The following is a 69934-nucleotide window of genomic DNA, read 5'->3' as shown; positions in this document are numbered from 1 at the left end:
TAGTTTTTAATATTATTACTTTTAATTTCTTTCATTTTAATTATTATTATTTTATTTTATTATTACGTTTGATATATGTTTAAATTATTATCTTCATGATTATTTTATTATTATTATTAAGTTATATAAACATATTTATATAATATTTATTTATTTATTCTATTTGTTTATTAAATAGAAATCCCATTTATAAATTTAATTTTATAAATTACTTTTAAGAAAAATAAACATATTTTGATATGTATTTATTTTTTTAATATCTAAGAAAATAGCTATCTTAAAATACCTAGAAGTCATTTTCTGATATTCTTAAATAAATAAATGTCCTTTTGTTTTTATAAACCATATATTAATATATTTTAATTATTTTTAGATAAATGTTTTATTAACATTTATTTATTTATTAATATTAAAAAAAGAGCTGTCTTAAAGCAACTAGAAGCACTTTTCTAATATTTCTAAGTAAATAAACATCTTATAAAGGTATATATTAATATATTTTCTTAAAATTATAGTAATAAATTTAAATTAAATAGAATTATAAATTAAATATATTTTGAATTTTTAATTTCTAATAATAGAGATAATTTATAATCAAAAAGTACCAATTTTGGGCGTTGTAGGGGTGCTAATCCTTCCCTAAACGTAACCGACCACGAATCCCTTTTTATTATTAAAAAGAACGAATTTTTGGTTAAAACGCAGATCAGTTTATTTTTTTAATCGATTTTTTCTTAAAAACTCTTTTAAAGGATGATTTTTAGGTATTCGACCTACCTGACCTAAAAGGTCGATGGCGACTCCCAAATTATTTTAAAAAAAAAACTATTTATTCACATCACTTTTCCCGCCAAGTAAAAAAATTCGTGCCCGGACGAAAACCGGTTACGACAGCTTGGCGACTCCGTTGGGGACCGTCAAACTTTAAAATCAATTGTAAATTGTCTCTATCAGTTGGAAATTAAAAATTCATATATTTAATTTTTTAATTCTTTTCTTTCAATTTTTTATTACTTATTACTTTTATATTATTTTAATATTTTTTTATTTTATTTAGGTATTAATTATTTTATTTGTTTGTTAGAGGTTTGAACATTTCTCCTCACACACAATACTTGCATTGCATAACATAAAGCTCTATAATTGAGTTTATCCTTTTAAGTGGGAGTGAAAGCGACGTCTTCGTGAGAATTTATTCTCCGTGTCAAACCTAGCAAGTAACTTTCGGGGTTCATATGCTCTATGTCTTCGTGAGAATTTATTCTCCGTGTCAGGTATAGAGAAATGTGTCCCCTCGAATTGAACTCGATCCGCTTAAATCTGTAATGGACTAGGATTGAGGGTTGACAGCCAAAGGGGGCATCAACAAGGATAATTCGAGTACCTTTACTCCTAGAACTGAAACCCTGCATATAATAAACCCTAGAAATTCACCTGATCTAAGACAATACTGAACCTCTGTCTATAAGTGTACACAAAGGAGAAATAAGCTTTAGCTTTTATTATTTTCCTCTCTGAATAAATGCAGGTGAACTAGAAATCATGCGGTTAGGTTAATTTTTCCAAACAAAGCATGGAACTAGAAAGCATGAGGTTAGGATTTATTACATACCATGATAAATAAATTTTTTTCTTTCAATAAGTTGGTATTAACCATTTTATTTTTTCTTATTTTCCCATGCATGTTATTTTTGCTCTAATTTATTTATATTGTTTTCTTTTGTTTGCATTGCATAATCATGACCAAAAGGTGTTTACTTGAAAGACTGTTCATCATATTGGAAAGAAATCGTAAATGGACAAAAAGTTTTATGATCAAACAAAAATATGATGCGACCAAGAAAAGATATCCTGAGGGAACTCCGAGGATAGAAGAGAGCTATGCACTCAAAGATCGTATGCCCATTGAAGAGCAAAAGGAGATACGAGAAATAAGAGAGCAGATGTCCAAGATGATGGATAGAATATCTATTTTGGCCAAAAGAGAAGAGATTCCTGCGCAGAAAGAGAGAAAGTTTAATGAAGATAATCCTGCAATTTCAAATATGCAAGGGACTTCTGATCTTAACCAACTTGAGAAATTACAGACAGTCATCATTCGTATTCACAAATCGTCTGGAGATACCAAAGAAATGGTGACCACTGTAAAAGCTCTCAGAGATGAGAAGAAATCTTGTAATCAGAAATCATCAAAGTTTGGTATGCTCCCGATGTCTAAAACTCAGGTTCAATCCAAGACAAAAGGTGGTTCTCATCTTGATACTATCCCCATATCATATAAAGAGTTATATGAGAAGTTACTTGAAGCACGAGAAGTGGATCCATATTATATAAAACCGTTCCAACCTCCGTATCCGAATTGGTATAACATCAACGTTTATTGTAAATATCATGCCGGAGCTCAAGGACATACCATTGAAAATTGTCTTGCCTTCAAACGTCGAGTCCAAAGTCTTTTGGATCAGGGAATCTTGCAGTTTATGATAAATGATCAACCTAGTTTGGTAACTGAAGATCCTGCCAGATCAACACCAAAAGTCTTCAAAGGTAAGAATATCAGTAGGGGCGCCCAGAGAGAAGAAGATTTACTGAGGTTTGAAGCTCAAATACGTCATTTGAAGATTGAAAACGATAAATTGAGCACCAAAATGGAAACCATACATGAAGATTTCCAGAAGGTCAGTCAAGCCTTTCAAAATGTTGATATAGGGAACACCCCAGAAGAGTGGATAACAGGGGTCACCAAACTGAAGAAGAACTGTAACATACATGAAAGACGAGCCAAGAAGTTTTATCATAATTCACAAGTTACAGAAGAAAGATGCAATACGTCTGTTAGTGAATTGAAAAGATGTCAAGTCAAAAAATCAAAGGTTAAATAGTGCTATGACCAACATGGAAGCATCATATCAGATTCATCAGCTTGAAATCGATACTGAATTAAAAGCCACTATGGCCAAGAACAAAACATTGAAGAAATGTGTAGATGATTATGGAGATCTTGTACGAGAACTTTTTGAACATAAAGATTCTCTCACAAGAAAAAATGAACAACATTGTTTACAACTTCGAGAATTGACACAAAGGATGAAGGAAAAAGACAATATCATGAATGAAGCTGTTGCTCAAGCAAACAATGTGGCTCATAGGCTGGTGGACTTAGGTGGCTTCACGAGAGAATTAAAGCATATGGATAACTCCACACCTGAGTATAAGTGGAAGTTAGTTTGGCTTTTAAGTGAAATAGAGAAATTAGGAGTGAAAGCTATTCCCTACATGTAAAAGTTTTGTTTGATGTACCGAAACTTTTGTGTTCAATGAAATCTATTCTAAGATGATCACTCTTGAGTAACACCTTTTCATACATGCATTTACATTTTGTATCTGTGCATTTTCATTTTGTATTCTTACTTTTTACATCTTTGCATTACACAATTTGCATTCTTATTTTTTGCATTTATGCATTTTCGCATTTACATTACATTTTTTTAGTATTGTTATACACATTAATTATAAAAACATGTTAATAATTAATGAAAGGTTTTGTAACAGTAAAACCAAGGTCATTCATTCATTTTACTTTACCATCATCATGAAAACAATGGAGCAATCTTATGAGGGACTACAAGATCAGTAGCTAGAACAATTGACAGGGTTACCTCAGGATATAAGGAAAGAAACATCAGATTCAGTACCAGATGAATCAAATCAAATTATTCAGTGTGTGGCATCTGATAAAGAAAAGATAACTGCTAAAGAGCAACCATGCTATCAGAATGAAGAGTCAAGAAGGATATACTCTGGGGCATCCCACTTGAACCCAAAGAATAGCTTCGTTCATTATTCACAATATGAGAAAAGATTTAAGAGGATGGATAAAGCAATCAAAACTATGAAATGTGTTGATACTTTCCACAAAGAATTAAAAGCAAGAGAGCTCAGCTTGGTTCCAGATTTGATTATTCCCAATGAATTTAAAATGCCTGATTTTGAGAAATATGATGGCACCAGTTGTCCCTTAATCCATTTGAGAATATTTTGCAGAAAAATGGAAGGATATTTGAGTTCTGATGATTTATTAATTCACTCTTTCCATGATAGTCTTGTTGGCCCAACAGTAGTCTGGTACAATCAGTTGACCCAAGAACAGATCAAGAGATGGGTAGATCTAGCTGACGCATTTTTGGGACAATATCAGTATGTTAAAGGCTTAGCTCCAACACGAATGGATCTTCGAAGAATAAAGAAGAAAACCAATGAAAGATTTCAAGAATATGCCTTAAGATGGAGAGGAGTGGCAGCACAAGTTCAACCTCCCATGTTAGAAGAAGAGATATCACATATATTTCGGGATTCCATTCCCGCTCCTTTCTGCGAGTTAATGCAAGCGAATCCGACGAAGGAATTCAAGAATCTTATGATAAGTGGAAATTTAATTGAGAATGTAATCAGTGAAGGAAACTCAAAAGTCACATTCAATAGCCCGATTGATCAGAAAGCTAAAGTTGGTAATGTGAATGAGTATCACATCCAAAGCCCCCGCAATTGCAAAACAAAAAGAGCAAATAGTTTTTCAGATCGACCAAAGAAAGTCATGCGATCAAGAAATACTTTGGAGGTGTTCCAAACCTCTATTTCAGGCTTATACCCTCATTTGATTAAAGGTCAATACATCACACCAAGACCAACGAAAGTGACACCAAACCCTTCTACTCATAGCTATGATCAAGATAGTGTTTGTAATTTCCACTTGGGGGTAAAGGGGCATTTTACAGGCAATTGTAGGCCACTGTTAAAAGAGATTGAGCTGCTTGTTGACAAAGGGGTTTTGACACAAGAAATGATCAAGAAATGGGGAGGCGAATGAAGAAAAGAACCCTGATCCTATTACATACCCAACATTATAGGAATAATGAGGCATGATGCATAAACCAGTGGAAGTGTTATCTACCACTGTAGTACTTTTCTATTTTCAGCATATTGTTTGAACTTGTTTTTTTCGTTCATTTTTCTGCCTTTTGTACAATAAATAAATTTGTGTTGCTTATTAAGGTTATGAGCATTGAATCAATTTTGTAATCTTGCAGTTCTTTGAATATCAACTGGATTAAAAACTCTTCATGATTAGAGTTATAATCTTTGACAGAATATCAGGATTGAAAACCAGAAAAACAAGGACCATTGACCTTACCTCAGAAGAAACACACCCAAACACTATCCTATTACAAATATGAGATAGCCTACTCCTATTGAAAGGAATTACAAAAAGGCTTGGTATTTATATATAGGAGCGTACAACATGGGGCATCATTAGTGTATTACATTACAAAACTGACTAGAGTATTTTTCTATTAATGACGTTCGATGATGAACATAATCTTCACAAATAGGTAAATCTAGTTTAAGTCAGTTGCTTGAGAATTGAATTCTAACAAAGAGATTTTCTGAATTCCACCAAAACACCTAGACTATAACAGGTTCTTCTTAACAAGCTTAAGAAATTGGATTTGAACACCCATGTTATATTATTATACAATAAAGCTTGAGTTGTCCCTCTAGAGCAATTGGTTAATCACCCTGGCTTTATGGATAATATTCAGCTAGTCTATTATACTATTATATGCAATAAAACTATCCCTCTAGAGCAATTGGTTAATCGCCCCGGCTTTATGGATAAGTTTCAATTAACCTGATAAAGGTGATTATATTATTATATACAATAAAGCTGAATTCAGCTAGCCAAAATGGCAAATGTGTTAACAAATGGACTAAGGGAGTTACGAAACACCTGTTATAGTCAACTTCACACAAGTACTCAGAAATTTCATTTTTAGACCGATATTTTTGCACTACTTTGATTAGATGAGTCTAAATGAAAGATTTCAAAGAATTGAAATGGAAGGATTCTAGAAGGTCTACTGATTGGCAATCCTAGTTGCATCATTTTGTATGCATCCGGTTAAAATACCAAGTCCTCAAAGTAAGACATGTGACAAAGTTCACAAAGAGCGAGAGATGAGTGACATCTTAAATAGATGTAACTATAGAAAATAGGAAGGCCATCCTGAAACCAAACCAAATCTTGATACTTGTCAATGAATTATAATTCTCAAACATTACAGTGTTGTTGATTCTTTTGATATTCTTTGAATTCATGCTTATAATTTGATTTTATTGTGAACCTATGATAGGCAACATTCTACAAAATTCTTTCATTCTTCGATAAAGAAAGGAGGAAAAACATTTTCAAACAGGGCAGTCTCAAATGGAGAAGGTCCTTGAAGCAAGTTGTTGCCTAATCTACCTCTATTATAGAAAAAGTGATGCCAGAATGATGAAACACTTCACATTTTTGAAGGCAAGTGGTCCAAAAAGCCAGAAAGTCTAGAGAATTGAACTTTTGACACTTTCCTATGATATTATTAGCAGATCATCAAGAAAGATTATCGTTTATCTCATACTGAGGACGATAAGCATCACCAGACAGATTATTTTCCCCAACCATCAATTCATGTTCTCTAGAAGATTACATCATAGAACCATGAACAAGTCACTACCTGCGCTCTGGTTATACCATGATGCTGGCTCAAGTCTTATTGCTACTTCTTTCATGCCGATCATTTTCTTTGTCAAGATGATATCCATTATGCCCTTCAGAAGATTGCTGAATTTGAGATTGAGAACTTATGGCACAGAATAAGACATTGAAACAGATTCTACATTTGTATGTCTTTCATATTGGGTAACATTGGTTACATGATTCCAAAAGATGAGATAACCAGTTTTACTATCAGCCAAACTTTTCCATGGTTCGGGAAGAGTGAGATATTGCAGTATATATTTGGAGCATTAGAAAGACAGTCGTTATAGCAGTCATTGCAAGAAAATGCACCAACAAAAATCTTCTATTTCATCCTGATGATGTTTAATTCTTCCAGTAAGGTTGTTACACTGGATGCCATCGACAACAAGGTCGAATCCACCAAATATACTCATCAATTACTCCAACTGATCACTATTCATTTCTTGCACATCTATTTTCAAAGGTATGCCAAGACAGTAGAAGGCAACCTCTGCATCACTGCTTTTAGAGAAAAGAGACAGGACATTGATACCACTGGGGAACATGTCTCTAGCAGATCCTCCTTCTCGTGTATGATTTTAAGGGAAATCTAGAAGCATTTCCACCTCATCAGATTCAAGTAGAACAATTTTATTCCTTCCAACCCATACCAGATTCCATTTTCAGCACTCATCAAGAACATACTTCTGGACACTCGAAGATGGCTCATCGTCATAAGCTTCAAGAGCCTTACAAATCCTTTCTGTCAATTTGGTACTTCCTGTACATGTTTGTAAACAGTTCAACTTTGTTCTTGGATCCCAGGAAGGCCATCATTTCTTTGTCAATGGAAAAATATCATGTATAGTGCGTGGAGAAAACAAGATAAGAGAAAATCTATTCTCAAATAGCAGATTATGAATATAGCCCCTTTTCAGTATAGCAGTATGAAAATACTTCGAATCTACAAATTCTGGCTCTACATCGAATAAGTACTGTGATATTTCAATCCAAACCAACTGGAGCAAGTGCCACGTTCTCGCAGTAGAAATAAGGAGCCCAATAGCATCTTCTGGAAGTGTTCTTTGAGTTATCTGATCTGGTTTGGTATGAACCCCAAAACCAATCATTAGATTTGAAAGATGAATTTGTTCATAGTAGAAATAAGAAAACCCAATAGAATCTTCTGGAAGTGTTCTTTGAGTTATCTGATCTGGTTTGGTATGAACCCCAAAACCAATCATTAGATTTGAAAGATGAATTTGTTCATAGTAGAAATAAGAAGACCCAATAGCATCTTCTGGAAGTGTTCTTTGAGTTATCTGATCTGGTTTGGTATGAACCCTAAAACCAATCATTGGATTTAAAAGATGAATTTGTTCATAGTAGAAATAAGAATACCCAATAGCATCTTCTGAAAGTGTTCTTTGAGTTATCTGATCTGGTTCGGTAGGAACCCTAGAACCAATCATTGGAATTGAAAGATGAACTGCATGATCGTCTTCATTAAGAAGTTTCTTTTCAAGCTTCTTCTGCTTCTTCCTTTTCAAAAATCATAGCCCAAGTTTCGCATTTGCTTGTAATTGGGATCATTGCATAATGGCTTCCTACCTTCTACTGAAAGAAGTACGTCAGCAGCTTTAACCATTTGATCAGCACATATAAAATCTGTCAACTCTGCAATTGATGAATCCGGACCACATCTCTCCATGGCTATTAAAGCCTCAGCCTCTGAGTACCCCATTTTCGTCAAGTATAACAGTTTACTCTCCTCATCAGAATCAGAATCAGAATCAGAATTCAGGATTTCCTCCATATCAGAAGAACTATCAATATCTGTGAAATCATCCTGAAAGATCGCTTTATAATCAGATGAGTTGTTATCAGAATCAACATGTTGCATGGGTGTGGATTTTTGATGAGCCTATATCATTGTATATGTAGTCTTGTTATTATATCAGATTACTGTTCGCATAAATTAGTTTCTCTCCTACATAAAAGTATATTTCAGAGATGGCCTTCACTGAAAGATGATAAGCCACTGTGTCAGCCTGGAACGGATTACCAAGCTATTTTTACTGCTCTGTCCGACTAAATCCCTCCAGATATAGAAAATGGTCACCTCATTCAGAAGACACATATCTCAGACGTTTCTGTTAGAATGATTGAGTACTTCTTAAGTTTGTGACAACATGAAGAGAATTCCAGTTACTTGACAATACTACTGTTTAGTGACACCAGAATGAGAGTATTCAAGATAAATAGATTTGGGGCATGAATAAAGCCACAAGTACCTACAACAGTTCATTGTCAAAATTGGACCTCGTGGGGATCATGACATTTCAGTCAAGCAGACATTGAGAGTGAATCAGACAAATATTGAGGCATCTTGAAAGCCCATTTCAACCAGAAATAGAATATTGGGGCATTTTGAAGGCTCATAACAAGATGAATATTTGGGCATTCTTAGAGGCTCATCTCAACAAGAAGTAATGTTGAGCATACTTTTAACATCTGTATCAACAATTGTTGGGGTATTTTAAAGGTTCCTTCAGACAGATCCATGTGGGGCATTTGGAAGGCTCAGATTAACAAGAAGCAAAATGTTGGGGCATGCTAAAAGCCCATTTCAATCAGAATCAAAACTGTTGATGCATTTTGAACACTTGTATTAGCCAATATTGGGGCATGTTGAAAGCCTATATTATCCTATGTCAAGATCATTGACTCGAACAAATATTTCCAATGAGACATAAAGATATGAAGAATGAAAATGGTGAAACAATGACAGTGAAGTTGACTATACATAATTGCTTCGTTCATCAAGCAGTTGCATTAGGGTCCTGTTGTTGAACAAATATTTATTCAGCAAGTATGGTTTCAAATACCCAATCTTCTTAAACCATGTGTCACATGACAGTGTGTTCTTTGTTAAGCTACATCATGGTTGCATGAATAAAGATTGTCCCTTTGTAGACCATTCGATCCAAGGATCAGTTTCTCGAGACCTCGAAATCTAAATTTTGGGCTTTTGTGTGTCGGTGATAATTGAAAATATTTTTTGAGATTCCTGACAGTTAGTTTAAATCATGCTGTTGAGATCACGAAACTGTTTTTCATATCAGTTTTTGTTTACTTGTTGATATTGAACAAATAAAGAGGCTCAACTTATGTTATTCTTATTTCCGTTGTTACCGGGATTATTATTACCAGCCAGGGTGAACTGAGTTTTCATCTATTTTGGTTTTATCATGTGCGTTTCATCCCCAGCGGTAAGAATTCCATGGATATCGTTCTATACATGGATCCTATAGCTGATGTGTTTCTAATTCTTGCAACACTTGTTATGAAAGAAAGCATGATCAATATCACATTTTCCTTTTCCAGAGATCAAGATCAATTAGTGTCTCCTATTCAATTCGACACCAGTACATTTTGTGAATTTGACCAACTTTTTGGTCATACCAATATTTCACTTGTATTCCCATTGAGTTTTGTTCTCAAGTGGTCTTGTGACATCATACAAAAACTTTGAACACCATTCAAAGAACTTCATTAAAGCAATTCAAGCAGAAGCCACATGAGAAGATGAATGTATTGTCAAATGTTTTATGAACCAGTGATTATGGTGCTGAACCAATGTTGCAATCATATGGTTTCCATTTATTGATCCAAGATGAAGTTTGTCTTCTTCAACCCCAAGATTAGAAGTGAGATATAATGAAGATTTCTTTCCACAGAAGGAGAACTGAAATTTTAAACAAGAAACTAGGGGTACCAACTAAGGTTGAACTACAGGTTGTTGTTAAGCATCTCGACATGATATGGTCCAAGTTGCCTTATTCGAGATCTGATTTAAATATGGGGACATGAAAAGAATTGAGATAAATTCTCCTTATGATGTGTTTCAAGAGTCAAATCATAACAGACTCTACTTCCCTAATTAATCCCTGCTGAGTCAGGCATATCTACATCTACATTCTTCAAAGATGAAAGATTCTCTTTTTAAAGATGATAGATTCTCTTTTCAAAGATGAAAGCTTTATGGGATTTCTACACAAGTCCAGACAAATAAAGTCGGTGTTACCAAAGACAAAATGGGACATCAAGGTCATAGCTCTGACTACGGCAAGAGTTCCACAAATGAAACATTTCTTCTGAAACTTAAATGAAGTTAAGAAGACGCAAAGATACAAGTTGATCAGATGATTATACAGAAATGCAATCTTGATAGCATAAGTTTCTACACTGATATCCAGAGGTAACCCTGGCAATAAATGATGAAGTGAAGGAAGACCAAGTTCACCACTTTGAAGTCAAATGAAGATTTCATCAACATTCATGCATTCATAAGAATATCATTTTTACAATAGACAATGCATTACATTGATACATCTGAGTGCATTCAAACATGAAGTTTTACAGATCTTCAGAAGAACAAGAAGATTCATGGTAAAAAATACCTTACACAAAGAAGGTATTCAAAACCACAAATACAGGAATCATGCAAACATCTGAAGAAGTGATGGAAGTAATCCACAAAAATTAACATTATCTTGAGATTGGGGCATGTTACCCAATCAACATGTTATTTAAAAAAAAAAACAGAATGAGAAAACAATTTTCATAGTTTCTCATTTTATCTTTTCTAAAATAAAATTGTTGAAAAGTAAGAAAACGATTTCCTTAGTTTTTTTACTTAGTAAACTATTTCCCACATCTGTAAGCCCTTCAGTGCATGATGTTTTTCAAAAAGCCTTCGGGAGCTTTTTGATGTTTTCAAGCCTTCGGGTCATCTGTAAGTCCTGCAGTGCATGATGTTTCCAAAAAGCCTTCGAGAGCTTTTTGATGTTTTCAAAGCCTTAGGGTCATCTGTAAGTCCTACAGTGCATGATGTTTCCAAAAAGCCTTCGGGAGCTTTTTGATGTTTTCAAACCTTAGGGTCATCTGTAAGTCCTGCAGTGCATGATATTTCCAAAAAGCCTTCGGGAGCTTTTTGATGTTTTCAAAGCCTTAGGGTCATCTGTAAGTCCTACAGTGCATGATGTTTCCAAAAAGCCTTCGGGAGCTTTTTGATGTTTTCAAACCTTCGGGTCATCTGTAAGTCCTACAGTGCATGATGTTTCCGAAAAGCCTTCGGGAGCTTTTTGATGTTTTCAAAAACCTTTGGGTCATCTGTAAGCCCTTCAGTGCATGATGTTTTCAAACATTTCCATCCTGCTCAAAAGAAGCCAAATGAAAAAATTATTGTCTTTTTCGTCTTTGCTCTATTCTTGTTAACACAAGGATGAGCAAAGAGGGGCAGCTGTAGACATCAATTTTTTCATTTAAATTTATTATTATTATTAAAATTATTATTATTATTATTATAATTATTATTATATATTATTTATTAAATATTACAAAGCCCAATTACAAGAACTCAGGCCCAGTTTGCAAGCCTAAACAATGTGGCCCAGATATAGAAGCCCAATATAAACCCTAAAACCCAACTAGGGTTTCTCATCTCATGCCCCAACCGCCATTGCTCACAGCCGTTGGATCTGGCCAAAATCCAACGGTCATGATGCTTCCAGACGAAAACCCTAGGGTATGATACCCTAGGGCAACCACGCGGCGCCGCCTCAGCTATCTCCAAGCTTCCAACCGTCGCTTCACTGCCAGGTGGTCCAATGCCCCACTGTCAACGCCTCCATCGCCATTGTCGACACACAAGTACCATGACGGCACCAACAGAAGACTCCAGAAGCACCTCGTTTCTGCCCCACGTTGAAACCCTATGGTGAGTCACCACCATAATCCGGTGACTCACCTAGGGTCACCATTTGAGACCGGTCCGAGAGCCACACCGTCGATGGCTATAAAAGCCATCGACCATACCTGCAACAAAGAGGGGGGAGGAGAAAGAATCGGAGATAACAGAAACAACAGCAAGCCAAACAAAACCCATAGCAACAAATCAAAAAGAAAAGAGAGAATAGAGTGAGAAAACTTACCACTGAGGAAGCTACGCCATAGTCAGAACCTCTACACGCCGCAAAATAAATTGAAATACCGAGAGTATTTCTGTAGATCTAGGTAACTACAAGGCTTTTTAGAGAAAAAGGACATCGGATTCGTCTTTAGGACGTTCGGATCTTTATTTTGGGAAATTTTGAAATTTTTCGGCCACCAGCAGCGGTGGTTGCCGACGCCGTAGCACGGCTGCCGGGCGGTGGCCTCTCTCTCAATTTTAGAGAGAGGCGAGAGGATTCTGGCTCTCTCTCAGTGTTGAGAGAGAAGGAAGAAAGGAGAATGAGAGAGTTGGCCCTTCGGGCCAGCCGTTTGGGGGATTTATACCCCTTCCCGAACAACGTCGTTTTGGGAAGAGGTATATGCGTAATTTACATGTATGGCTAAACCCTTTCCGTAGCCATCTGAGTTTTATAATTATTCATTTTAGTCACTGAAAATAACTTCTGAATGTTCTAATTCAGCCTTTGAATTTTATTTTATTATGTTTTAATCCTTACCAGTATTAAATAATATATTTAGGACAAATATCACATTTAGTCCCTATTAATTTTAATACTTCTATTTTAATCACTGATTAAATAAATAATGGTTAATTACACTACTAGTATTTATATTTTATGATAATTCTAATCATGTCTCTTAAATATTTATATTTTTATAATTTGATCATTAAATTTTATATAATCTTAATTTTAACCATAAGTTTTATTATTTTTACATTTTTAAGTTCATATATTTATGAATATGATCCATTAGTTTTTAATATTATTACTTTTAATTTCTTTCATTTTAATTATTATTATTTTATTTTATTATTACGTTTGATATATGTTTAAATTATTATCTTCATGATTATTTTATTATTATTATTAAGTTATATAAATATATTTATATAATATTTATTTATTTATTCTATTTGTTTATTAAATAGAAATCCCATTTATAAATTTAATTTTATAAATTACTTTTAAGAAAAATAAACATATTTTGATATGTATTTATTTTTTAATATCTAAGAAAAGAGCTGTCTTAAAATACATAGAAGTCCTTTTCTGATATTCTTAAATAAATAAATGTCCTTTTTTTTATAAATCATATATTAATATATTTTAATTTTTTTTAGATAAATGTTTTATTAACATTTATTTATTTATTAATATTAAGAAAAGAGCTGTCTTAAAGCAACTAGAAGCCCTTTTCTAATATTTCTAAGTAAATAAACATCTTATAAAGTTATATATTAATATATTTTCTTAAAATTATAGTAATAAATTTAAATTAAATAGAATTATAAATTAAATATATTTTGAATTTTTAATTTCTAATAATAGAGATAATTTATAATCAAAAAGTACCAATTTTGGGCGTTGTAGGGGTGCTAATCCTTCCCTAAACGTAACCGACCACGAATCCCTTTTTATTATTAAAAAGAACGAATTTTTGGTTAAAACGCATATCAGTTTATCTTTTAATCGATTTTTTCTTAAAAACTCTTTTAAAGGATGATTTTTAGGTATTCGACCTACCTGACCTAAAAGGCCGATGGCAACTCCCAAATTATTTAAAAAAAATCATTTATTCACATCACTTTTCCCGCCAAGTAAAAAAATTCGTGCCCGGACGAAAACCGGTTACGACAATTGGAATATGATATATATATATAAGAGAAGGGAAGGTAGGGCATATGGTTTGATGGGTGTCATTTATAGAGGGGAAGTTGATGTGATTCGCTGTTACTTTCTCCAAGAGCTTTGCTTTATACGGTGGTGCCATGTTTCTTTTGCTTTCAGTTTTGGGCATTTTCATGCACTTCTTAATTCCTAAAATGCCAAAGCACCCCCTCATTATCATGCATTACGTACCACAATAACCAAGCTTTACATATACATGAATATATAGAGAGATTAAAATCACGAATTAAATCTAATTTTTTTATGAGAAGATCAAAGATTAGAATGATAGAATTTTTATACATGAAGAATTAAATTTATTGGATTATTTTAAATTAAGATCAAGTTAATAAACTATATAAGTTTTAGGGACCGAAATTATTAATATATTAAATCACAAATACTATTTAACAGTCAAGTAATCTATTTTCGTCTCACCTAGAATTTTATAAGTTTAAGTTCGTATTCCCTAGAATTTTATAAGTTTAAGTTCGTATTCCCTAGAATTTTATAAGTTTAAGTTCGTCGTGTAACATAAAATCTTGTGTCTATTTTTGAACAATAGAAGAAGCTTTGAGCATGCAACTAGTAGAGTGGAATAAACCTAGGAGCTTTAGCGTTTTGGTACATTTTGTCGGAGGTTATGCGGTAAGGTGTTTAATATAAGACTAATAAACGGCGTGACTGATAAAAAGGTTACTGGCTAAAAACGTTACCTACAATGTTATAAACTAGAATTGAAAAAGTTATCAGTCGAAGTAACATAACATGTTACATTAAAATGTAATATAGTGTAATAAAATGAGTTATAAACGGTAAATGTTACGAATACTATTAATATTTTAGGTTGCGCCTAAAATGTTATCAGAATTTAAGTTAATATAGCATTGGATTTTCCATGACAAGAAAATAAGTTAAAAGCTAAAAATGTTATGAATATATATAAGAAATACGATTTCTTCCAATAATGTCACGGTTCACTAAGAAATATGTTTTGATATGTAATTTTAATATTTTTATTAATAAAATAGGTTGCGCCTAAAATATTATCACAGTTTAAGTTGATGGAGCCTTGATTTTTTCACGATAAAAAAATAAGTTTAGAGTCGAAAATGTTTTGAATATATCTAAGAAATACAATTGAGTCCAATAATGCCACGGCTCACTAAGAAACAAGTAGCGATCTATAATGTTAATATTTGTATTAATAAAATATATTGCACCCAAGAATGTTATGGTTCACAGAAAGTAGGTTGTCATATGTAATGTGATGTTAATATTTCTTTAATAAAATAGGTTACACCAAAAAATGTCATGATTTATTAAGATATGTTATATTAATATTTTTATTAATAATATATTATTATCGATACTTAATATATATATATATATATATAAACACTTAAAGAGTAGGAGGGCTGCGCCGCCACCGGGTTCACATATATAATTAGTGGGAATCTTACTACGAATGAAAATCTTCTGCCCCTTTTATAGACCCCTTCATATGCCCACCAATGAATCAATGCCACGTGTATTAACTAGTTTTATTAAACTTAACAGAAGTTTGCCTTCAGTTTGCTGTTTTTAGCTCTCTTTTTTCTTTTGCCGTCCGCTACTCAACTCTTTTACCCTTCTCTAACGAATGATCTCCATTGGCGAGTTGATATTTTGATGCCTCTATCGGTTGTATCAGATTTTTTAAGGAAGGTCTGACGTAGGCAATGATGTGGTGGTTCTCTAGCGCCATGGTGATTTTGTTCGCATTGTAAGAGGCAGAGCGATGATCACTTATCGTCTTCCTTCGTCCTCTGCTTTCCTTTCTTCCTGTTTGCTTGTTGGGTTTTAGCCGTTATCACTGTTTTTTTTGGGTTAATCCTTCGGTGGAATGTGTTTGTGTGGAGATTATTCCATCGTCCTCTGTTTCTTCGATCAAACATCGATGATTTTTCACATCACTGCTTGCACCAGATCGATCGGTTTGAGTGTTACTGTCACGTTTTATATTTGCTTAGTTCGGCTATTATTGTTTCATTGTTTAGTTGAAGATGGTAATAGATTTGCTTTTTTCAAGATTGCCATTGAATGATTTCCATGGTGGGAGACGTACATTCCGACGAGGTATACGACAGCTCCAATCTCTATTATTTGGGTTGTTTTGCTTCTTGTTAAGATTTAAGTTTTGCTCTATAATTTATGCTATGTCACCGTGGGTGTTTGAGCTATTATTAATAAGAAAATTTCAAGCTTTTAGATGCTAAATTGCTGGAATTCATGATTCACAGACGATCAGGCAATGAGCCACACTGGTGTATGTATTTGATGTTTTCTATTTGCTGTTGTCCATTGCCAAAACCATTGAAGTTTTAAATCTCTAACCTTTAAATTTGCAACGCCAATGCTATCAGAACGAAGGAATTTGGACTCAAAGTATGACTCACTAATAGATAAAAGAGTAAATTTCATTAATACAAGTGGCATTGAATCATTGGTGGAGCATAAAGAGGGGCATGTAAAAGGGGCAGAAGATTTTTGTTCATCTTACTACAGCATGTTGATCATAATACTGTCCCATCTTCGTCTTTGACATGTTTGCTACAACCGACTTACCTTAATTATGCATTTAGTTTATATGAACGAGTACAGGCACAGTCGATAGGCTAAAAGCTGTCATGACTCGCTAGACTAATGAATATTCTCGTTTTTTCTTATCTTCCGATCGAGTCGAGTTTTAAATTAGATGAAACTTTTTTAAAATCAAATCGAATTGAATAACGAATGGAAAAGTATTAGACTCGAATCAAATTCGAATGAATTAAAAACTCGGACCTAGACCTATAACCATCTCTAAGTATAAGTCTTGATCATGTGGTTGGAGAAATTGGAAGTATCCTGTCCAGGGAGGAGTTGTGATGAAAACAAATTTAATCAAGCAGTCTGTTTTATACAATAAAATAACGATAACAGACAAATCTCTGATTTAAAGCTTCAATGGCAAGTATTCTTTTATACGGGGATCAATTCAAAAGTTTGCTTCTCTAGTTGTACAACACAATGCAGTGGAACCAGACTGATCTTGGCCATGTACACTAGATTTCCCGTATCCACCGAGATTTGTTTTTGAAAAGGTTAAAACTGTTTAATTTCATAGTAATTTTGATTTTTTTTAATAGTTTAAAATGATTAGAAGATAATATTTATTCATTTTTTAATTAATTACAATATTACGTACACATAACCTGAAACATTTGAAGAGAATAACATTCCCGAACGATACAATAAGATCTCATGTAACATCAAAAGATGTGACCCTCAATTTCCACTTTCAAATCTCACAAAATTAGATGTATTTTTAAAAAAATAATATTATTTATCTTATTTAAGGTTCATCATTGAAGTACATGCGATTGTATGAACAATCACATATAATTTACAGAGCCTGTGTATGTCTATCAAATAATTTGTCGTGATTTTCTTTTAGAAAAAGAAATTTAAAAATATATAATGAAATTGTCATTTGTCTATAAATGGTTTAGCTGTACATCTGTGGCAATCCTCTCACTCAATGTGGTTCCTAATATAATGGAACAATTTTATATAAATGAACAAAAAGGCACTACAACAAATCGACTAATATTACATATTTCTCTAGGGTTGGACTACCAAATAAGGGGTTTTGGGGGGGGGGGGGAAAGAATTTGTACAAACAATGTTCCTTCGAATCAATTCATTTTGGTTGGTTTTGGCTTCGGCTTTGACCTCATGCTAGCCCTTCGAGCAACATCCCATGCCTTCTGTGGTGCATATATGCCGAGCTGTGAAGCGAAAAATGACTCGTACCCGGGAGAGTCGAAGGCGAATCCCGTGTGTTTCGATATTTCCCTTGGCAACTGAGATAAAGCATAGCTTCTTGCCTCATCTGGTGTAAGATGATTGTCGGTTCCCAGTAAACCGGTACGGCCATTATCATCAGCCTCGTCCTTGTGAATTTCCTGAACAATCTGATAATCATAGGGGAAGAACCATCTTTGCACTCTGCAAACAAATGTAAACGTGTCAAGAAAAACAAAACAAAACGATATTTCAAAACATTCATAATATATAGTGCTTGAGAAAATGAGGGAAACTAGCTTAAGGGAGGAATGAAAAGTATGTGCTATGATATTAGGTTGATTCGACTTCGGCAGTTCACACAGACAGCTTGAAACTGAGGAATACACGACTTCGTTCGGAAATAACGAAACAGCCATTACGATTCTCATGCATCAACTATGTTATGACTGAACTTTTTAGTTATTTCTCATTCTTACCCTAAGAAAAGGAAATCTCCGAGAAGTGCAGCAACAGGAACAAGAAGAAGAGTGACGTAGAAATAGAATGTACTCATTAAGACATATATGACCCCAAAGATATTCTCCTGCAGTAGCAAATAGTGTCATTAAGTTGCATGCCCCAATTGAAATGGAGGGAGAAAGATTATGAAACATGATTATCGACTTACCTGTCGATCATATGAAGTCATAATACCAGAATATAAGAAAATAAACACGAACCACGCCAGAATGCTTCCTCCAACACTAATGTAATGCCATCTTGTGATTGAATTACAGATCATAAGAAGGCGCAAATTGACAGTTACTACAACACAAGTGAAGGCCATTGTGCTGACATCCCACAGACCAAACATTTTACCGGATGAACCTTGACTTGTTGAACTAGAATCTGTCACAAAGTAGTAGAAAACTAGAGATTGATAGACGGCGAAGAAGGCCCATATCGCAACAACTCTCCACTTGAAAAATATATTTTTTATTCCCTCCTTGTATAACTCAGGGTACCTCTTTGAAAGGGACGAACTGACATCCTGGATGACAAACAAAGTCTTGCATAAATCAAGCATATAATATAACAGGCAGAACAAAACTGTACGAAATAAATAGAAAAATTGCAGTACCTTGTCAAAAAGGCCAACAATAATCACCGGCAGTGCGGTGAATATGACATTATACAACGACTGGAACCAGTCGTCATAGAATCTTTGACCAGAGAATCCAGTATTAAAGGTGAACCAAAATTGAGTCAGAGTGAATGTAAGATTCTTGTAAAAGAAATAAGTTACGACCTGCAAAAAGGTCGCATGAATATCACCAAACAAGTTTTAAAAATGCTTTAATGGGCAAAGACAAGTCAAACCTTGCATGAAATAAAGATAATGCCAACGCTCATACATATCGACAAGAAAAAATGTTAAATGTTTCTGAAAAGAAAGCCAAACCTTGCATAATCTAATATAAGACCAACGCCCATGAACAAGTAGCAAATCTTTAAGAAAGCGAAACTGAGCAATTGCAAAATCACTGGCCATAACCGCTTGCATCCCCTCAAGGCCACTAATTCCAACACCAATATGAGCAGCTTGAATCATGCTAACATCATTGGCACCATCACCAATACTAAGTGTAATTTTACGTGCACCTTTTTTCACTAGACTCGTTACCTGCAAATGGAAAAGCAAATTTTGACATGCAAGCAAAACATCAAAAGTTAAACCTCCTTTCCTCTCCTTCCAATAGTTCAAAATACATATAATACACTTCTAAATTTGGAGAAAAAAAAACAAACTTTCAAAAAAAGTTTCGTATGAACATCAGCACTCAAAGAAAATAGGTTTAGGCCAGAGTTGATCAAACCATCAAACTGTTATTTTGATAAAGTTCTGAAAAAATGCATATCCTGCAGATCTGTCAACACTGCAAAACTTTGTTCAAAATAATAGACCAGATCAAATCTAGTAATTTTATTTTTTTGATAGAAAAATCTAGTAATTTTATACAATGTTCCTTCAGAAAAATGTCATGGTACTTGCACATTGTCATCAATTTACTGAATTGTCACTTTTATCCATACATACTAACACTACTGAAAGCTGAATTAAAGGTGTTTTAGTTGAGTTATCATCAGGAACCTACCTGTGCTTTCTGTAGAGGGGAGACTCGGCAGCAAACAACCGAAGAACAATTCAGGCTCAAATTGAGAAGCATTATCCGTAAACTTGGGTCTAAAGCATACATCAGACACTTTCCATCTATAATGAGTGCTAATTTTGGTCCAGAGACTGTATTAAAATATTGCTGTGCCTCATCAAGGCACTTCCTCAGTTGTCTTTTAACTTCCTCCTTCATAAAGCGTGCAATTTCAACTTGGTCCCCCTGATAAATAAAGAATAATCATGAATATATTGAATAGTTTGTATTATAATAAATCCTAAACTAAAAGCATCTAAACAAGACTAATGCTTACCCTTTCTTCGACTTCTCGAATGGCATCTGTTTCAGAGCTGATGGTGAATTGTTTCATATCATTGTTTAGTAAATTGCATGCTGCATGTTATTAAAAACAAAGGTGAAATGAATAATGTGAACCATATGAGGAATGAACACACGTTTCCAAGGAAAATTAATGTCAAAAGAATATCCTATTAAATACTTGCCATAAGCTATATTTATTGCAGTTTCCATCTTGTCCCCTGTTAGCACCCAAATCTTAATTCCAGCTCTAGAAAGAGTCTCAATGCAATCAGGCACTCCTTCTTGAAGCTTGTCTTCTATTGCAGTAGCACCAATTAAAATGAGATCCTTCTCTATGAGTTCAGCCACCTGCACATAAGTTTTAAACATTTGCATGAATAATCTCAAAAGTTTCACCATGTAAGAAACAGTGAAGTGAACTGCTTATAAACTTTTTAACTATTTTTACTACTTCAGAAACTCCAGAGAAGAGGATGTTTATAAATTGCCTTCCCACTGAAGGCCAGGTCAAGATTACATTGTAAGGGATGTAAATAAACAAAAAGGTATTGCAAAATTTAAAAACAAGCAAGCTGGGATAAACTGAATAAATACTCCATTCAATCAAATTGCATCCCAAAGAAAGCTTTTTTTTTTACAACTGATCCACTTTATTACCAAAAGCAATTACTCCAATTAATCCCTCACCCTGAAGTCCTGAACACTTACCACAGAAAAAGGGGGGATGGGAGGAGGGAAGTAATGCAAATGCCACATAGATAAACATACCTCGTCCAACTTCTTTTCACGATCTCGTAGAGATGACTTGGCTTGGATGAATTTCTCATTCCAGCTTTCATAAACATCTGGAGATAGATCTTTATAGGCCAGGCAAAGGGTCCGTAATCCAGCAGAGCCAAATTGCTCCAAGTGTTCCCTAGTCACTTTTTTTATTTCATCACTTCCACCCACCAATCTCTCATAAATAACAGTATCAGCTCCCTGTGAAATGCATGGTTCTAGCCCAATGTCATTCCCATTTTTTTCCTCTTTGGCCAGAAAAAGAAAACATTGTTATTACTCATCCTATTTAAGAAGTTCCGAAGACTCGTTACCTTACAGTACAGTACCAGCCTTCCATCTGGATAACGACATACAACAGATTGGCGCTTCCTTGTACTATTTAATGAAAAAAATTAGTAGACAGTGCCAACCAGAAAGAATTCATACTCATACAGAAAGACAGGAGTGAAAGATGGATCCAAACCTATTGAACTCGAGAACATTTAAAATCTCATAAGAAACATCTTGGATTTTACCCATCCTCTCCACGTGAGATTCACGAACATATATCATTGTAGGTGTACGCCTGCAAGGAAAAAAAAGCCTCAAATCTAGCCGCAAAGCTATGTGGCAACAGTAACCTCCCCAACTAATGCAATAATCATGACAAGAAAATTGGTTCAAAATTTGTCAGAGATGAAGCCAAAATGCTTTGCAGCCAAAACAGAATAAACTTGAATTAAATTAAACTGTTTATAAGAACTCGTTAAAAAACACTTCTGAACGTGACATAGGGCACCCATAAGCGCTAACCTGTAAAAAAAGAAGCCAAAATGTTTCGCAGCCAAAACCAAAGCAGCCTCATCTGGGGATGCAGCTTGATATTTGATTTTCTCAGGTGACTCGTCACCTTCAGGAAGCACAGTGTGACATATGGCAAGGCATCTAAAAAATTCCTGCAACGACGAAGAAGCAAAACTGTCTTGAAAATTTGTAGTCAACATATTAGACTACAACTGTTTGAATCTTGTTTGGTTGTTTATAGGTTATCTGGTGTATTTGTAAGGTGAGGTAAGGATTACTAAGCTGGGAATGGTCTTTGTGGTGTTTCTGCAGATTGCTTTGGTCTTTGTTGATGTGATAGTCTGGTTATATTTGGTTGTAATGTACTCCTGATGTACTTGGCATTTAAGCAATAAAACTTTGAGGCGCTCTTTTCCTCCTTCCAATGTCCGTTGAGCCACTTTTGTAGCTTGACGGTTATGAAGGGGGGTTTTAACGAGGCCTCCAATTTTTATCCAAAAAAAAACATATTAGACTACAACAACATTCTCAGTTTTATGCACTCCTAAATAATACTAAGTGCATTTAACAAATGACTAATGCAAAAATATAAAAAGGAAAACGAAAAACCATTGCTATAAAATGGACCCATCATAGATTCTATTTGTGCACAAACACCAGCTTTGATCAAATCATACAGAGAAACAGCCCCAGTATTGCCAATCAAGCTCAATAACTCACTTACCAATACATATTTTGCCTATTTGTTGCCAGGCAAGTAGAAAACAGCTTAAAAATTTGATAAATATATGGACATGCACGTGGATCCATTGACAATACAGAATATATACAATGAAATGCAAACTTTCACAGAAAAGCATAGAGAAAATGTTCAAGTAACAAAAGTGGGGGAAAATGTTTGACATAGTATGGCAGGTAGAAACTCATGTAATAATGAACAGAGTATATCACATTTTCCATTCTAAAGTCATGGTAGAATCATCAAGAAGCAGTAGAAGAAAGCACAGCCAAGAATGAGAACTAGTAAAAGAAGATTAAAACCATCAAAACCTCCACCAGTCAAGAGAATTGTGCAAAAGCAGATACTAAAATATGTTTCTCTTCCATTTACTATTTACCACATTTAAAGATCTAAGTGAATTAGAACTAGACAATTCATTCACAATGCTCACTAATACATGGCTCAAGGCAGGAAACAACACTTCACAATAAAGTCTATTCCCAACAGTCGAGAAAGAAAAAGTCAATGAACAACACCGTCAAATATACACAAAACGGAAGTTAATAAATACTAAGTAGTGATGCACAGCAAACCCGTCCATCCCTGCAGCTGAGTACTCAAACTGTTTCTAAATTTTAAGGGATCTCAAATTCAAATCTAACTGAAATTATTGAGGTCAAGCTCAATAAGTTGATAAAATATCAAACCTGATTACTATGCCAACCTCAAGCTCAAGGTCATGGTAGAAAGTACATTGAAAGTTAATGCCATTTGTACTTTTAAATGAATTTTCTCAAATAAAATGGATGAAGTAGATCACTTAATCTTCATTGTTAATAAATTCAAATACAATATTTGCAACATAAAAGATTAATATTGAAACCCTTTTATGTATATTGATTTGAAGTATAGAAACAATAATATATCCAACTGGATAAAACACCTTTGACATACGAATTGAAGTATCAAGAAAAAGAAAATCAATTCCTACAATCACAAGCTATGTTGCTCAGACTTCATTTTTCATGAAGTACCCGTGTATGACACTGGGATGTGGTGATATAACCTCCAAGGGATCCTCCAAATATATGGAAAAACTTAGAAAAATCTATCCATTCCTGTTTCGGATACATACTCATGTCCAACAGTTGTACCCAAGTCTGAGTAACATAGACCACAAGTATCAAACATGACTAACAAACAAAGTCCTTTTAAAATACATAAACAGTTAACAGTATATCTTATTCTTGCCCCCATAAAACAAGATTTTAAATTAATCATAGAGAGACCAAAACAAGCTTTTACTGATAAGCACCCTTTAGTTAAGTACAATGATTCACACTTGAAAAATGTCCCATAATGGTAAGCAATAAAAGCTCTGTACTAGCAAATGTTTCATATTAATATTAAAAATGGCACCATCTATTGCTTTTATTGCCAAAGGCCATATAAAAATACCAATATATACAACCACAAATGTTTCGCATTAATAGGAGAAAGACCATAGTAAAAATACCTTGCAAGCATCAGGATTAGGCTCATTTCTCCAAGCACCTCGCATGAGCCTCACATCATCAAAATTAAAACCCTTTTCCCGCACTGGATTGGTTGATGTTTGCACCTACAAAAGATGTTATGAGAACAACAATATCAGTCCCTTGCAACATAGCTAATTTACATAATAAAAAAATATTCATTTCGTCATCAAGAGATATAAAAGACAATACCTCTTGGGCCTTTATGCCTTTTCGCTCTGCTACACCCCTCTCAATTTCAGTCATACCTGTTCCATAGATTTCACCTCCAATAGTGCACTTGAAGAACTCCATTAAATTTCTTGTCAAAGTTCCAGTTTTATCAGAGAAAATGTATTCTACCTAATCATACAAACAATTTAAAATGATTTAGAACTAGATAGGAGGGAAAAGGGGGGGATTGGCTGTGTCTAATTTTTTTTTGATAAGAATTTCAGGCCTCGTTAAAAACCCCCTTCTTGATTAAAGGAGTTTATATGAACTCCTTAATCAGTGGAAGGAGGAAAAGAGCGCCTTAGGATTTTATTGAACCATAAAATTACATAAGATACAACCATCATACACCCCACCAACCAAATAAACTTGAAACAACCATAAAACACCCGAAATATAAGACTAGAATAAAATCAGCCAATTCCTTCTTTAGCTAAGGCATCAGCCTCTAGATTGGCTGACCTATTAACCCATCTTACAACACCTTCTAAAACATTAAGCCTATGAACAATATCTTTGATCAAAAACGCATAAACATCAGGAACTAGATCCTCTTTCTTAATCCAGCCTACCGCAACTTTGTTGTCGCTTTCAATAATCAGACGACCCTTCCTGTCTCGTAAATTCGCATTGAACATTAGACCCTTTTGAATAGCTTTTAATTCCATAAAAGTTGGAGCTCCCAGACCGGCAGATTCCTTGAAAGAACTTAAAGTCGAACCCGAGGAGTCCTTTAGAACACCTCCTATCCCACTCTTCTTCCAATCTCTTGTAGTAGATGCATCAACATTTAACTTTACAAAACCTTGAGGAGGAGGAGACCAAGAAAATATAGATACAAGCCGATTAGGATAAAGAGAGCACAAATCCCCTAATGAAGGGTCTGAAAAGAGAATCCTTTGGAATAGACACCTCTTTGTACTTAGCAAGGAACCAAGAGGCTAGTCTAAACCTTGCTAGGAAAAAATATTCAGCCAAATCTAGCTTTCCCCCTTCAAACACAATGAGATTCCTTACTTTCCAAGTAGTCCAAATAACTGCCCCAGGAATAAAAGACCAAATTCTAGAAGACTTCAACTCAGCCCAAGCAAGTAGGAATTTTTTCGCATTAAAATGCAAAACATACTTAATCTTCCAGAAATTCAGAAATTTGTTCCAAATCATCCACACCACCGAACACGTGAAAAACAAGTGCGATGGAGACTCCACCTCTCTCTTACAAAGAGGGCACCTAATGTCTACAATTCCTTGAATTCCCCTTTTAACAAGTTCTGACCTAACAGCCAGCTTCCCTAACACCACCTGCCACATAAAGGACTCCACTCTAGGTGGAATCTGGCCCCTCCAAATAATCTTCTTCCAGAAATATACCTCTTCCGAATCCGAAATAATGGTTGAACAAATCTTAGTGCCAGATTTAACAGTATATACCCCATCTCCAGTACCTTTCCAAATCACCCACATAACTCCGTAGATAGAGAAACAGAGGAGATAGCATTCATCAAGTTAACCCACTCTTCTACTTCCCAGTCGTTTAAATTTCTTCTAAACTGCACATCCCAACTCCAACCATATGAGCTGTAATTCCCAAATTCAACCAGTTTACCCATTCTATTTGTGGAAATGGAGAACAATCGAGGGAAAATAATTAGAAAATGAAAGTCCAACGCCCAATTATCCTGCCAGAACCTAATTAATCTGCCATCCCCAACTCAGAAAGAATACAAACTTCTAAACTTAGAGCCAATATTGTCTTCTTTAAAGTGATTCAAAACCACCGATCTCCAAATCCAAGATACTCTTTGTGGGACTTTGTTATCAAACATTAACCAAAATGGATCCATTTTGTATTTAGAACAAATGAATTCCCTCCAAACAGACCCTCTTTCATTAGCATACCTCCAGTACCATTTTGCTAGAAGAGCTCTATTCATGAAACCAAGGTTTCTAACACCTAAACCCCCCTCGAATTTTGACTTGCACACATTCGGCCAGTTAACCCAATGTATCTTATTTTTACCTACTCCCCCACCCCATAAGAAATTCGCCATAATGGAGTTGAGAGATTTAAGAACCGCAGCTGTATCTTAAATAAAGATAAATAATACGTCGGGAGCGAACATAGAACCGACTTTATTAAAACCAACCTTCCTGCTAATGACAGGGAAGCCACCTTCCACCCGCTAATTTATTCATAAAATTATTCACCACCGGATTCCAAAGTGCTGTAGAGTTCCTAGTAGCACCCAAAGACAGTCCTAAATATTCAGAGGGAAAACTACCCACAGAACATCCGATAGAGTTAGCCCACTGCTGAACTTCTTCCTCATTCATATTCACACCAAACATTTACTTTTCTTCAAGTTGAGTTGTAAACCAGAAATCACTTGAAACACTCTAAGCACCCTCTTCACATTTAAAATCTGCGTCTTGGATGCACCACAAAACATAATGAGATCATCCGCGAACTGTAGATGAGATAGTTTTAAAGCGTCAGCACCCCTTCCTAAAACCAGTCCAGAAAACAGACCCTGCTCCACAGCCTTCACAATTAGCAGATTGAGAAGTTCTCCAATAAAATTAAACAACAGAGGTGATAGAGAGCACCCCTGTCTAAGACCTTTAGCCATTGCAAATTCCTCAGTAGGAACTCCATTCACTAAAACAAAACTGAAGCTGTGGTTACACACTTTCTGATCCAACCTCTCCACCTGGAACCAAATCCCATTTTCTCCATTACTAGAAACAAAATGTCCCACTCCCGAATCATACGCTTTCTTGAAATCTACCTTGAGAACACAACCTTTAAGACCATTTTTCCTCCAATAATCCACCCCTTCATTCGCAATTAAGAACAGTCCAATATTTGTCTCCCTTGGGTGAAGGCAAATTGAGTAGGACTAATTAAGTCTGAAGTACAGTTCCTCAACCTCCTCGATAGGCACTTAGATAGGATCTTATATAATCCACCAACTAAGCTAATAGGCCTATAATCATCAAGGTCACCACTGTTCAAGACCTTAGGAATAAGAGTAATAAAGGTATGGTTGATGCCATGATCCCAATCTTTCCCCGAATAGAAGTTGAAGAAGAACTTCATAATTTCTCCTTTAAGAACGCCAATATCTCTTGAAAAAACCCAAATTAAAACCATCCAGCCCCGGGGCTTTGTTGCTATTGCAAGACTTTAAGGTCCCATATTTCCTTCAGTAAATTCTTTCTCCAAAATTAAACTCTGCTGAATCGAAATTCTGGAAAAATTCAACTCGATTTCTTCACTTCTAAGGTCGATTTGTCATTAAAAGCCTTAAAGAAGTGATCTTTGACAGTGGCTTTTATATCCTTTGGGTCTTGAATAACATTACCTTGCAAATAATAGCATTCAACGCATTTCTTTTCCTCCTAACTGAAGCACATGTATGAAAGAATCTGGTATTTCTGTCCCCATCTTCTACCCATTTGGATCTAGAATTCTGGAACCAAATCTGCTTCTATCTTATGCAACTTCCACAATTCTGACCTTAACTCCTTTAACTCAGCAGCTTTCTCATCATAAGTACATCTTGCTGCTGTTGAACCTCCACTTCTAAATTTGAATCTTCAATTCTATTTCTGAAATTAAAGCTCCAGGAAACTTTCCTCTCTTCCCTGCCCAATTTTTAATGGCAGTTTTGGTTTTTTCAGAATTTTGAAAATTCCAGCATTCCTCTGTATCTCTTTGCATTCTTGAATTGAAGACTGATCACATCCTCAAATCCTGCTTCATCCATCATATAGTTAAACAGTTTAAACGGCTTTTTCCCAATTCACACCTCCATTCTCAATAATTACTGCATTATGATCTGATAATGATCTTGGCAGCAAAGACTGTGCTAAATCTGGAAAAGCTGCCAAGAATTGGCTATCAACCAAAATCTATCCAGCCTTACATAGGTCGGTGAATCTTGGTTATTACACCAAGTAAACCTACCACCACTCGATGGCAAATCGATTAGGCCTGTAGTAAGAAGAAAACGACTGAAAATCTCTAAAGAATTCCTGTTTTGGCCTTCTACCAATCTTCTCATCTTCCTGTAGATACACATTAAGGTCCCCTCCAACACAAATAGGCTCAGAATGTCCTCCAATGAACGTGCTTAATTCTTCAAAAAAACTCTCTTTTCCTCCTCAACCGAATGACCATACACATTAATGATCTGCAACTGAAATTATTTGCCCGAAATCTCCCGATATAGCAATAAATCTTCTAGATGTACACTGATTTTGCAACTCAAATACGTTATCATCCCATAACATCAGCAAACCCCTGACGAACCAACCAATGGGACTCAATAACCCCTTTCAAATTATTTAACCCACTCCTCCTCAAAAAGACCTTTGAATTTTCTCCAATTTCGTTTCCTGCAACCAAAGAAATTGAGTACAATATTTGAAAACTAGCCTCTGAACAGCCCTTTTTTCTCTAATCTACCCAATCCTCTAACATTCCATGTTATTATAGATATCTTTAACATCATCATAAAGAATCAACCACTAGTCCCCCACAAATCCCCTACTTGTCCATCCTCGAGCCTTTTTCCAAACTAATAATCTTATCCAAAAAGGCTTGTTGTCCTTGTTTAAAGGAAATACCAACAGCTTACTTATCTCCCAAGTAACTAAAGCTTCATCCAATAAATCTGAAAAACCAGAAGAGGAAGCTGTTGAAATGCTCACTCTTTCTAAAGCTTCCCTTAAAAAATGTCTTCTAGCTCTTCTGATAAAAAAACCCGATTCAAAGCTGTGATTATCACCCATTAACTGCAATCCTTCAACCACCCTTTCCACACTCATATCCCCCGAATCGATCCATCATTCACAACCCTGAAACTCTACTCCACTGACAAGCTCCAGTTGATTTCCTCTGGATTTCATATTTCTCCAGTCCCTGACGATTAAGGCACTATCTTCTTAGGCTTAAAATTCAAGATACTTCTCATCCAGTATTTTCTGCCCCTACACCTTTTGTAAACCCTTTTATAACTTCTACTTTTCCTTTTCTCTAACGAAACACTTTTGGTGCTTAGCGAACTGTCAGACTTATAACACAGTCTACCCTTAACTTTGCTTCCTGAATTATCAATGGTAGGCTCTATCACCCTTAAATCAGAATCCTTGGCTCGAAAACCACTGCTCAATTATCTCTGAATCTGACCTCCTCCCCACATCTTCTCTGCTACAACTTGACTTATCCAAATCCTTATCTTGAACCATTTTCCAAATTTATCAATTTTAATTTTTGGCCCAGCAAGAATATCCTCGTACGTTAGGCCCAGCAAACTCATCTTCTTCTGAATGGACTTCAGAATCTCAATCCCAAACCTCCAAACTCACCCACTTGACACTCCCTTCATACTGCACAACTGACTTTCCATTAATGTCTGATCTATTTTAACACAGTCTACCCTTAACTTTGCTTCCTGAATTATCAATGGTAGGCTCTATCACCCTTAAATCAGAATCCTTGGCTCGAAAAACCACCCTGCTCAATTATCTCTGAATCTGACCTCCTCCCCACATCTTCTCTGCTAAAACAACTTGACTTATCCAAATCCTTATCTTGAACCATTTTCCCAAATTTATCAATTTTAATTTTTGGCCCAGCAAGAATTATCCTCGTTACGTTAGGCCCAGCAAACTCATCTTCTCTGAATGGACTTCAGACCCAGCAGCCGTCATTTTTGAATCTCAATCCCAAACCTCCAACTCACCCCTTTGACACTTCCCTTCATACTGCAACTGACTTTCCATTAATGTCTGATCTATTTTTGAAATTCTTGGAAACCGATTCTCTCCACCACTCCATCAAGCCTGAAAGCTGCCCGTTCCATCCAACTGTCCCTCTCTGACAGTTTTCTTCTGATTAGCAAATCTTCTCTGACCATATCTGTCCCTTCGTTCTCAGTCATGAACGCTCCCAACTTTCCCTCATCGGAACTGACCACCGAAGGATTTGTGGAAAAGAAAATACTCATCATTCGCCGATCCAATCTTCATTGTTACTTTAAAAGATCTTCCATGATCCAATAGTAATCTGATCTGGAACATCAAATGGACTAGCCACCCTAATTAGCAATCTTGCCTTTGTAAGATCTTCCCTGTTTAGTGTCATCAAGATATCTATAACCCTTCCTCATCTCCCTGCTAACCTTTCAAGGAAGGATTCATTCCACATAAAAGAGGTAACCCAAAAAACTCCACCAAACAAAAAGCCAAAGGAACACATCTTCATTCAGTAGGCTCTAAACGATCAAACCAAAATTGAAGATCTCTTCTTCTTCATCCAAGCATCTGACATTTCTTCAACTTTAAAGATTATTACACAAGAGTTCCAGACATACCCCCCATCTAACAATCTGGACGTCATAACCTTCATTAACTAAAGCATTAAGAACTAACTCTAACTCAAATAAATTCTTGATAATCCCCGTCAATGATCTTTTAACCCAGCTCGAGCTCTCAGATGAAATGTGCATGCATGATTTTTTCCTGACTTTTTCCCTGTTTTCAGCATCGACAGCCAAATCTTTGACCTCCAGAACACTCCTCGACCTCCTATTCGACATCAATGCATCCTTGTATGATCTGGCATCCCTCAAACTTCTAGAACATCATCTGGCTCTTTTGGATTCGAAATATCAGCAGTGATTGGACAAGCATCCTTCTTAAAATCTTTATTATTACGCTCTACCCATGCTCGGGATTCATTGTATCTTGCGACTCCAACCGTGATCCTTCTCCCATCTATGATCGCTCCATTTAGATTTTCTATAGCCCTTCTCAAACCATCCTCATTCCCAAACTGCACAAAAGCAAAAGGAAAATCTGTATTTTGGGTTTCTAGTTTCCTTAGGGATATAGACTCTTGAACTGGACCATAAACTAAAACATTTCCCTTAATGCACGTCTTGACACTCTCCGACTAAGATTATCCACGAACACCTTCCAAATCTCCTCTGAAAAAAGATTATTTTTCGCCCTTGCACTCACAACTTCTTCTCTCTCTCTCTCTCTCTATTATTGTTTCTACTGATAAATGTTGACTATTTAATCCTGCTCCTTAAATGTCGGTTCCTTTCACGCATATGTGATTCCTTTTCTTTTATCTGAAATCTTGAGATCACAAGCAGGAAGAATAGCTGCTCAACTGCTCAATATTTATTTCTTTTGGCTGTGTCTAATTCAAGTCAGTAAAAATTACATGTGCTTACCTGTCCAAGTTCCTCATTCAAATTAGATGTCCTAGCCAAAGCAGGGTGTCGGTTTCAGCATGATATATTTAGATCCTTGTTTGATATTGAGTGGACTGAATAAACTTGACCATCTATTAATTGCATATGAAAACCATTAAGATCATTTTTGTGTATTGATAAAGCAAGAATCAAATAATAAAGAAAACCGAAAGGCAACCTCAATTGAAACATATAGATATAGGGATAATTGTAGTATAAAGTGAGTAGGGTCAACATGGTCAAAAGAACAACCTGTAAAACCAGCAAAGAGGATTGAGTACAGTTTCATGTGTATTGAGGGTGTGTATGGGATGTGAAAGAGAGATTCAGACCCAACAAACATATATTACCAGAAATCTTCTTAGGGTTGAATTGATCTTCCACACTTTTACCAAGACCTAAGAAGTACTTTCGATTATGAATCACCACTGCAAATTTCAAGAAGAGAACATCATTATCAATAAATTCACAGAACAATTTGAAGAAATCCCAGAACATTTAGCAACACATATTGCAAGTGCAGACTTGCTATTTCACGCACCTGCCTATTGCTCCAATCAGACACATAGTGAAAAGAGTACAAAGAGAGTCAGTATAAGTTTGTCAGTTTCCTCTCTAATGTACTTCTTTTGAAGGAACATTCATGGAATTCATCATAACCTGCAAACTCAACCAAAATTCCCACGAAAGGATATCAACTTAGCAGAACAGAACGAATATAAAGAGAAGAAAATAACACTGTTTCTGCACTACATTAGATAAACATAAATAACTGCTATTTGCTCAGTCATCAAAATGATAATACAAATGCAAGGGTCAAAGGCTGAAATTATTTGAATACAATAGAAAAGTTCTTTTGTACGTAAGGGTTCATTTTTACATTTCCGATAATGCAAAAAAAATCCAATATGTAACTTGTTTCATGATAGTGCATATAAGAGACATTATAAAACTTGGATAGCGAACCTTTGTTTCATGACCAGTAAAAATACAACCCCAACTATGAACTCCGTATTTTTCAGACTGCAACCCTGAAATCAAATTGTCAATACCTCAGACAGTTAAGCTCATCATGGAGAAAGAACATCAAATACAATATTTCCAGAGGAATACAAGATGAGGAAGGATGAAAATCAATATACCCTCAGTAAAATCTGATTTGGAGAAAGAGGCAATGTTTGATTGTCTATTACAAGATTGCCGTGAAAGTGTACAAAGAGTTGTTTGGTTGCTCACACTGCACTTCACCTGCAAATTAACAAAAGAGTACTGGTATTTATAAGATCAACTATAACCTTAATAAATATTTTAGTCAGCTGGTAATACAAAAGCAAATAGCATCAAAGACCTGTGACAGTGTAAGACACAATCAAGGAAATACTCAACAAACATTTAGTTTTTTTATGGTTAATAATGCAGCACTGGAGTTCTAAAATAATTAAAAGGCTTAACCTTTAAATTCACAAGCCTTTTCAGGAGTGATGTAATCCCAAGTCCTTTCTATGCCTTCCGAATTTTAGATTTGTTTCCCCATCCAAATTTGCGGTCTGAAAAGGTCAGAATTTTTTTTAGCAAGTAACTCAACGAATACATAAGAAGGGCACTCGTTTTTCATTAATAGAATAAAAGGTGGAGAAAAAATACGCCAAATAGGATCCCGAACAGGTTATTACCTCAATGTAGCAAACAACCATCAGCATTTGTACTAGCAAGTAAAAGCATATCAGCAGGAAAAAACCATCCTGCTTAACCTGCAACAAGGGAAAATTTTCACACCATCTCCTATATTTACACAAGTAGTAATATTCCTGTAACTCAACTTAACAGCCTCAATCATAATAATTATATTGTAATATCAACAAAAACAAATTTGCCACCAGAAAGAAAGGGGGAAAGGGGATGTCAGAGTGTCATAAAAAAATAAAGACAATCATCTGCAATGTTAAACATAATGAATGTCAAAGAACTCTCCTTCAATAACTGTACTCAATCTCAATAAGACTGGCCAAATATAATCAACAAAACAGTATCTAGAAACTCACCTTGATAATATCTCCAACCGCAACTTTTTCCATGGAATAGACTCCCACCTTTGATCGTGCAACACATCTACAAAGTTATTTATTGCCATATCATCATTCTGGAAACGTTTCTGTTGTAGACAATAACAAGAAAAAGCGTAATAGAATTCAGCATTAAATCTAAATATAGAAGTCAAAGCTCAAGCTGACCCTTCCAGAGCCTTAAGCCCTGGGCACCCCAAACCTACCAAACCAAAAATAAATGAGAAAAATGAAGCCGAGATCAGCCCAAGCCAATGGGAAAAAAGTATGACTAATATGAAATGCACTCACCCAGTCCTCAAATGCCTCTTTAATAAGAGAAACCAAAAGCACCAGACTTAGAGGAACCACATTTGTTACAGGATGCACAGGACTGCATTGACCAAAAGGGAATGTTAATTACAGAACAGAGCTTGTCAACACACAATCAGTCTTACAAGTCATTATTGCAAAGAAAAAAATCACACCAGAAGAAGAGGGAGGGGTCAAAAGGAGATGTCTTACATGCTGGAGAATAGATGTCAGTAAATGCAACAAATGAGCACAAGGAAGAGGTATAAGAAATATGGAGAATGCATAATAATATCTGAAAGATTGATTTACAATTTGTACTAAAAGCAGCTGACTGGCTCCTAGAGAAAGCTATCCATTTAAAAAAAAAAATTATAGAACTTCTTAGAAACAATGTGAATGAGGAAACATATTAACTCTTTTCTAAAACTGGAAGCAATGCCAGAAATTCCATTGGAATGTTAAATTTTAAGGAATGGAAACATGATAGCAGGACATTAAAAATAATTGACAATATTGATAGTCATGTCCGCTTCTGTGGATAAGACTCTCAGTTCCAATATCTATTAAAGAAAATGGAGTACATTAGACCAATGAAAATTAATAGTATTTCACTCGAAGATGAAGATTTAGATCAGAGACAAAAAAACAAGTCATTATGTTCAAGGAGGAATTCAATCAAGCCCTACACCACAATCATACTTCAAGTGAAGTCAGGTTGTGTGAAAGTTGAACAAATTAGCGTGATAATTCCAACACCAACGAAAAATTCTTTGTAATCACAAAAGGCAACAAAACTCAACTATATGGTAGGAAAACTTACCTATATGGAGTTTGCTAGAATAGATACCGTTAGAAAGTACAAGTTAGCAACCCGTCTGAACTGTCAGAGTAAAACAGAACTTTGTCAGGAGGTAGCCAGAATGTAGAAGCTCCAAACTCTAACCAAATCCACATGATGGATTAAGTTAGATTTCTAACTCATATTCCAAACCCAAAAACCAATGGTCGTACCGTGAGGTAGTAACTTATTACAATAATGGTCAGCATGTCATTTTTAAAGTATCAACCAATACATGGAGAACTTCTTGGAATTACATATGGTAATGGTTGTCCTTTAAACAATCTGATAACAAATTCAACCTTTCCACTTCTATTCCTTAAAGGATAGTATGTCACATCAAGCATGAAATCAAAATAAATTTAGCCACTTTAGTTGTTTAACTCTTAAGAAAAATAAATCATATACTAAAAGCAATGATTAAAATTTTCTGGAGTTGTAAATAAAGATCATACACACCTCCCATTAGAAATGAAAGTAGGTCGTAGAATTTGACACAGAAAAGGCGAATCTTTGATGGAACATGCAAGGTGATACAAAAATATTTTATTTTACATTCTTAAAGAAAGGTTAAAACTCTCTTCTTCACAAAACCATGATTAGCTAAAGAATAGATGCAATACCTCCACTGTGTTCCCTAACCATGCCTGTTCTGATATGGAAAAGAATAACCATATCCATGGCGTAAAGTCATACAAGTTATACCATGTATTTGATTAGCTTTCATAAAAACCAATAACTATATCACATGAAGACAAGAATAATCACTCATTTAATCATTATTAATAAGAATTGAAGAAAACAATTTTATTGAAATCCCTTTCGAGGTTTTTATCCTGTTTTTGAGGTATTTAGAGTTAATCTTGATTCCCTAATCATGCTTACAACATAGTCATGGTCAGGTTATTATTAAACCATAAGTAGCACAACCCTAAAAGGTGTTAATGATAAATTCACATCATACAACCTGCCCATTTCACTGCTAGAGAACTCCAATAAACTTACCTGTTCATAAAGCCCCTTTGGTAGAAAGGTAAAAGTTGTACTTGTAGTTGATATTGAGTTCCCCTAAACAAGATACCATGGTAATGAGAAACACATCCAACTTATCAGAGCAGATGCAAGAAACAAAGTATGAATACAAACAAAGCTTCTGGAAGAAAAAATCTTACACAAATGATGCAAATTCAGTCACAATCCCATTTATACAAAACATAAAGAACTTATTTTTAAGCGCATTTATCAATGGTAAATAAGCTTTTATATCTACTCTGACATACCACATAATCGGTAAGTTCAGTTGTTTAATTGAATATTCATTTAATTATTGTTTATCATATTAATATATAATAATATAATAATGATATGTGACATACTTTGTACTAATCTTTTAGTAATAAAATTGAGGCATTCTTTTCCTCCTTCCGCTGATTATGGAACATCTTAGGGTGTTTTAATAATCATGAAGGGGGTTTTCAACAAGCCTCCACTTCTTATCAAAACGATTTCTACAAATAACAACTCTCCTAGTTTATAAAAAGATGAAGATATAAGCACCAAATCAGGCTTCTAAGATTAACTAAATATGACATCAACATAATAAAATCATTAGGAATGTTCTTCAACTTTTTCAGTTTAGCTAAAATGCGAACTTCAGTATAGTAAGATTCTCTTCTCACAGATTTACATTTCCTTCACTTAGCATTGCCCAGTGGAAGTTCTAATATTACTGGTCTAATATTAGAAGCAACATCTCTGTTTCCACAGGATCCAGTAAAATTAACATTTTACAGAAAACTAAAAATAAAAGCGAGAAAACCACGCAACAACTAAAATTTAACTAAGCCAAGAAAATAGAAAAAATAATAAAAACCACTAGAAGTCTAAATCATGCTTCTCCTGATGGTAAGGTTAATTTAGTAAACATTTAAATAGATTCAGTTCACAACAGCTCCTATTTCCAGGAAATCAAAACTCCAAACAGGAATCGTACACTGAAAATACTATAACCACAATTTAAAGTATAAATTAGATAACTACCCTGTATCGATGGGCGAAATTGGCGTCGCGGTCATTGCAGTAGATGGTGCGGTAAGCAGGCGCCTGAGGTTGTACCCGACCCAGCGTGACAGTTCGAGACGGCGCATGTTGGCCAAAGCTCTCACTACGACCTTGTTGCGATCTCGTCGATGACCTTATGTTCCCATCTACTCATCTCCTTCGTTTTTTCAGAGATCCAGTAAAAAAATCAAAACAAATCGACACACTAGATTCAGAAATGGAATCTCGATTGATTTTTTCTATGGCCAGGACAGCTGCTTCCCGAATCGATGGAGCTCGATTGAAGGCGAGAGGTCTCCTTTGCGACGATGAAACAGAGAGAGAGAGAGAGGCCTCTTCTTCAATTCAATTTTTAGTTTTTTTATTTTTTATTTTGCTTTAGTATTTTCTTTACCCTTTCTTTGTTTGCTTAAACAATCTTTTATTCCCCTTTGAATTTGGATTCTTTGAACAAGACTACACTCGAACCGCGTTATCCCTTTTGCTTGCATATACGTTTCGGCGCGTGGTTGTTCCTCTTCGCGCCAATTAAAAAGCAGGTTAGCTGGTTTCTTAATTAATAAGGCGCGTGATAGATGACGTGGTAGGGGCAAGGTAAAATCGGGAAGATGCGTTCAAGCGCCTACGAGGACTTTTCCTTGAAAGTGGAGGAGTTAGAACGACGTCGTTTGGTGAATACTCCGTGACAATCTCCCATAGAGAAATTACTACAATGACTCAAACTCCCTTAAAATAAATAATATATTATATTATTTACCATTTAAACTAACCACGTTGATATTTTATATGTAAACTTAAATACTATATTCTAGAAAAATTCGACTGACATTTAAGCTTCGGTGAATCCGAACAAGTAAACTTTCTTGTACAACAACAATAATCAATCCCAAGAGATTATGTTGTTCAGGTATTAGAGCAGAAGGCGTGGAGCCTAAACATGTGACAATTGAGTAAAACAACACATTGTCCAAAACACAAGTATGATGTTTAAGGCACTAATTTGTAGCATTCTTTTTGACAGCATTAGCATCTCCGTGCCAGTTTCAAGCAAGGAAAAATATGAGTCTCTCGGTTTTAGCATGATGCAGTATACTTCTTCGGCTAAGACTTAAGGATGAAGCATTGCAAATTAATGCTCTTATTGTGTATTGACAAGGGTTATCTATATTACGTTGTTCTTTCGAAAGCGCCACCCATATGCAACCACTCGGGTGATGTGCGACTGTATTCCCTTGTTGCTTGTGAACCAATGCCATTCCAGAAGTATCAAAAGCCATACTGAAACGGGAAAAAAAAGATAGTTACAAAAGGCGGGATTCTCTACAATGAATTTGGAGATTACCTAAGATTACTACATCGGAGAAAGATTATTCAAGAGGTAGATTCATAACGGTGTAAATGAACAACACGGGATCGATGAACAGTTATTTTAAACAAACATGAACTCGAGCACAAGTCTGTTCGTTCAAGCGAGTTCATTTACAGTCATAGTGTCAATCCTTATGAAGGAAATCGTGCAATCCATTAAGAATTCAGGAATGGTGTTCTTTCTATTTTTTTTCTTTTTGGGGGTGCTACCAACTACAACAGAAGGCTACATGAATCTAAGATGAACACGGTACAAGTTTGATACACTACGAGCACCCAAGCTTTAGATGAATGAAAATACAACCTAGAAAGCATATGCCTATGCTAGCACAAAAAATGGAAAGTGATCAAAATCCGGACCTCAATTAATTCAACAAAAGGGTTCAAGGACAGACAGAATAAGTACTTACATCTTTAGGTTGAAATACGTCAATGGCGGCGTTCATTCTTGAATTGACTGCTCCAAGCTTCATTGACAGGACTGCAACACCGGAAAATTTCAGAACATGAGTTTGAGATAAGTAGAGGAAAATTGCAAAATAGATAGTGATACATGAGCAGAAGGATCCACACCTCGACCTGATGTTGCAGTGATTGGATGTAATTAATTATCTCATCAAGGACAAGAGCTTTGCCAATAACCTGAGTCCAAAACAAAATAACTTAGCAAGTGGCTTAAAATATGCAGTATCTCAACACGGTTTGTTGTAGCAGGCAATAGAAGTCAATGACCATAGCAGGGACAGGTTCACAGCACTCAAAGCACTAGTTTTTCTTATACATCAATACTGAACAACAATTAGTCACATCATAGTTTTCCCTTGAAGCTAAGCGGATATGTTAACCATCATATGCACATCATAGTTTTCCCTTGATCATATAGCTCTCCAATAACATGCACATTGCCACGTGTATCTAAACAACAAATTAGGTCTGCATACCTTGTTTAACGAAGGCAAACCCTGCAAGAAACTCCCTTGATCCAATGGAGTTGATGAACTTGGAGAAAAGGACCTGGATGGAGAGGTGAACACATTCAGAATCATGACAGCTACCTTGCTGAAAATCAATGAAAGCAACGTATGAAATCTTATCGGCACAGGTTGAGTAAAGCGAAATGTTCAGAAACAATCAAAGGCAAAGCAATTATCCTACTTCACCCATCCAAACAATCCAGCCATAGTAGGCATTAAATAACAGGCAAGTTAGCCTTTCCTTGGATGAAAAATAGCAGGAAATTCAAGCATCTGTTCGATAATACGGAATAGTGTTATATTAGGAAAGTTTTCTTATCAAAGATTATATTTCCTGCAAACTGAGGAATATCGTTTATCAACATCCCTAACCATATTAGCATGATATATTGTATCTATACTACTAGTAAAATATTCAAGTTCCCATCTTTATCCTGAGGATTCCGATTTCCCATCATCCAAACAGCAATTAATGTTTGAAACACAAGAACCCTAACATAACCAAACCAAATTTCAAAACGGAAAGAGCTGAAAATTTACCAAAAACGCCACTGTTTTCTCTGGTGAGTTATATCCACATCGTTGGTACTTGGGGGTAAAGCGGGGTATAAAAGTGGATGGGTTTCAGTAAATGAAAATAAAACCCTTCGAGCTGAATCGAGCTCAAAATCGAGTTTCAATGAGTCTTTAGGTTTATCGAGCTCCTGAATTTTTTTGAATTCGAGTCTTTTCGAGTTTGAGTCGAGTTTTAATTATATTTGAGTTCGAGTCGAGTTTAAAAATTTTAATCTCGTGAGTTTTTCGAGTTCGAGTCGAACTCGGCAATACTCGACTCGACTCCGACTCGTTTACACCCCTATCCAGCCATTTTTTCTTCTTGCTTCTTCATGAAGCCTCCTCTTTCTCATGTGCAACTCCACCACAGTTCCCTGCCGACAGATCAATGGCTTAGCTTATATCAGCGTTATATCAACGGTTCGAAGTATTCTTAATAAATTTTAAGATATAATTTATAATCATGTAAATTTTCTTTTAAAAGTATTGTTTTAAATTTTAAAAAAATACATAATTTTGATACAAATTTTAATGAAAATAGTTGAATTATCTCATTCCAAACAAATAACACGAAGCGCAAGTTCAAATGATATTTATAAAGTAAAATGATATTTTTAAAGGTCTTGGATTTGAGCTTAAGTAGATATAAATGTTTATTTTAATTAATAAAGAGTCTTTAAATAGATAATATTTTATATTCATCTTAATTTTTTTTTAAAATTAATATTTATAAAGTAAAATGATATTCAAAAGACCAATTGATTCTTTTCGACCACATTTCACTTTTTTATTTTTTTATCTATAATAAGATGATTATATATATACTATTATCTTATTAGAGAGTTAATTTTTTTAAACTGTTAAACTATTTTAAACTAAAATAAGACTTAGATAAAGATTTGTAAATAAATAAAATTTTGAATTATTTTGATCATGGCCAGATTAATAAATTGTAATTTTTATTATGTCATAGCACGTCATCATTCTCACTGAATTAATGATTAAATTTAATTATTAATGACTAAAAGAATATAATCTCAAATAAGATATTAATTAGATGAGTAAACCAAAAACACAAAATAACTAAAATACGTGTCTAAAAAAACAACTCTAATGAAGTAGAATCTAGAATAACAAATTAGTTTAACTAGAGGGTGTTTGGTTTAAAGATTGTGGGATTCTCATGGGATGGGAATCCCACATTCCCATGTTTGGTTGGCCGGGAATCTCATTCCCGGTAATGTTTTATTATCAATAGTAGATTTTATAAGTATTACGGAATGTCATTACCTCCCCCCTTAGGTATTGTAACATTACCGATGTTTTGGACTAAAATGCCCTTAAATTTTTATTTTTTTCAAAATATCATTCTTCTGTCATTGAATAATAAAATTTCAGGTTAAATTACAAATTTATCCTTAAATTATTTTAGATTACAAAAAAAAATCTATAATTAAAATTTTATATGAAGTTCAGGGATTAATTTTTTTTTTACCCTTTCATTAAACATTTTTTATATTTTTAATTTTGTAAAAAAAATTATATAAATATTATGAATTTAATTTTTTAAAGAAAATATATAAATATTTTACAATTTGTAATATTATACAAATATAATAAGGATAATTTGGTCAAATATACATTCCAATAATCTTTTATTCCTTTAACCAAAACGGTAATCTTATATTCTTGCTAAACCAACCAAACACAAAATACAACATTCCCAGTAATCCTATTCCCTAGTAATCTTTTATTCCCACTGATAATCTTACATTCCGTGAACCAAACGCACCCTAATAGTAACTATATAGATCCCTAATTCCATATTCCTATATTATACCATGTTATTTTATTATATAATCACTCGCTATACAGTTTTGTTATTTTTTATTAGACAGGCCTGCTGCATGCATTAAACACACACACTGCATACTACTTACAGGTTATAGCCTTTCAAAGTTTCAATTGGCCAGTTTTGCTCTTAATATGGAAGTGGGTAAATGAGCATTCCCAAGGATCTTGAAGATAAAACAATTGAAAGGACTGTCGATGTAAAAGATAGAATGAAAACTTGCATGGTACTTACCTTGAAAGAGTGAATTCGCAAGTTTTCCATACTTCAAAACAAAATTTAAATATGGCCATGAAAACTGAGAAAAATAATAGTTATGGAGATCTCTCACCTTTGGCATATGCGAAAATCCAGATTGGTATACAGAATTTCTAGCAATCTCACATGAGTCACAAGCACTGAGCTTCCAAACCTGCAAATTACCGATTTAAGAAGATGATAGAGACATCGTGTACTAGTTCCTTTAGAGGGTTTGTGTTGTGGGAGGAAACGTTAATAAGTTTGGATGCATTTTACTTTTGACAGCCTCAGAATATTGGATATATGTGTATAGAGAGAGAGAGACTGTCAAAAGGAAGCAAAACTGTGCTGCAACACTGTACTCTTCCGCAAGAGCTTCCTTTGTCAAATGAATTTGCAAAGGGTCATCAGATGAAAGTGAAACGTTAAGCCCACGCAGAAAGAAGAAATGAGTTGCGATGATAGTCCAGGAAAAGGGAATTATTGCTCAGAGGAGACATGGCCAATCCAATCTGATAAAAGAACAGCAAGGTGATCAACAATGTAATTGAATCAATCTTGTTTCAAAGGAGAAGTTCATCCCAAAAGTCACTCATAAACTGTTTTGCTTAATACAAGGACTGGAGATGCAGACTCTGCACATCTGACATATGGGAACAAGATCTAAGATCCCTTCTGATTGGTTCTGTATACGTGCACATACAACTACTAGAAGAAACTTGTTTATGGGAATCCTGCAAACCAACCTGAGCAAGGTAATACAAGTACTGCAAACTGGAGATTCCCGGAGATTAATCCCATGGGATATATTGTTGCACAGAAGGAAAGCAACAGCTAAATGGTTTACTATCACCGGCCTGCATAAATTTGCAAATGTCAAGCAATTTAAAGAACTGAAGAAACATTGAGGCGGAGAGAAATCGATTTTAACCTCCCCACAGTGAGGTCGTAGTTTTATCGTTTGCATTCCTTTTGACTCACGAAGCTGAAAAGGGAAAAAGTAAAATTATGAAATGTTTCAACATAACATCTATGACAAAAATTAAAAAACCTTCCTTGTATAAAAAGCCCAATTGATGTATAAAGGCAATGTTGGTATGTAATAGCTATGAGAAAATTGCACGAACCTTGTTGAGCGTATACAGGTTTGCATAAAAGTAGTAGGCATAATAAGAATACACAGGATTAAATTCATTGGTCCATTCAGCAGGAGTCGGCATGTGCTTTGTAGGACGTCTCTCTGGTTTACTCTCATCATCAACTAAATCAAAGCCAACCACCTGTAAACAGAAGCATGTTAGCATGCAAGTCACTTCAATAAAGATGTATTTTTTTAACTGTATTATCTGTTTGTCAAATAACAATGAAATCTCTTATTACTGCAGATTATGTTCTTCGTTGAACATAAAACTCACCATCTTTAGGAACACTGCAATTGAGGATGAGAGTTTGGATCAACTGTAACTTCAAATAGTGGAATGAAACATTGTCCAGAATATTCTGAAAATTTTTACAATTCCCATTTGCTTGTACACATTATACAATCGTGGTAGCTGCAAGATAAATCAAAACCAAGTGAAGAAAGTTAACTTTGTCTTAAGAAATATATGAGAGAGGGACTGGGGGATAGAAAAGAATCAGGAGTCATGTGGAGTCATGTAGAAAGATGATGCTTGATATGGACATGATGCCCCAAATCCTATCCTAAATTTGGATATTCGAAATGTTCATTAGATTGCCCATACTTTGAAATGCTTTTCATTAGAGGAGTTGCCGACAATAGTGTTTCCAATTTTAGATGATTCAAGAAACATGGAGACAATTCTTAAATAAACATGTCCAACAAGATATGATCATTTGATGCATTAACAAGAAAGGATCCAGGAAAAGCCGTAGGTAAGACTTAAAGAAACATTTTGAAAGGGAGATGTAAAAGGGAAAACTTACTGCAACACTAGATAGTGGGAGAATGTACTAGTACGGAGAGAAATAATATTAGCATTATACCTGGATTAACCAACGGTAGTGACACTATAAATTTCATTGTTAATAACCAACTTGCCAATTGGTTCCATTCACTTTGTTTCCTTCCATATATGGACACCCTGTACTCTGCCATCTAGAAAAGATATAATATATTACTCGGTGTTGTCAGATGGGGAAGGAGAACTCTAGGTCCTAGAATTCTTTTATTGCGTAAGGAAAAAGGTGTCAAACACACACACATACAGACTTTTGCCTAAATGAAGCGAGGCACGACATATATGATTAAATGTATGTGTGTTAATATGTATATGGTATGTATTATAAGCTTAAGATATATAATTGAGATAAAAACTATAAAAAGGTGGTCCTGTTGAACAGCAGAAAAAATGCCAAATTTTCTTTCTTTTGTCAACCATATGCATATCTCCGTAAGATACCATGTCTGGTGTTGAATGCTCAAATATAAGATGTCATCCTTTTTTTAAAAAAAATTAAGAAAGAATAAGTAGAAACTAAAGAGAACTTCAACTAGACAGACTTTCTGCGCCCACACACCAGGAATGTGCCTCGACTGAAAAGGTCAAAGGCCCTTTTAATGCCTGGTGCTATGGCAAAAAAAACTTATGTATGTGCCATAAACACTTGTATTACTTAGATAAAGCTGATGGAGGATAAAATACTAAAAGAGCCCGAGTTTGTCACTTTTCTAAAGTAAGCTCATATGCTTTTATTGTGCTCAAACAAGCTCTGGCCCTTTAATCTGTACCTAAAGGAATTGTTTCCGATTGAAAGTTTACTTTTGTTATGATCAATGCTAGATGGCCAAAACAGATTCGGGCAAAGGTATCAGTGGTGAGCATTGGGAGGCGAGAAACCGAGAAAAAAAATAAGTGTTATATTTTTCAAAAAATATTTTCTGTACTTTTTTACCACACCATTTAACCAGATCAGCTTCAATGTGGATAAAAAAAATTGGGTGGCATTGACTGTAACAGAAGTCAACCTTTTGTTGAATATAAAAGGTTATTTGGATACAATAAAAGCAGAGGGTTAGTTATGAGAAATGGGATACTTCGTGGGAATCTAGTATTTTACCCCTTAGTGGGAATATGGCCGTCAAGAAAAGGTGCTTAAAACTTTAAGGTCAATCAGTAGAAACAACGAAAACAATTCTTAGGCTACAGAAAAATAGTTTAGACATAAAATAAAGCTTTAAGGTTGAGTTTTGCCCAGCATCTGCATTGGGTATTACAAAGTGAACCCTCATTGCATAAAAATATCAAAGTTTCAGATCTATCATAATTTGAAAATACTAACTAAACCTAATGCCAAGACTGATGACACAAGATTAAACCAATGACGTAAACTTAAAATAGCATGCAAATATTTTAGAGAAAGGGTTTCATAAAAGCTTTGGAGTTTGGAAGAGTAAAGATATATCTTTTAGGGTATGAATTTAATTAATATTTTTATTTCGGACAAGGTGAAATGGAGGGTGCACAAGCAGTGGTTGAATCAGAGTTCTATGACTTAACTGGCTTTATTTATCTATAAACATCAACCTGATATTTGCTTGTTTCAAGGTCTGCTAGCACTTGCTTTGCAACTTCTGCCAGAAAACGTCCTGTACAATAAGCGCCACTTAATTTGTCAATGCTTGCACAAATTTATATTAATAGAGTTATGACAAAAACCAAAAAGAAGTCGCAACAGTTCTGCCAAACATGTATTACCAATAAAATAAAGTTATGACCATGATGTCATGTGAAATCAAAGTACAAAGTGGGAAATCAAATGGAGAAAATTATATCTGTTACCAGTAAGAAAAATATGAAAGCTATCTGAGCAAACATAATGAAAATCTAAAAGCTTGAGTTGTGATGGTGTAGTTGACCAACCTTGTATAAGATTGTCCTGCTTTAAAAAGATCTCTCTGAGCCTTCTTTGCCCACAAGAATTGTATGTAAGATTGAATTTGCCAAATAGATGAAAGGTACTCTTATCAGCATGAACATCCAACAAATCAACATTGAGATCATATCTGAAATACAGGACACATGAAACATTAGTTGAAATAAAGCAAAGCTAATTTATGAAACATAGAAGAGAATGGAACCAAAGTTATCCCTACCCAGACAAGTCCAAACTCTCAAAAACCTCTTTCAACGTCATATACTTTCCATCCCTAAATATAACAACCTGCACCAGTTCATTTAGGATTGTGTTGATTATGATCCATATTTTTATATGCTTTCAAACAAATCATGGGATGCTATAATTAAAAAATGAAAAGGAATTCAAAACAGCCTCATCAGGTTCTTTTTTTAGTTTTGATTTGATGAAGCTAAGCAGATGTTTCTGGTTCATGCAAGCAGAATGATGCACATGTGCATCGACCTTCCGGATATTGTAGAAATCCCTGTGTGATGCACTCTTCTGAGCCAAAAACTCCCTATCTGCGTTTACTAACAGATGAAGGCGGAACTTCTGTGCAGCATTCAGTTGTTAGTTGCATAAACAACCCAAATAGGAAAAATATATTTATAGGTAAAAAACACTACCTCTTCAAGAAACCTTAGCCGGTGATGGCAAGCTGAGCGAACATTTCCAGCCGACATGACTTTTAGGAGGTGATGCATATCAGTGAAAAATGTTGTTGAGCTCGCAACATAAAAAAGCTCAACAGTGTCTGAAAATTCATAGACAGGTTTAATGTTCTAGGGTTCATCAAAACAAATAACTGTAGTATTGTAAACACATGGATCAAGCATAAAACTATATAGTTTATGTAAATTTTGCATGGTTTCCAATAGATTATTTTAGGGACCAGCCATGTTATACAGTGTTACACTAAAAGAACTCCTGTTGATTTACCCACACACACTAAAAACTCTATTCTCCTAGGAGATATTAAGATTTTGGCACAAAACTGACTCAACGTAACCTTGTCAAGTTCAAGAAAATGACTTACTTAAACAAATTGGATTCATTGTTGACACAATAATATAGTACACACAAATGGTGCATACCACTTTCACTTGCATAAACATGTATAACTCCATCTTCCATCCTAAAGTGACGCTGCATGAAAAGGGAAAAAAAAAAGCTTAGACTTCAAAAAAAAATATTTTTATCGCCGTTGCTTCAATGAGTGCAACATAAAATGTTGTAATATTGTTTCCAACGTTAAATAGTTAACTATGTTAAAATGATGTCGTTTTAAAAAAAATAATTTTTTTACTAAAACAACGTTGTTTTGAGTCTATATAAAAGCTCATTTATAACACCATTAGTGAGGAAACAACTTAATGATAAAAAAAACTTACTTATTCAATGAGAAAATTGAAAAGATTTAAAGTACACTGAATGAAATAGAAGATAAAGTAAAGTTCAATTATCAAATTTATAATTTAACTTAAAATAAAAGTACGAGCCGGTTGGCGGGACCCGCATGGATATACGTGGACCTACCAGCTGATGACGTTTTCCTTCGTAGTTCCGTATCTTGTCTCCGTCTTGTTCATGCGTTTCGGTTAAATTTGCAGCGGACTAGGGGTGCATCTCCGTAGGGTTTTGAATCTAGAAGAAGCCCACTTCACTTTATTACTCGTAGCCTTCGTGTTTCTCAAGCGAATATTTTTAACAAGTTTTTTCAAATGCAAAACTATAGCTTTTTCAACTTTTTAGTTTGAGTCGATAATGGTATTTTAAATAAATTTTTTGATTGAAAATAAGTTATTTGAGAATAATTTTACATTTCGAACGAAATTTTAGACCAAAAACACTTCCATAAATATTCGATTTATTTATTTATTTATTATTTTTTGAATTGAAAGACTAAAAAGTTAACCAATTACGTTAGAACAAATAAACCCTTAAAATGTTTAGAAGAAGCTCGTGAGCCTCTTGTTCCAAATATGTACATTTTCACTCCGAAAATGTGTGCGAAAGTTGTAAAATTCAAACCTGAAAATCATGTTAAACCATTATGTTCGTATACTCGCAAATCTGTTATCCGGCAAAACCGAGTATCTGGATCAAATACGGATCACTATTTTATCAATCCGAAATTTTAGATATTCAATTTCCCGAATCGAGTCAGATATCCGAAAATGCATACTCCGAATGAATACAATGAGAAAGATGGGGAAGTCAAATAAAAATCAGAGTTTCAGCTCGAACTCAACTCTCAACGCAGTGGCACTGTAAAAGAAGGAACAAGCCGAGACAGACTGTCCTATTATATAAGAAAAGCTCGAGAATAATAACAGAGAATAATTCTAGGTCTGCCATTGTTCTTCCTTTTTGTAGCTAAACTAATACCAACAGTAAATAAATGCTACCTGAAGGGGATCTCATATGAACAAGGCACAGTCTAACAGCATATTATAACTACCGGGTTTTATACGTTGGAAAAAAATGAAGCTCGTTATCGAGAGACTATACCGGAAAGTTCCACATGCTCTCTACGCTTAGTTTCGGCGACTGTAAGCCCTCTGTCAGACTGAAAGATGCTGAAACCTAAATGGACAAATTTTAGAGCCTTGTCAGTTTGAAAACAAAGCAATAATCCAAGTAGAGAACTTGAGTGATTCATATGCAATTTCGTAAATAAAAAGGGTGCACAGGGGCGAAGTTAAAAATGCTATCAACAGCTTCAAATATTATCCAGAGCACCGGAAAACTCTTAACGGATAACCTTAAGAAGATAACTTGAAACTGCAGAAAGATAAAATAGAAGTTGGGGAATGCATCGGCTAACTTAGTAAGAAAAGTCCTTTGGTTAATATACTCAATGATTAAAGATCAAATCCCTCTTTTATCGAGAATAGAGGAAGGCTATTTGAGCCAACCCTCGCTCACCGGTAACTGGTAACCCCGGAATAAGTATTTCATAACAGATGAATGGTTGGGATTAGAATGTCCTGTAACCTACCTAAGCGCCAGTTTACAGAAGGAGCAATCCTCCCCTTTAACTGCTAAAGCTATAACAGAAGAAGAAAGTGTTGCAGCACTGAATCTAGCCAAACAAAATCTTCGGGGAAATAGCTATGATAATTTGAGAGGTCCAATTTATGTCATGACAACATGTTTTATGATAAACCTAAGAATGTTTGTTGTGTTATATTTCAAAGACCATGAATGAAGAACCTATGGCTTAGTTCAGTACGTTCATGCAGCTACCCTAACGAGATTGTATTTAGCAGGTCTGGTTCAAATTCCATCATCTATAACTCCTCCTTTGTACAAAAAAAGACCATAACTGGAAAGCATAGACAGATTGATATAGATGCATGCTATAAACAATGCAGATTACAATTAATGAATCTCGCCCTTGGTAGAAAAGTTAGGCTACTGTTGAGTGACTTTGAAAACATCGACAACTTCAATTTCCATCAAAGATTTCTCATACACCTTAGACAAATTGAGCCAAAGTATCATTAACTAACTACTTTCATCAATCAAAGACAACTTGCTACAAAAAAGAAATGATCAATCAAACTTAAGATTCGAAACAAAAGCGCAGCGAAATACCTTAAGCCTTCCGGTCTCATTGACTAATGAGCTACTAGACAACTCAACACCCAAAATCCGACTCGATGTCTCATAGGTAGCTTTGATTAGATCAGCAACACCAATTCTCCTGGAAACAGCCAAGTCCCAAGAATTGTTGGCCAAATCATAGCAGGGTTCAAAGGTTACCAACCCTCTATGCACATAACTGTACTTCAACTTGCAATTCATAGAACCGAGTTCATGGCTGGCAGATATCTTGTTGGCTGAATCCAACAACAGGGTCCCATCCAGTACTGTCCGATTTTCATTCTTCGAGTGAGTGTACACCCAATTCAGCTGCTTACCCTCCACCTTAAACGTGTTCAAGAACTGAAACCGAACATCCTGGATAGAAAAAAATATTATATTTTTAAAAAGATAACATTTTTCTGACAAATATTAAAAAAGATTGCAATTTTGAAGAGTGATAACAGAAAGGAATTGAGCACCCTTTTGGGGATGTCGAAGTCGACGGTGAAAGAACCGGGCTTCTCAACAGAGAGTAAAATGTTGTCGGGTTTCACGGCGGAGCCATCAGTGAAGTTGGTGTCCGATAGTGCAGCTCGGAGCTTAAGCTCTCCTGGGTTGGCTGTCACCGTGGCGGCCAAGCCTTTCTTGTCGCCGTTGGTTCCTCCTATAAATGACACCGCAGCATTCATCATCTTCTTCTGTTGCTTATATTGTTTTCTTGGTCCCAAGGCCTAAGGGTTCTGAAGAGGTGGATTTTGTTGTGCTTATTTAAAGGGTCTTTGAGCCCTTTCCAACAACAGCAGCTTCCTGCAAATGATGAAAAAGATAAACCTTTGTGAAGAAGGGTTTTAGGCGCCATTGTAATTTCTGGGCCTGGGTTTTTAATGGTCTGGGTTACTAGTTCCGGTTCAAATGAAATTCTATTTGGTGCCTTAAGCCTTGATGGGTATATCTAGGGATGACCATGGGTTGGGTCGGATTTTCGGTCCACCCGACTTGATATTTTGAATTAAAATCTGAACTCAACCCGGCCTAAAATAATATATTTATTAAAAAATATTATTTTTATTCAATAAAAATATGAATTTAATTGAAAGAAAATAATATATAGAGGGGTCTTATTGTAATTATCCCTAAATATATAAGATAAAATTATATTTTTTTCCGGACAAGTCGGGTCAGATACTTTTGACCCTAAACCCAAACCCAACCCAAACATGATTTAAAAAAAATGACTAGAGGGTCGGATCGGAACTCGTCGTGTTCGAATCCCATACTCATTCCTAGGTATACCATTTTTGTGTGGTTAAATTACACCATATGTCACTACATTGCTAGTAAGTTTTCTATAATTAGGTTGCACAGTTCAGAAAGTCACAATTGATTCATTCAAATAATTAATTAGATCATGCTGATAGAAATAAAGGGATTGTGATGAATGTAAATAATTCACTAATTTTGATTTAAGTAAATAATCGTAGTCGATGCTTAGATGATTATTGATTAGTATAAAGATTTACAATCTTCATAAGGAAAGAAGAAGATGGAATGATAAGTGTGTTTGTAGATATTTTTTTCAATTTTAACTATAAGATTTTATAGTTACTATTAGTGTTGATAAACATAGATCATGAAGGTTATTCATAGGTTGACCAATTTAATAAATATCGTTAACTATTAATTTTAATTTTGATAAATTATATAGACCTATTAAAAATCGTTATCAGTGTTTAGACGATGATTGATCAGTACAAAGGTTTACAATCTTCACAAGAAGAAAATAGGATGGAATGTTAAGTGTGTTTCAAGATTTGTCTCTCAATCTTGACTAAGAGATTTTATAATTACCCTTAATGTTGATAAATGTAAATTATGAAAATTATTCGGAGGTTGATAAATCGAATAGATATAATTAATTATTAATTTTAATTTTAATAAGTTATATAAACCTATTAGAGTTCGATCGCGACTTCTCAAGAGATATCCTTAAAAATTTCATGTTTCAATACTTTTATTCAAAACTTCAATTAAATTCTTTAAAAATCTTGATGTACAAAAGATTATTGGGTAAAGTACACACAGTCTCTTGATTACATGTACTATTTTATTGAGTCTCTCAACTATTAAAAATTACAAAACAATCCTTTGATTTTAGAATGTTATTTTGTTAAGTTCTTCGACTATTAAAAGTTACAAAAATTTTACTCGACTATTTATTATGTTTCAAACGCGTAATTTTCTATTAAAAATTGACAGTCTTTTAGGTTAGATGTTAACATGATGACTGATATATGATAGTCGTTTGAAATTTTAGGATCATATTTTATCATATCACAGTTAGTAAGTTAACGTTCGGCTCAGAATACCGTCAATTTTTTAACGGAAAGGGATGGGTTTGGAACATATGAATAATCGGGTAACCATCTTATAATTTTTAATAGTCGATGGACTCAACAAAGTAACACTCGATAGTTAAATGACTATTTTATAACTTTTAATAGTCAATAAATTTAATAAAATTGTATACTATAACCGGGGACCATTTGTAAACTTTACCCAATATTATTTTTGCCGAGAACGTACAACAAATCTTAAGTAATAATAATTATTTTTAGATAAATTCACATTTGATCACTAGGATAGCATTAGCATTAACTTTGTTTTAGACTTTGGATTTACTAAATCAGGGGAGCTTTGGTTAGTCCTCCCCGCATTTGTTTTTCACTTTGTTGTTCGCTGATTTTCAAGTTCAAATCTTGATATATTAATGGCCGCTTGCTTCTGAAATTCCAACCATTTAAAAAACAATCCGAGATTCCCAATTCCTTCCTTCCTAATGGATACCCAAAGCTAGTTCTTGTTGTTCAAATTTTTTTTCCACAATGGCTGCATCAGCATTGACCACCACTTCACTATTGCTATCAGCACCCTCTTTCAAGAAAACAAATCTCAAAACCTTTTCCTACCCAAATGCACTCTCCCTGCACTGCTATCAACCCACTTCTTTTGAGCTCCAAATTCCGAAACTTTCACCGTTTTCCTCTTCCTTTGACCCAGACAAGTGCTTCCGAAAATGGGTTATTTGATACAGCCGACCCAAGCGGAGAAGATGAGATTTTGCCTTCTTTTGAGGAGAAGCCGTTGAATTTCGCCCTCTGGGTTTTGGTCGGGTTTTCTTTGTCCCTGATTTGGTACGCCACGTCTGGAGATGCTAATGCCGCCACCGCCGCCGCCGACTCCATTCGAGCTTCCGGCTTCGGCCTCAAGGTTGCGGGCGCTTTGCGCGGGTCGGGTTGGCCCGACGAGGCAGTCGTGTTTGCTCTTGCTACTCTTCCCATCCTCGAGCTTCGTGGAGCTATTCCTGTTGGTTACTGGATGCAACTCAAGCCTATGCTCTTGACAATCTTATCAATTCTCGGGTCTGCTTAATTTGAAAATATTCTAAGTTTTTAGCTCATTTTTAGATTCATATTTTACAAATTTGAAGCTAATAGCACGTTCACTTGCATAGTAATTTTTGTTTAATGATCATGCTTAGAATTGTATAGCATATTGTTTTAATGGATAGTTTGTTTATACATTATTATCTTGGGAAACCAATGAGCTCGTGATAATTTTACAGACCTTATTATTTGACCGCAGGAATATGCTTCCTGTGCCCTTCATTATACTATACCTGAAGAGGTTTGCTACTTTTCTTGCTGGGAAAAACCAATCTGCATCTAGGTTTCTTGACATGATTTTCAAGAGTGCCAAGGAGAAGGCTTCTCCTGTGGAAGAATTTCAATGGCTCGGGCTAATGCTTTTCGTGGCGGTTCCTTTTCCCGGAACAGGAGCTTGGACTGGAGCCATCATAGCCTCTATTCTTGATATGCCCTTCTGGTCTGGTGTATCAGCCAATTTCTTCGGTGTTGTGTTGGCTGCGCTTCTGGTAAACTTGCTGGTGAACCTCGGTCTCAAGTATGCCATTATTGTTGGTATCATTCTCTTCTTTATATCCACTTTCATGTGGGGTATCCTCCGGAACATTAAGAAGTCTATGAGATCATCAAACTAATGTTAAATTACTTATTGAAATAGGCTCTTTGTTTTTGTTTTCTTTTCATCTATCATTTAGCTTTGATTTGTGTGATTCATCCATCAGACTGCTTTTCTCTTAAATGTAAGCTTTGTTTAGATGCTTAGATTGTGATTATAGGAGCACAGGCTCAAAAGTAAGTACTGTTTTTTGGTATTTTTAGACCATGGAATAAGAAATTAACTTTTCAATGCGTAAAACAGGAGAAAAGGCCATTCTTCAACCCGTAGTAGATCCGAATATGCATTACTATGTTCCGTATTCAGTCTTATTTGTCCATGAAGGCCGCTGAGGAACCAGAATTACAGATAGTCTATCTTATATTTTACTGTTTCCACATCTTATAAATTACTATAACGGATTGGCTTGTTTAGTTTATCGCCTTTTTTAACCTCCATAGTCTATAAGGCATGTGTAATCTTCTATTGACATGGTAATCCTTCTGTCTTTGTTAGATCGAATGAAATGCTAGCCGAGTTGTAGTTCGTCTTAATTAGAGGTTGGAGAAGCTAAGTTGAATCTGCCAGAATCTCCAACAACGTTTTGGGTTCAATCTTTAGTTTGTATCATACCAACTATTTAGTATAGAGGTTCCTAATCCCATATCGGTGAATTTAATTACGATGTTTGACCTCTGTCTGACTCTTGTTTGTTGTTTAGATATAGTCTTTTAACACTTTTTGAACAAATTATTTGCTACTAAGTCGCAAATATGGTTCAAAGTGAAGACTGTTACACATGGCTCTAATGAACTGATTTCGTAGATAAGAATGACATAGTTGAAGTTCCTGACGAAGAAAGGAAGAATGTAGTAAAGGCAATAGATTACTTCAAGTAGAGAAATGAACATCATAGTCGGACGAGAAATTCCTCTAATTTTCGCACTATTTATATATATGTTCCTGCAAGTTTAGTTCCATATTTCCACATGCATATCTCCGATTTGAATAAGTAAACACGAAACTATGTCCCTGTTATCCGATGGATGCTGTTGAAGTATTAGCTTCTCTTAGTCAGATGAAGAGAGCTAATCTCTTAGCACAGAATCAAATCGAGAATGTGATTAATGGCGATGAGTCTGAGTTATCTCATGTGGCAATAAGTTCCTAGTTAGAATGTGTCATTCAAATCTTCATTGCAATGAACTGGCCTTTGCAGTTCATCTCATCTTTTGCTTGGACAAGAATTGTCAGAGTTTTATGCCGTTTTAAGCATCTTCTTCTTTTCGTTGTCGAACGTTTGATGTTCGGAAAATAATCAGTTACCTGATGCGAGGCAGGTTTCACTTCCGTATAGTTTTGTACTGGTTAAATGATTTGTGCAAAATAGCTTGCTTATCTAAATGGTGCAATCTTCATTATATATATTGTCCACTTGGGCTGAACCATTCAACTTTGTACTTACAAATGAAACAATATGTTCGTGTATCTATGGGCCTGGTAAGGGATAGTTTTGTTGTACAGCATCTTAATATAAGGTTAAGAAAATGCCCAATAAAAAATGTTAATATTTTTTTAACATTTTCGGTAGAGCACTACTTAAAATGTTAATTTTGTTACTTAATATGTTAATCTTTTAATGTTTCCGGTTGTTACTTTCTCCATAACATTTCCGGTTGCAACCAGAAACGTTAAAAAGATTAACATTTTAGGTAGCGCTCTACCGGAAATGTTAAAATAAAATTAATATTTCTAGTTGCATATTTTTTTAGTCTTATATTAGGCTGTTTTTCTTTAGACATCCTTGGTAAGCAGATCATGAATTAGTAACTGCATATAATCTCCAAAAAAAACTCAATTGTTTCGAACTTTCTATTTTTGGAATGGAATATTTACGGAATTCCCATGAATAGGATCAAACTTTTTTCCATGGTATTTACATGAGATTCCTCTTTCTTATTCTTAAGTAAGTCCCGAGAGGGCTTAGTTGATGCATGATTTATGTTTCATCTTTCGTTTCCTTTTCGTTTGTTTCGAGAAATATATTGATCACTTCCGATTCTTTCTTTTTCTATTGATTCTTTTCCGATCGAGATGTATGGATCCATGAATCTATGTGTCTATATCGATCCTGGTAAGCTAATCAACTAGAGGTGAAAATCGGGTAGTTCGAATCTTCTGAATTTGAACATTTTCATACATGAGCTTTTAGGTCGGTTTTTTTTGGTTCGAACTTATTTTACCACATCCACTGATATAGCAATGAAATTATTGGCAGATTAAAGGGATATATGTTCATGTATCCATGGGGTTAGTGGTTACGAGTAACTTATCAACTTTGTTGAATGATAGCAAGACTAGGGATGACAATTTAATCCGAATTTGACGAGTTTTGACCCGATCTGATAGGATCAGATTCTTTAAAAAAATCGGGTTTGGATTCAGTCAGATCAGATTTTTAAGGGGTGAGGTCGGGTCAGGTTCGAGTGGAGGGTGAAAAATTTCGACTCTATCTGAGGATAATAATGTAATTTCATTTTAAAATTATTATTATTTTAATTAAGTTCTTATTTTATATCGGGTCAGGTCTGGTCGGATTTGTGCTCTAAAAATTTAGGTCATGTTGAAGTCGAGTGGAGTATATATATTTTTCGGATTAGACCAGATGAAGGATATATAATTTTTGATCGAGTCAAGTTTTAGTGGAGGATATATATTTTTGGATCGGTTGATAAAAACCCAACCCTTTGCCATCCTAGGTAATACATTATATTTTTAAGGAAATGATTTAAATTTTCGAGACTAATGTCGGATGACAATTATAAACTTCTTTTTCTAAAATAGTATGAGATGATTAAAAGGTCGTATATGTTCATAATCTTTTTAAATAATTAACAACGTATACACACATTATAAAAGTAATTTTTCGAATTCATAACTTTAAGAGAAAATAATACTCTCTTTAACTATTAAGTTCACTCAATATAAATATATTGATAATAAAACGAATATAAAATATCAATTCAAGTTGACAGTGGATGATTCCAACTACTTTAAAGAAGGGAAAAAGGGATAAAATTGGCCCATTAAGGTATATATGTTTTTTATTTAGTGCAAGTCAAAATTTATTTTGGGATTTATAGTATTTTTTACAGTGACATGGAACTTATTATTTTGGCGTGACGAGTTCTAATAAAAAATTAATTTTAATTTTTTACTTCGATGTGATAAATTTTAATAAAAATATTTTTATTGAAATCATATTCTCGGCGTGACAAATTCCAATAACACTATAGAAAATATGGTAGATTCCAAAATAAATTTTAATTTGCCCTAATAGACTAAATAAAAAACTCATTATCTTTATTGAGCTAAAATTAACTGACCCTTATTTTCATATGTAATGAGGTAAGAGGAAGGTAAGATAGTAAGTTGTCCCCAATATCAGATTAAGAACAACTTCCGTAGGACACCTCCTAATTATAAAATGTCTTCGGTCGAAAAAAAGGAGTTCCCGTAACCATCTCTCTCAGTGGGCTCCAAAGCCCATTGGCACTGCACCCTGAGAGACTATGGATTTAATTGAAGGAGACATGGTCCGCACGTGTCCATTGGGCCCCACTGAAATTGACCTAACAGCTGATGAAAAGCCGAAACTAGAGAAACCCATTTAAGGAATTCTCAAAATAAATAGATCATTCAATCAATCAATTCTCCATCTGTGTGTGGCCCACTTCGCCACATCACTCTCCCATGGTATCTGGACACATCGAAAGGAGCCGGTGGGCCCACGTATAAGGCTCTGTATCAACACCACCCTATGGCTGCCACGTTGCTTTAATTTTGACCACTTATTGACCTTACTGGGTCACACAGCATGGATTGATCTTATCGTGGTGAAATGCGTTCAAGTCTTCATGTCGGGACACACGGAGAGATGGGGGATGGCCGTTTGATCTGAAAGAACACGTGGACGGTTATCATCGAGAGGTGTTCTGGGATTAGGGATAACAACAGGTTGGGTTAAGGACGAGTGTTCGATCAATCCGATCGAAAATATGTATATTCCACCAAAATATAATCTGATTAACTCGAAAAATATATCTTATTCTTATTTCGATATCACTCAAAATTTTCAGAGTATAAGTCCGAACCGGTATAAAATAAAATTTTAATTAAAATAATAATAATTTTTAAAAAAATTACATTTTTATCCTCATGTTGTATTTGATCAAAATTTTTCACACTCCACTCAAATCCGACTAAACCTAAATCTAATTTTATCAAATCGAGTCAGGTGAATATTCATTGCGTTTTGGGGTTAAATTACCATCCTATATGGGATCGGCTTTATTAGTAATTTCTGTCAATATTCCTTTTTGAATTTTTGGATTGATCCAATTAAAAAAAAAAATCGGTTTATATCTTACTTTTAATTATTTTGAATATATATAAAGTAAGACTCCAATCAGATTATCGAATTATTTATCCTAACCCGTAAATAATGTAATGGAATTAGCACACTTAAAAACACAATAATAGAATAATAGATAAATACGAACACGATTTAAGTGTGGTTCAATTAACAGAATATGTAAATTACGGTTTAGGTGCTTAAAATTCTATTTTTATTTATTTAATGTTTTATTTACTGGTTTTCTTTTGACAAATTAACACAATCGCCGATGAAATTGCACTACTAACATCATTTAATTCCATATGTTGACTTCGGATGTTAAAATCAAAGGACTGCAAACGTATTTATCTAATTAATTGGAACAATCGAATATTATTTTCTAGCCCTCAAAGTTTTAAAAAAAGTTATTCTAGTCTATAAAGTTTTCATCTTCTAGAGTTTTTGTTTTCCTGTCATACCGACCTCACTGGTAAAAAAATAAACAAATTTATTAATATAAACTATTTTATCTTTTTGTTTATTGTGAAACAAGACAAAAAAGTCAATGTTTGTTTAATAGATTCGTTATTTTTCTATTAATTCATTTAATTTGATAAAAAAAATTAAATACTAAAAGCAATTTGAGGATAAAAATGTAAATAGACACAATGTAAGTTCATCGATAATGGTGCGATGTGTTGACCACAGTTGTATAGGTTTTGAGTGGTTCAAGCAACTTAATGAAAAAGCTTGTAAAAGTTGAGCTTTGACAAGTTGGGTCGTTCTGCGGTGCGGCGCCTAAAAAACGGCTAATATACGGCGTGACCGGTTAAACAAGTGACCGGTTAAAATTTAGACCGGTTATGTTATATTATTTAACCGGAAATATTATAAAGTACAATAACATACTAGGTAGCGCTTATATAATGTAATAGGTAGCGCTTATATTTACCTATTTTATAAGTAAACCAGTATATTTATACCGATAGCATTGCAAATTTACCTATTACATTATATTATATTGAAAGTGTCCATACTTTTTATAAAAAGGATCGATACTTTAACAGTGTTTCATGTTTTCCACCTACAATATTGATTTAATAATTTCATTTGCACAAAAAATTATTTGATTGTTTTGATATTTTATAAAATATTATTTAGAATTTTTAATTTAATAATAATATATACCGTAACGTAAAAAATAAATCATTAGACGCCTATAATTACTAAATTAATATCTTAAAACTCACTCAAAAGATAACCTTAAATTAATGTTTTCCACAGTGAAAAAAGTATGGACACTTTTATAAAAAGGATAGACACTTTACAATATAACCATTACCTATTACATTATATAACGATACCTATTACATTATATAAGGGCTACCTATTACATCATATGTTTACCTATTATATTGAAAGTGTCCATACTTTTTATAAAAAGGATCGATACTTTTTTTAAAACTTATGTAATTTATGTTTCAATTTTTTTAACAGTGTTTCATGTTTTCCACCTACAATATTGATTTAATAATTCATTTGCACAAAAAATTATTTGATTGTTTGATATTTTATAAATATTATTTAGAATTTTTAATTTAATAATATATACCGTAACGTAAAAAATAAATCATTAGACGCCTATAATTACTAAATTAATATCTTAAAACTCACTCAAAAGATAACCTTAAATTAATGTTTTCCACAGTGAAAAAAGTATGGACACTTTTATAAAAAGGATAGACACTTTACAATATAACCATTACCTATTACATTATATAACGATACCTATTACATTATATAAGGGCTACCTATTACATCATATGTTTACCTATTATATTGAAAGTGTCCATACTTTTTATAAAAGGATCGATACTTTTTTTAAAACTTATGTAATTTATGTTTCAATTTTTTTAACAGTGTACTGCGAATTTAAAATGATAATATACTTGTAGTTATTGTACATACCTAAATATGTACTGCGAATTTAATGTTGTACCCACCCTTTAACTACAGAAACATGTTCAAAATGAACCTTCGTTTACATATCCATCAACTCCTGGAGCACTGAACTTGCACAACAAAATTTTGCCATGGATAATACTGATGTAGACAATGTTAAGCCAACCGAGGAATGCCATGAAGTACATAATGTTGATGAATCTGACAGATTGGTTGGTCAGCTCTTCTGTTCACGTGATCAAGCTTGGCACTTTTACAAGGGATTCGCACGGGAACATGGGTTTAGTGCACGTAAGGGAACAACACGGCTTGACGTGGAAGGGAATGTGAAGACACAAGAATTTTGTTGTTCCAAAGAAGGGTTTCGAGTATCAAAAGTCAATACTGTTGATCGTCAACGTGCTCATACGCCAGTCACAAGAACAGGATGTAAGGCTAGAGTCGTAGTTACAGCAACAAATACAAACGATCAGTGGGTTATAAGTAAGTCTGATCAGAACATAATCATGCATTGTGCACATCTGCTATGACACCATTTATGCGTTCTAATCGAGCTGTAAGTAAGGCTGATATCGATGAGGCAACAACATTGAAAGAGGTCGGTGTTGGCACGTCACAAGTAATGAACTATTTAACGCAGCAGGCAGGGGGCTATCATAATGTTGGATTACACATAAAGACCTCTACAATGCACTTCAAAGAGGTAAAGCAAAGGAAATCGTCGATGGGGATGTGAATGCGCTTATTGCCTACTTTGATTATAAGAAACATGATGATCCCGGGTTTTTTATGACATACTCGGTAGACGAATCGGGGGCATTGTATAATCTTATTTGGTCGGATTCTACATCGAGATCGGATTACACATGCTTCGGTGATGTAATTGCGTTCGACACAACGTACAAAGATAATTTGTATGGTCGACCAATTATGCCTATTGTTGGTGTCAATCATCACCATAACACAATTGTGTTTGCCACTGCCATAATCGCTGACGAAACGTCTCAATCTTTCGAGTGGGTGCTACAGAATTTTTTAGAAGCCATGATGAATAATCACCTATTTCTGTTGTAACCGATGGGGATAGGGCAATGCAGAGGGCTATCAAATCTGTTATCCCTTATGCTAAGCACAGATTATGTTCTTGGCATCTTTCTCGCAATGCACAAGCTAACATTGGTGACCCAAAGTTTACAGCAGCATTCTCAAAATGCATGGCTTCCTGGTGGACAACCAAGGAATTTGATATTCAATGGCGTTCGATTGTTTCAGAATTCAACGTCCAAAAGCATCCATGGGTGATTGAGAAGGGAATACACGACACTTATGGGCACAAGCATATCTAACCGGTCATTCTTTGCCAATATTCGCTCAACACAAAGGTGCGAGTCTATGAATGCTTCACTAGCTATTGCACTGAAACACAAGAAGACATATTTAGATGTTGTTCGTGCAATTGAAGATGGAATTAGTAGAATGCGTATGAACGAGTTTGAAAGCGGATTACTTAAGTTCCCATACGAAGCCCTTCCAGATCACAAAACTGGTCGACCTTGAAAGCCATGCCGCTGCGATTTTTACCCGCGAATCTTTTCGTGTGTTCCAAGATGAACTTACACGGGAGACATTGTACCGGATTGAGGCAGAGATTAAGTCCTTATCAGATGAATGTCAACATTATATTTTGTCAAAGTACGCAGAAAAAATAGGAAATTTGAAATTAGTTTTGATTCTCGTACGAAAACTCTAATTTGCTCCTGCAAAAAATTCGAGACCGTTGGACTTCCGTGTCGCCATCAACTTCACATTTTGAAGCAATTGGACTACACATATTTGCCCGGGACTTTGATTCAAAGTAGGTGGACTAATGATGCGAAGGCTTCTGCACCCAGCTATGTTGATTTGAATGTGTCTCCAGAAGTGATGCAAATGGCAAGGTTCGCTGCTCTACGTTCAACGTCAAGTAGGTTATGCTACATTGCATCAAAGACAGACGAGTCTTTCAAAACCGCAAGAGATGAGATGAAAAAACTAATAGAAGAATTAGAAAACTCGTTTGGTTTGAATCATTCAGTCAACCAGAGCATTGTAGTAAACAATGTTCGTGACCCTCAACGAAAACAACGCAAGCGAAAAGAAGTGCCGAAGAACAAGGTCGAGAAGCAAATTAGGCGATGTGGGTACTGCAACGGTGAGGGGCATAACAAACTAACATGTCCTCAAGTCAAGCTTAGTTTGAGTACAAGCACACAGCCTACATCAACTGATTTTTTCGAAGACGGAATGGAATGACAACGATCTCCATATAATATCGTAAGTATCAACATCACTCCTATTGTATGTACATATAAATATTTTGAATGAAGGAAGAAAAACCGCGTTACTTCAAATTACCGACACTTTTTAAATGGTATGGACATAAAGTACCGACACAATATTAAAAAGTGTCGATATAGGTTGTAGACCTATTCGCTCATAAAACCGGTATATTATACCGGTTATATTACAAATTATCTATTACATTATAATTATGGGTTCCGATGTGTAAAATGTCGACACTTTTTTAAATTGTATCGACACATTTTTCTTCCAATATGGACATAAAGTACCGACACAATATTAAAAAGTGTCGATAGGTTGTAGACCTATTCGCGCATAAGACCGGTATATTTATACCGGTTATATTACAAAATTATCTATTACATTATAATTATGGGTTCCGATGTGTAAAATGTCGACACTTTTTTAAATTGTATCGACACATTTTTCTTCCAATATGGACATAAAGTACCGACACAATATTAAAAAGTGTCGATATAGGTTGTAGGTTGTAGACCTATTCGCGCATAAGACCGGTATATTTATACCGGTTATATTACAAAATTATCTATTACATTATAATTATGGGTTCCGATGTGTAAAATGTCGACACTTTTTTAAATTGTATCGACACATTTTTCTTCCAATATGGACATAAAGTACCGACACAATATTAAAAAGTGTCGATATAGGTTGTAGACCTATTCGCGCATAAGACCGGTATATTTATACCGGTTATATTACAAAATTATCTATTACATTATAATTATGGGTTCCGATGTGTAAAATGTCGACACTTTTTTAAATTGTATCGACACATTTTTCTTCCAATATGGACATAAAGTACCGACACAATATTAAAAAGTGTCGATATAGGTTGTAGGTTGTAGACCTATTCGCGCATAAGACCGGTATATTTATACCGGTTATATTACAAAATTATCTATTACATTATAATTATGGGTTCCGATGTGTAAATGTCGACACTTTTTTAAATCGTATCGACACATTTTTCTTCCAATATGGACATAAAGTACCGACACAATATTAAAAAGTGTCGATATAGGTTGTAGACCTATTCGCGCATAAGACCGGTATATTTATACCGGTTATATTACAAATTATCTATTTTATTATAATATGTTGAAAGTGTCCATACTTTTTATAAAAAGGATCGAAACTTTTTTTAAAGATATGTAATTATGTTTCAATATTTTTTAAGTATGTTTCATGTTTTCCACCTACATATTAATTTAATAATTTCATTTGCACAAAAAATTAGTTGATTGTGTGATATTTTATAAAAATATTAAGAATTTTTAATTTAACAATAATATATACCGTAACGTAAAAAATTAATCATTAGACGCCTATAATTACTAAATTAATATCTTAAAACTCACTCAAATGTATATGTACACATAGAAGCAAATATGGAATAATTAATGAAAATACATACAATATAATCACACCAAAATTTAAATACACAAGAATGTTCAAATAATGTACCGACAAACAAAATTAATCCGATGAAAAAGGGTTGTTTCTAACGAAGTCCGGAACATTAGAGGCCTTCAACAAATTTTCCAATACTCTCGTATGTTTCCGCCTTTTTCTGAGGACATACATAAATAATTTCAATTATCAAACTAATGAGGTGCAATTTTACTAACAATAAATTAAATTCGCATAAGCATGAATAAATTTGTGTCATACCTAGAGCTTTGTCGTTCGAATGGGAAGCAGCGTCAAAGGTATGTGGACATATGTAATTGTATTTCTATATAAACACATAAGTTGTTAAAATAATCAATGTCTGAACACCTGTTCAACTGATCAGAAACATATTGCATAAATGCAACCTACCGGATTATAAATCATTTTTTCCGCTGAATCATCGACCAAAAGTGTATTTAGCTCGTTAAAATCTGGACACGCGTTCCAAACATCATTGAGATCTTTACAATAGGTAACAGAATCGTATGTTTTGCATTTTTTTTGATCCTGTTCACAAACAGTCGAACATAAATATGTAGGAATCATAGACAAGGAAAAGTCAGCAAACTGTAATGACATTCATCTTACCCACACGAATAGAAAATGCTCGGAAAATACAGGTAGTTTCTCAAGTACACGGTCGACGTTATGCCTGAGATTGTAATCAAGATTGAATGTTAACATTCAAATGTATATTAACGATTTTGACTACAGTAATTCAATTGCCTCAAACATGTTCTAACCTCATCTTTGAAGACCAAAGGGCAACAACAAAATTGTCGACACAAAATTGCATAAATTCAAATAATCCTCTTCTGAGGACAACATCTACAACATGAAGAAATGAGATTAAAGTTCTACGCTTATATGTTAAAATAATGGATACAAAAGAATAGAATTAAAACCTGCCGGCAGTCTTGGGATGTAGGCAAGGACACCATTGAGATCAAAAATTAAAGTTTTCTTGAAGGCGGCGTTGCAGACACGATATACTTGTTTGGATCATCATCTTCATCATCATCGTCATCATCATCATCATCGTCATCTTCATCGTCAGCTTCATCTTCTGCGACCGATTGGTTGTCCACATCTGTTAAAAGAAAATAAAATAAAGTTCAGAACGTGTAATGTTAAGAAACATAGATAATGAATTACCTAACTCGTTTGATGTCGTTGACGTAATTCGTTACGCAACATGGAGACTTCACGTTGCAATGATGAAATATCGGATCGCATTCCACTCACAAGGGAATCAATATGCTCCCGAAAATTGACCATGTATTCCATCACGGTCTTAATTGTGACATCCTCTGCAACTGTTGCTTCTTCCATCATTGCGTCTCCACTTGGTTGCTCTTCTTCATGGCCAACGGGGTCCATTTCCTCCCTCTCTTGATCTAATCCGACCTCCTTGACACGCTTCCAACCGAGTTTTTCAACAAAATCATATCCCGCTTTTTTAATAAATACCATGTCAATCTTGCGGGTTAATCGAACAGGGGCGTCATGCGAAAAATCAACTTCCTTCTTCTTCAACAGATGGGTGATGACACATCCATATGGTAGTGTAGTTGAAATTGTTGCTCCCTTTGTGACCATATATACAATTGTATTAAATATGAGTTTTGCAATGTTTGGAGCCGTTTTGGATTTATACTTTGCTATCCACCAATAATCGCTGTCTCGAAGCGTTGAATGTTTTCCCCCACTAGGCCGGATATACCATGTGAGCATTTTGTGAAACACTCTCGACTCTACATCGAGGTGAATTGGGCTATTTCTAGTAACCCGTTTAATTGTAGACCAATCTACACCATTTTCATCTGAATCCCCTGTATTCGCTACACCTAAACCCTCCGCAATAGACTCTGGAGATATATATATATCCTTCCCATGACATGTGTATTAATTCCTATTATATTAGTCTTATTAGGCTCGTGCTGTAAGGAAGCATTGTTGTAGAAGACTCTAACTAGGTTGGATAATATCTTGGTTCTACACCAAGGAATTCAAGCCAACCCCAAGATGTAAATGTGGATTTAAAACTAAATGCATATTTATCATCAAACAAGAAACCCAGGTCAATGACACGTTCGGGACGAATCTTCCTTACTTTAAAACTCGTCTGCCATCTTTGTTTCTCCATGTCGGATCTAAAGTTCAGAGTTTCGAAGGACCTGATTTCCTCAGAAGAATCGTTTGTTACAGAAGGAGGTGGTTGAGAAGAACTGGGTTGAGAAGAGCTTTGAGAAAGACCTCGCTTCTGACGCTGACGTTTTGGAGCCATTTTGGTTGGATGCTACCCCTATTACAATGGAACACAAACACATTCAGGATAAAAACTCCAATATAGAAATCAATCAAACCCATAAAATATCGATAATTTACCTGAATATCTGATCGTCACTTATGATAACGGTAGAAGGAAGAAAGAGGAGAGGAAGATCTGCCTGCTTGCATTTATGTTTAGGGTTTCTCGATTAAGAGTACTATATAAACGGTGGAAAACACTTGATATTTAAATTAGTATCGACACAAAATATATTAGTGTCGACACATTATTTAGACATATTCTCTCATAAAACCGGTATAATTGTACCGGTTAGATTAAAAAATTACATATTACATTATACTTTTGGTTCGATGATTTTGGGATCGACACTTTTATATATGGATCGACACTTTATTGATTCACCTTGTTTTTAATTCATTCTGGAAAAAAAATATCGACACAAACTATATTAGTGTCGACACATTATTTAGACTTATTCTCTCATAAAACCGGTATAATTGTACCGGTTAGATTAAAAAATTACATATTACATTATACTTTTGGGTTCGATGATTTTGGGATCGACACTTTTTTATATATGGATCGACACTTTATGGGTGCACCTTGTTTTTAATTCATTCTGGGAAAAAAATATCGACACAAACTATATTAGTGTCGACACATTATTTAGACTTATTCTCTCATAAACCGGTATAATTGTACCGGTTAGATTAAAAAATTACATATTACATTATACTTTTGGGTTCGATGATTTTGGGATCGACACTTTTTTATATATGGATCGACACTTTATGGGTGCACCTTGTTTTTAATTCATTCTGGGAAAAAAAAATATCGACACAAACTATATTAGTGTCGACACATTATTTAGACTTATTCTCTCATAAAACCGGTATAATTGTACCGGTTAGATTGAAAAATTACATATTACATTATACTTTTGGGTTCGATGATTTGGGATCGACACTTTTTATATATGGATCGACACTTTATTGATGCACCTTGTAAAAATTCATTCTGGAAAAAAAATATCGACACAAACTATATTAGTGTCGACACATTATTTAGACTTATTCTCTCATAAAACCGGTATAATTGTACCGGTTAGATTGAAAAATTACATATTACATTATACTTTTGGGTTCGATGATTTTGGGATCGACACTTTTTTATATATGGATCGACACTTTATTGATGCACCTTGTAAAAATTCATTATGGAAAAAAATATCGACACAAACTATATTAGTATCGACATGACCCTTAATGTGTATAAGAAACATGTACAACAACATACTGCTAACTTTTCTCATCATTCATAATTATATTCACATAAAAAAATATAAATCGCATACAAAATTATAAATCGTATACAAAATTATAATCTTATACAAAATTAACTCGACATTTACATCATTGCATCCTTTTGTTATTCTTATGTAATATTGCGGCTTTTGTTATCTCCTGTCTTCGTTCATTTTGATTGTGGCTTACGAGATCATTTAATACTCGCGATCGATCCCAGTCTCCAACAACCTATTCAAATTGTCAGAACGTTAAGTATTGTCAACTACAGCATTCAATCTACGACTTTTAACAATTTTACCACAAACAATTTTTTCTATCCACTTACAAATCACCAGTTGCCCCTGTAGAACCGATCGATTCCATCCACATCATCACATACATGCCGCAATCATATCTGTTACAAAATTTGAAAACCACACATGTCAATTATGATGAATACTGCATAAATTAAGCTTTCTATTTGTGATAACATCTCATACCCATTCAATTGCTTATTCTTCTTATGCTCCACAAATTTGAAGTTTTTCAAGGGATACTTTCCTAGAGATCCACATGACTCAACCCAAATGCGTTTCTTATTATAAGAATCTAATATTTTAATCTGCATTAAAATAGAAGAAGTTATGCACCAAAAAAATTATGCATTATAATTTACATAATGTCCTTTCATACATACATACATACCAATCTCTTAGCATCCTTCACTCTCTGTTTAGCTGCTTCAGTTGTAAACATACTATCATATATTGTTACAACATGATCTACCATATCCAACACCAACAGATACCAGTGTGAATTATGGTAGTTTATTGTGATCATTATCTGCAACAAATTTCACACCCAATTTGACAAATTCAACATTCTATATCCGAAAACATCATTTGCAATTGGTATGGTGTCTTACCTTCTCACAGTCCGTGAATTTCACATAGTTATCCAATATGACACCCCAGAAGGTAGAAATATTCTCAACACTTTCTTTATTGTTGGCTTCCAACGCCTGTTGCTGTAATTACGCAACAAACATTATTAATTTACCGTCTATAACACTACTTTTCAATATTTATTAATTTAACTCACCACTAAGAGGTATGGAAGGTAGCCAATCCTCCGGTGTGACTTTTGAGAATCGTAGCATATGGTCCAGGCGAGCAAATCGATAACCTAACAAAATTAATTACACAATCAGAACATATTCAATAAGTTTTATTTATTTTCTACTTTCTACTTACCACACCGCCAACCCATTCTGTAGGCTTCAACGTTGCAACGTCGTATACAGTAGCGAATTGATTTCCCATTGATATTACAGAATATCTGTATGAATCATTAGGATTATATCTTGTCATGAAATATTTAAATATCACTCACAAAACAATATATTTCACTTACCCCGATTCTAACTCGCTATTCCATAAATAATCACAAATTGCAGCTTCGATGTCATCAATTCCAGTTGGAATGTCCGCTTTTTTCAACCTACAATTTGCATACAAATTTTGTCTCAACAACATAATAAAAATCAAATTAAGTATTCTTTTATTAACTTACCTTCTGCTTCTTCTTCTGGGGTGCAGGACATTCCGAATCCAAAACTGCTGCTATGACACTCTCCGGTGTATAAAGCACATTGGGCCTCTCCTTCCTCCTCATTTCTTCCATCTCTTCTTCTTCCTCCTCCCTCTTTTCTTCTTCATATTTTTTCAGTTCATCGTACTTTTTTTCTACATAGCTCTTCATATCTTTTATTTCACCCTTCAATTGAGCTCCTTCATCCGAGTATTTATCAACCACCCCCCTTCACCCCCGTAAGTTCACTCCTCAAATCAACAACCTCCTTCACCACTCCCTCAAATTTCTCTCCCGTCACCATCTTAATATCACCCTTAACACCGAAACTTCTTTCACCACTTCACCCCTCAACACCTCTACTTCTTTCACCACTCCATCTATTTTTCCTTCCACTACCCCCTTATGCCTCTCGAGTTTCTCTACGACTTGATCAAGTTTCTCTTCGACTCTTGATTGTCTTTGCATGATTTCAAATTGGATTTTTTTGATATCAGCCAATTCAGACATCAAAATGTCGAAGTTACTCTGTTTTGCTTCACCGTCGTCCCACTCACCTTCATCCCCAATACTTCTTCCCTCAATACAACCATCCCTCCTTTCTTCTCCTCTGCCTCCACTGCCTCCTCTACATCCTTGCCAATAACCTTCAAAAAATTAAATTACAATATTAAGACATTGATTATATTCTTAATATTATTTAATTACATTTATTACCATTTCTTGCTTCTTCCCTCTATCCAACTTCAACTTCACCATCACTCTAACCACCTCTTCCTTCCCCCATGCACGGATGCGTGCCACTCCGGTTCTTTCATAAGCCGGCACTGCCTCACAGCCCGACCAAAAATCGAACAGTGCAACCTGCATTTAATAAAATTAGAATTTTTATATAAAAACACAAAAAAGTGATTCAACTCATTTACCTCTAAGATTGCTATGCACCCTTTGAGGTATCT

The 69934-nt window shown here is 34.7% G+C and overlaps 3 protein-coding genes, 2 long non-coding RNA genes and 1 pseudogene across 5 annotated transcripts; 1 reads left to right on the top strand and 5 right to left on the bottom strand.

The window, feature by feature from the left end:
* Positions 1 to 17742: 17742 nt before the first annotated feature.
* Positions 17743 to 31898, bottom strand: LOC120145319 (phospholipid-transporting ATPase 3-like). The gene is made up of 15 exons (XM_039159196.1): positions 31838 to 31898; positions 24567 to 24716; positions 24356 to 24460; positions 22128 to 22270; positions 21799 to 21900; positions 21647 to 21710; positions 21321 to 21533; positions 20735 to 20900; positions 20545 to 20624; positions 20214 to 20453; positions 19520 to 19741; positions 19199 to 19366; positions 18746 to 19108; positions 18555 to 18661; positions 17743 to 18279 (listed from the first exon to the last, which is right to left on the bottom strand). Exons 2-15 carry the CDS (start codon positions 24666 to 24668, stop codon positions 17967 to 17969), a joined length of 2388 nt encoding a protein of 795 aa, XP_039015127.1. The 5' UTR covers positions 24669 to 24716; positions 31838 to 31898; the 3' UTR covers positions 17743 to 17966.
* Positions 31899 to 32999: 1101 nt separating this feature from the next.
* On the bottom strand, positions 33000 to 33989 carry LOC120145321. Its single transcript, XR_005518120.1, has 4 exons — positions 33901 to 33989; positions 33532 to 33609; positions 33311 to 33405; positions 33000 to 33106 (listed from the first exon to the last, which is right to left on the bottom strand). It is a non-coding gene; the product is annotated as an uncharacterized LOC120145321 (long non-coding RNA).
* Positions 33990 to 33992: 3 nt separating this feature from the next.
* LOC120145322 lies at positions 33993 to 37523 on the bottom strand. The gene is made up of 5 exons (XR_005518121.1): positions 37094 to 37523; positions 36059 to 36121; positions 35036 to 35095; positions 34213 to 34294; positions 33993 to 34010 (listed from the first exon to the last, which is right to left on the bottom strand). It is a non-coding gene; the product is annotated as an uncharacterized LOC120145322 (long non-coding RNA).
* A 4449-nt stretch (positions 37524 to 41972) lies between these two features.
* Positions 41973 to 47182, bottom strand: LOC120145417 (annotated as a pseudogene).
* A 1129-nt stretch (positions 47183 to 48311) lies between these two features.
* LOC120145014 (outer envelope pore protein 24A, chloroplastic-like) lies at positions 48312 to 50493 on the bottom strand. The gene is made up of 3 exons (XM_039158929.1): positions 50095 to 50493; positions 49625 to 49990; positions 48312 to 48610 (listed from the first exon to the last, which is right to left on the bottom strand). The coding sequence occupies exons 1-3, from the start codon at positions 50305 to 50307 to the stop codon at positions 48530 to 48532; spliced, it is 660 nt and encodes a 219-aa protein (XP_039014860.1). The 5' UTR covers positions 50308 to 50493; the 3' UTR covers positions 48312 to 48529.
* A 1815-nt stretch (positions 50494 to 52308) lies between these two features.
* Positions 52309 to 53721, top strand: LOC120145315. The gene is made up of 2 exons (XM_039159194.1): positions 52309 to 53034; positions 53258 to 53721. The coding sequence occupies exons 1-2, from the start codon at positions 52586 to 52588 to the stop codon at positions 53670 to 53672; spliced, it is 864 nt and encodes a 287-aa protein (XP_039015125.1). The 5' UTR covers positions 52309 to 52585; the 3' UTR covers positions 53673 to 53721.
* Positions 53722 to 69934: the final 16213 nt, after the last annotated feature.

The sequence above is a fragment of the Hibiscus syriacus genome, unplaced genomic scaffold (genome assembly GCF_006381635.1).
Source record: "Hibiscus syriacus cultivar Baekdansim isolate YM2019G1 unplaced genomic scaffold, ASM638163v2 tig00110893_pilon, whole genome shotgun sequence".
Taxonomy (NCBI): Eukaryota; Viridiplantae; Streptophyta; class Magnoliopsida; order Malvales; family Malvaceae; genus Hibiscus; species Hibiscus syriacus.
The sequence above is the reverse complement of the archived record's forward strand: the minus strand, read 5'-3'. Positions and strand labels throughout refer to the sequence as shown.

Bases quoted from the DNA above. Each gene is read 5' to 3' on its own strand.
- LOC120145319 (XM_039159196.1), bottom strand. From the start codon at position 24,668: ATGGAGTTCTTCAAGTGCACTATTGGAGGTGAAATCTATGGAACAGGT. The intron at 20,454-20,544 runs GTAAGCATTAGT...TTTATTTATCAG, and splicing joins TTCGAGAAGTCGAAGAAAGG to GGGGACCAAGTTGAAATTGC. The intron at 19,109-19,198 runs GTACTGCAATTT...TTTGTCATCCAG, and splicing joins TTGTTGGCCTTTTTGACAAG to GATGTCAGTTCGTCCCTTTC.
- LOC120145014 (XM_039158929.1), bottom strand. From the start codon at position 50,307: ATGATGAATGCTGCGGTGTCATTTATAGGAGGAACCAACGGCGACAAG. The intron at 49,991-50,094 runs GTGCTCAATTCC...TTTTCTATCCAG, and splicing joins ACTTCGACATCCCCAAAAGG to GATGTTCGGTTTCAGTTCTT. The intron at 48,611-49,624 runs GTATTTCGCTGC...TTGTCCATTTAG, and splicing joins ATGAGACCGGAAGGCTTAAG to GTTTCAGCATCTTTCAGTCT.
- LOC120145315 (XM_039159194.1), top strand. From the start codon at position 52,586: ATGCACTCTCCCTGCACTGCTATCAACCCACTTCTTTTGAGCTCCAAA. The intron at 53,035-53,257 runs GTCTGCTTAATT...ATTTGACCGCAG, and splicing joins ACAATCTTATCAATTCTCGG to GAATATGCTTCCTGTGCCCT.